Source organism: Euleptes europaea, chromosome 3 (assembly GCF_029931775.1).
Source record: "Euleptes europaea isolate rEulEur1 chromosome 3, rEulEur1.hap1, whole genome shotgun sequence".
Taxonomy (NCBI): Eukaryota; Metazoa; Chordata; class Lepidosauria; order Squamata; family Sphaerodactylidae; genus Euleptes; species Euleptes europaea.
In genome coordinates, this window is record NC_079314.1 from 16,550,612 (window position 1) to 16,621,813 (window position 71,202).

The 71,202-nt window shown below is 49.2% G+C and overlaps 1 protein-coding gene across 1 annotated transcript; it reads right to left on the reverse strand.

Moving 5' to 3' along the window:
- Nucleotides 1–3,392: 3,392 nt before the first annotated feature.
- Nucleotides 3,393–25,590, reverse strand: LOC130475494 (leucine-rich glioma-inactivated protein 1-like). The gene is made up of 9 exons (XM_056847283.1): nucleotides 25,400–25,590; nucleotides 22,789–22,860; nucleotides 21,141–21,212; nucleotides 16,939–17,010; nucleotides 15,344–15,415; nucleotides 13,242–13,411; nucleotides 9,212–9,376; nucleotides 8,033–8,538; nucleotides 3,393–3,761 (listed from the first exon to the last, which is right to left on the reverse strand). Exons 1-9 carry the CDS (start codon nucleotides 25,588–25,590, stop codon nucleotides 3,456–3,458), a joined length of 1,626 nt encoding a protein of 541 aa, XP_056703261.1. The 3' UTR covers nucleotides 3,393–3,455.
- Nucleotides 25,591–71,202: the final 45,612 nt, after the last annotated feature.

Genomic DNA, 71,202 nt, shown 5'->3' on the forward strand with positions numbered 1-71,202 from the left:
TTCTCTCAGAACTCTCTCAGCCCACCCAGAGGCAGGCAATGGCCAACCACCTTCCACCTCTTGCCTTGAAAACCCTACGGGGTTGCCATAAGTCAGCTGTGACTTGACGGCACTTTGCACAAATAGGGCTTGCCAGCTCCAGGTTGGAAAATACCTGGAGATTATGAGGGTGGAGCCTGAGGAGGGCGGGGTTTGGAGAGGGGAGGGACTTCAATGCCATAGAGTCCAACTGCCAAAGCGGCTATTTCCTCTGGGTGAACTGATCTCTATCACCTGGAGATCAATTACAGTAGCGGGAGATTGCCAGTCACCACCTGGAGGTTAAAACCAAGTAACAGCAGTAACAACTAATACCACATATATGCAAAAGGTGAGTGTCGTTCAGGTGGAAATGTACATAAAGCACATTCAATATACGTGACAAATACAAAAATCTGGGACCGTATGCCAAGAGTCCCACACAATAAAGTCCAAGAGTAGAGACCAAATATAACTTGTGAAAGCCGGTCTTCTTAACAAGTCTCGTCACGACGTGCTGTGTGGCTTTTGTGCTTGGACGCTGCGGTTCCCTTGACCTGTATCATAGGCGTAATAACAATACAGGAATCTGGTGGTATTCCTGTTTCGATTTGAAAAACCTTCCTCAGGATACAACATGGGCTGCTATGTAACTAGCTCACACGTTGGTATGAGAGAGTATCTCTTTTGCATATACCTTTTGCATATACGTGGTATTGGTTGTTACTACTGTTACTTGGTTTTTACCTACTTTGGCAGCAGGCTAATTTGTTTTTTGCACACCACCTGGAGGTTGGCAACCCTATACACAAAGGACTCCCCAAGCCAGCATGCTAAGCAACACAGAAATTCCTCCCTAATGCCTTCCCAGCCCAAAGCTGAGATCTGACTGAAGCATGACGCTGACAGGCAAGGTCCCATCCCATGTGATCTTTTGAGAGCCTCACACCTCCTTTAAACCCAGTCAGCAGTAACTTTTGGTCCAACGCCGCTGAACGAAAGCCTGTGTAAGCAGCTGGTGTTTCAATGCAGCAAACCCCTTTTTAAAAAGCTTGTCTAACTGAATGAGCTCAAACATCAACTGCTAAAAAAATGTGCAAAAAATATCAATTAATTCAACTTAATCACATTTAAATCTCCAAGTTGAAGCAGCTGTGAGCCAGGCCTAAATGAAATTCTGGGCACGTTCAAGATCTCACGAGTAAGTTCTTCCTGCCAGCACCGCAGTTGAATCGGTGCATGTTTTACATGCAATCGCTCTGGCGATGTCCCCACGTTAATGAACAATCCTCGGAACCAGTGGCCCATCCTACTAATTTCCACAGAACGTCTCACAAATTTAAGAAGTAGAGTTGGTTTTTATATGTACCCCAAAGAAGTCCCTCCCAAACCCTTTACTGCTGTGCTAGGCCCTTGGGAAGGTTACTGCAGCCTTGTTTTCATGCGTGTATGTGCATGTGTTATTCCTAGCTTCCCAGAAGCCCTGCACATAACCACTCCACTTCTAGCTGTTCTTCAGCACCCTCTTTCCTCGCACCACTGGGAAATCGCACTGGGGGTCTGCTGGGTTCAAGCTAGCATTGTCTCAGTAATGCCACTTCCTGGTGATGCACTAGGAATTTCCCCTGATCTCTATGGTAAAGACCATAAAGACATTGGGAAATTCCTTCTGTGTTGCTATGGAAATCATTTTCCTGGCCATTTCCCCCTTCCCAGGGTGGTGTAGTGGTGAAGAGTGGCAGACTCTAATCTGGTGAACCAGGTTTGTTTCCTCACTCCTCCACATGAAGCCTGCTGGGTGACCTCGGGCTAGTCACAGTTCTCGCCAAACTTTCTCAGCCCCACCTACCTCACAAAGTGTCTGTTGTGGGGAGAGGGAGGGAAGGCGATTGTAAGCCGGTTTGTGACTCCTTAAAAGCAGAGAAAATCAGAGTATAAAAACCAACTCTTCTTCTTCAGGCACTTGCACGAGATGAAACCGAGAAAATAACACTTGGGCTCACAAACAATATACTATTTTTTTAATTTACAATGTTTGTACGTGGGATCCCAGTTCATGAACGAGAGACAGAAGAGCATGTCAGGCCCTCTTTGGCAGGAGACAATCTAGTGTATCCCTAGCCCAAACTATACCAGCTCCATATCCTCACTGGGGAATAAATACGTTGGCATGTCTTCCTTGTAGCTGCCCGCTACTGGAAGGAGGTTGATTGATCGTATTTGAATAAACATGCTGGTTATTTACAGGCAACAAGGATAAATGGCGGTTTTGTGCACCACTCCATTGGGCTCCCAGACCCCCCCTCTCCGGGGGAGCTTCTCCTATCCCGTGTGCTCTTCTACCCACCCATCGCATCAATGACTCCGTCTACCCTGTTCCCCCGCAGCAGTTCTTTTCCCATAATTATGGGGGGCTTCCTTCTGTGCTTAACGCTAAGCTTGTGCTTTAGTATCCGGCACCGTGCAGTGCCTGAAATTGTCCCGGAAAAAGTAAATTAAATAGTAAAACTGCAATTAAAAGGTGTCTGATGCATTCCAGCAGAAGTTAGTTGCGACAAAAGCGGCGGGCCTGCACACGCCGACCTGGGGGCGAGCCCCTCTTCCACCCAGGCAGGGTTTACTCCTCTGTAAACATGCATCGGATCAGGCTGCTTATCTCGCGCCCAGTGACTGAGATTTCACTGCATCGCGGTCACTTAGGTTTGGCTCAATTTGGCTGGATTTATGCCCCTTGGTAATGAATTAAGGGAGAAAAAAAATCCCATAATCGTTTTAGAAGGATGAAGATAATTCTGCAAGGAAGTGGCAACATCAAGCAGATTTTCAGTGGCTCATGGCATCTGTTGACGAGGGGGGGGGGGAATGGATGCGAGCAGGCGAGGTGGGAAACGCAAGCCAGTAATCTGATTCATTCAACTTAGGGTGAGAAATGAGGTTTTTTTTTTTTTTAAGGGAATCTTCTGAAACGACAAAGCGAAAACAACAGGATGGCAAGCAAGATTGGGAGGGATTGCAGGCAAAGTGACGCCTCTCCCAATCGGCACGCCCCATTTGTCGAGATATTTGGTTAAGCCCTGCTGCAAAGCGTGCTGGTCTCTCTCCACTGCGACCTTCTCCAGCAACCAGTAGGGTTTCATGCATATTGACTTTTAAGAGAGACAGAGAATGGTATTCCGGTGACTGATCTGGTTGCCATTTGCCACATTTTCTAGTGGTCTTCAGTTGCCTGTCTTCCACCCACGGGCGAGCTGTTCTTTAGCGCCCTCTTCTCTCATGCCACTGGGGAATTGCACTCTCAGCAGCGTCTGCTTCCTGTGCGGTCACCATAGTGGTCATCTCGGGTATTGCACTTCCCCCCAGTGGCTGCCTCCACTTCCTCCTCTCCCTACGGCGGCTGCCTCCTGATTCGACACCCCCGAACCCCATTGTGGACAGGCTCAGGCACTCAGATCGATGATGACGTGCCGGTAGATGTGGGTTTTGCCCTTGAAGCTGGAAGCGATGAGGAAGTCTTGCTTGTCGACGTGGAGGTGGGCGAAGGAGCGCGGGGCCTGGGTGTTCAGCTCCTGGAAGTGCTGGAAGAGACCCGTGATGGGTTCATAGCGGTACACTTGGCTGAAGGAATAGTCGTTGCCGAGGAAGGCGTAGCGGTAGCCGGCGATGGTCAGGGGCTGGAAAACCATGGAGCCACGCGACGGCATGTGCTGAATGTCTCGGAACATGGATCCATCCCAATGCATCACCTGTGGGCGAGAGAGGGCATGGAGGGTTGGAGCTCACATTTCTAAACAAGCGCTTGAAGGAACTAGCTTAAGGGCCAAACAGCCATGCAAGGGCATTCTAATACAAGGCAAACTGGGGCTTGAACTTCCTAGATGGAGAGGCTATGGCTTAGGGGTAGTGAATATGCTTGGCATGCAGACGGTCCCAAGTTCAATCCCTGGCATCTCCAGTTAAGGATCACATGAACACATGAAGCTGCCTTATACTGAATCAGACCCTTGGTCCATCAAAGTCAGTATTGTCTACTCAGACCGGCAGCGGCTCTCCAGGGTCTCAAGAAGAGGTCTTTCACATCACCTACTTGCCTAGTCCTTTTAACCAGAGATGCCAGGGATTGAACCTGGGACCTTCTGCATGCCAAGCAGATGCTCTACCATTGAGCCATGGTCTGAGGTGATGAGGAAGACCTTTTCCTGAGACCCTGGAAAGTAGGGTTGCCAATCTCCAGGTAGTGGCTGGAGATCTCAGGCTAATACAACTGATTCTCCAGCTGATAAAGATCAGTTCCCCTGGAGAAAATGGCCATTTTGGCAATTGGACTCTATGGCATTGGTGCCCTTCCCCTCCCCAAACCCCACCCTCCCCAGGCTCCACCCTAAAAACCTCCAAGAATTTCCCAACCCAGAGCTGGCAACCCTACTGGAAAACCACTGCCAGTGTGAGTGGACAGTATTGACCTTGACGGATCGAATTGATGGTCCGACACTGTAGAAGGCAGACCCCTGGGGGTAGTCCCAGAATTCATTCCCAATGAAGAAAAAAATGTAACTTGAAAGTAGAGGTGGGCTAAAACAACAAGAGAGATCCAGCCGCAGGAGCTTCTGCTGCTGGATTGGGACCTCTGTGTATGTATATGGACTGGATGCAACTCCACCAGTGTCTTTGCCTGTGTGCATGGCCAGATCTGAGCTGAGAGCAGGAGGCAGTAATAGAACCCATGAGCGTGTGCGAAGTGCATTCTTCCTGAAGCACCACTGCAACCCACCACTATACTTAAGGCTGCTCGCCCCTTGTATGTTTAGGAGTAATCCCTGCTGAACCGAATAGGACAATTGTATAAATATCCAGAGACAGTTGCATAGCCAGATGGTGCAGCTTTCAAGCTTGAACTCAGATGTCCATCTTGATAACAAAAAAGGCAGCCATGGCACACTGCTAGGACGTGATTATCACAATGGCGTGGCATTGTGGGTAAAAGAAGAGGAGTTGGTTTTTATATGCCGACTTTCTCTACCACTTAAGGAAGAATCAAACCGGCTTACAATCACCTTCCCTTCCCCTCCCCACAACAGAAACCCTGTGAGATAGGTGGGGCTGAGAGAGCTCTAGGAGAGCTGTGACTAGCCTACGGTCACCCAGCTGGCTTCATGTGGAGGAGTAGGGAAGCAAATCCTGTTCACCAGATCAGCCTCCGCCGCTCATGTGGAGGAGGGGGGAATCAAACCAGGCTCTCCAGATCAGAGTCCACCGCTCCTAACCACCGCTCTTGACCACTACACCACGCTGGCTCTCCACAGCACCATGCTGGCTCTCAGAGTGTTGGAACAGGATCTGGGAGACTCGGGTTCAAATCCCCATTCTGCCATAGCTGACACTGAACTAGTCGTATTCTCTCAGCCTAACCTACCTCACAGGTTAGGTTGTGGCTGTTGTGAGGCTAAAATGGAAGAATGGAAAATGATGTCGTTGGCCGCTTTGGGTCCCCAGTGAAAATAATGTGTGTGCAAAGTGCCGTCAAGTCGCAGCCGACTTATGGCGACTCCTTTTGGGGTTTTCATGGCAAGAGACTAACAGAGGTGGTTTGCCAGTGCCTTCCTCTGCACAGCAACCCCGGTCTTCCTTGATGGTCTCCCATCCAAATACTAACCAGGGCTGACCCAGCTTAGCTCCCGAGATCTGACGAGATCGGGCTGCACCATGCTGCCTTACAGTGAAAATAATAGCAGGGTATAAATATTTTTTTTTAAATAACACTTTGTGTGTGAAAGCCACGATACTGGGGAACAACGAGATGCTTAAATCTGTGGGACCGAGAGCAAGGGACATAAATGACTGGCAAGGGACATCTGAACATAAACTGTGTGAAATCATTTGTTAGCAGCTGTACAAGCAGCAGCAATTAATTTCTATGCCGGCCCAAACATCTAACAGCAGTTTGGGTCCTTCCTGCTCAATCTCGACAGATGATCCCTGTTTTTGCTGCAACAGCCAACTCTAATGTCATTCTGGTGTTCAAACAGAGCTAACTATGAAACAGCATGCAGATTTTAGCTTGTATTGTTAGACGCCAAGCTGTTTGCATTTGATGTGTGTCTGTGTGAAGAAGCATGAACTGTGTGTCCTCAGAAATGCTCTCATAAGGGCAAACTATAAAAAGGAGGAATTAATCATTCAACTACTGGGTCAATGATGATTATTGTTGTTATTATTTCTACTAGCTGGCATGTTTAAAAAAAATGTGAAAGACAGACAAGCTAAATCGAGTAAAAGGAATCAGCAGATTGAACATACGAAAGACCATCCAATGTTTTGTGCCAGTTTCCTTGGTTCTAATGAAGAAGAAGAGGAGTAGGAGTTGGTTTTTATATGCCGACTTTCTCCACCACTTAAGGGAGACTCAAGCAGGCTTACAGTCACCTTCCCTTCCCCTCCCTACAACAGACACCCTGTGAGGTAGGTGGGGCTGAGAGAGCTCGAAGAGAACTGTGACTAGCCCAAGGTCACCCAGCTGGCTTCATGTGGAGGAGTGGGAAAACAAATCCAGTTCACCAGATTAGCCCCCGCGGCTCATGTGGAGGAGTGGGGAATCAAACCCGGTTCTCCAGATCAGAGTCCACCACTCCAAACCACTACACCACGCTGGTCTTGTTTTTGGATTTTGTGTGGACCGATGGGGTGTTCATCAAATGTTTGCACAGTATAGACTCTTGCAATTGAGAGCCAAACGACACAAAACGGCGGGCGTGAGTTCAGCCCATGGCCGCTGAAACCATTTTAGAGGGGAAATTAGCTATTTAAAATTGCCATGAGTAGGGCTAGATCTTGTCTCCCCCTTTCCGCATCTCTTAAAGTGCCTAAACTAGGGTTGCCAACCTGCAGGTGAGGCCCGGAGATCTCCTTAAACTACAACTGGTATCCAGACTACAGAGAAAATGGCTGCTTTGGAGGATGAAGTCTATGGAATCATACCTGTTGAGGTCCCTGCCCTCCCCAAACCCCGCCCTCCTCAGGCTCCACCCCAAAAACCTCCCGCCGATGGCAAAGAGGGACCTAGCAACCCTATTCCGCTCCCCAAACACTGCCCTCCCCAGGCTCCGCACCCCCAGGCTCCCAGCATTTCCCAACCCAGAGCTGGCAACGTTATCTCCTCTGCAGCATCCAAAGCCGAAAAGAGCAACAGAACACTTCGAAGATTAATTCCCCCGATCCGACATGTAGCTACAAGTCAGCTTGGGCACCCGTGGCTTGACTTGCGGCACACGTAGCATGCATTTTGGCCCTTAAACGTAGAGGCCCACCCCTTGCGGCTGATCTGGGTAGCCCGCCTTTAACAGTGGTTGCCACAGTCAGCCTGGGCCTTCCCCGAATCCTCCGGCATGCAGAAGAGGAGAAGGAGCATCTCATCTCTGGCTGCATGTTCTGCCAAGGAGATTCTGAGTGTCTCCAAAGCACAGCGTGAAGTCAGAGAGAAAGGAAGGAGGATGCCTAGCAACCGGCTTCTCAAGAGTGAAGTCATTAAAAGCACCGGCAGAGTGGGTGGATGTCTAACTTCACGGAAGGATGGAAGTCCTTCAGCTTCCTTTCCTCGCCTTCCTTTCTCCGAGCCTGGCATCTCCCCTTCCTATACAATTCTGCTCAAATTGCTGGGATGACATCCCTTATTACTAATGTATATAGTAGCACCCTCTTAGGATTTTATGTATTTTATACTTTTTATCCTTGTATTTTATATCTTTATATCTGGAATTTCTGCTTTTAATATTGATGGGATTTTAGTCAACTGTTGACGATTTTATTCTTTTGTATGTGACTGGCTATGTGCCGTATTAATAAATTACTGACTGACTGGTGGTTTGTTAGCAGAGGGAACTTGTGGTCTGCCATCTGCCATGCTCGCGCACCGCCAACGAAACTGGCTGAAAGACGGTACGGCAGCAACCGATCTGGCATGCATCACGTGACAAAAGAGACTTGCCAGCTGGCCCCGCGGAGCCTCAAACTCCTGGCTCACCTTGGAGTCGCCAAGGAAGCGGGTCAGGCAAATGTACACATCCTCCTTGACTTTGAAGTGCTTGACGGCGTAGACGTCGTCCATGTCCGGGATGTCGGTGCGAGGCGTGAACTTCTGCTTGTTCCACTGGTAGATGACGGGGCGCTGGGAGCTGCTGGCCAGGATGAGGTGCGGCTTGCCGGCGATCTCCAGGAACTCGGCGTCCGTGTCGCGGTACCAGTCGTGCAGCGACTGATGGGTGTAGAAGCCGTGGCCATTCCAGCGGTACAGGGTGGTGGATCCAGCCTTGGAGCTGTCGGCCATGATGAAGTACCAGTCGCCCTCCACCCGGAAGACCTCGACGTCGTTGGGCTTGCGGATGCGCGAGCCCTCGATGGCCTGGGTGCGGAGGAAGCGGCTCGTCGCTTCGTCCCGCTTGTAGATGTGCGAGCCTCCGAAGAGCTGAGCCACGACCACAAAGAGCTGGCCGTCGATCACCAGGGGCTTGCAGACGATGGTGGATGAGCCTAGGGGAAAAGGAGGGGAGAAAAGAATGATCAAGGATGGGCCGCTTTAATAGTGTCAGCTCTGGAGAAGAAGGAGAAGAATGCCGATTTTCTCTACCTTTTAAAAAGAAGAATAAAACCAGTTTACACTCTCCTTCCCTTCCTCTCCCCACCACAGACACCTGGCAACCCTATCTCAGGTGGGGTCTTTTACATCACCTACTTGCCTAGTCCCTTTAACTGGAGATCCTGGGGATTCAACCTGGGACCTTCTGCATGCCAAGCAGAGGCTCTACCACTGAGTCCACTGCTCTTAACCACTACACCACACTGCCCTGCAAAGTATATGCACATGAGATTAGGGTTGCCAACCTTGGGGGGGGGGGTTGGAAATCTCCCATAATTATAATTGATCTCCAGATGACAGAGATCAGTTCCCCTGAAGAAACTGGCTGCTTCCTGGTTGGACTCTATGGCATTATAGCCCGCTGAGGTCCCTCCCATCCCCTAACCCCACCTTCCCCAGGCTCCACCTCCAAATCTCCAGGAAATTCCCAACCTAGAGTTGGCTACCCTAGTCGGCACAGACACTCAACCATTCCCTTTCAGCCAGTGTAGTACAATTGACCTTTCCCCGCGAATCTGTTCCGCAAAAGCGTAGGGCAGAAGCTTTTAACTGCCGCTGGGAGCTCACCGGTGATGTTGGCGTAGCTGCGGAATCTCCCTTGCACGTGGTCCCACTCTAGGAAGATGCAACGTCCGAGAAAGGGTTGGGCGATCACCAAATTTTGTTCCCCGTGATAGGTGAAAGTTTCCACTGACAGTGACTGGTAGGGCAGGACATCGAAGAGAACAAGGTCTGCAAGAAGAAAGAAGGTTGGAGTAAGGTCGGGAGGGTATCCCTGCCTTTTCCTTTGGATTTTGCTGTCCAGAGAGGAAAACTCAGTGGGGTGGGGGGAACACAATTCATCAATAAGGTCACTTGTTTTCTAAATGGGCTGTGTTTGATAATGGTTATCCTTTTTTAAAAAACTGCTGCAGCCCACAAGCACACAGAAGCCCGGCAGAGGTCTCAATGGCCCCTCTGTTGGGTCACCTGGTAAGTACAAGGAATCGCCACAGACAACCCCCCCCATGTTGACTCACTTAATGGGCGGGGAGAGCGGGCAGCACTGCTCTGGCCCCGCCCCCGCTTCTGCCTCGTTGCTGGTCATCTGCAGAGTGTGACCATGCGGAGGAAGGGGCCACGCATGCAACCCCCTCCCTCTGCATGAGCGACGATGCTTCTTTCAGAATTGTTGCTGATCACAAGGGTGTGTGTGCGTGCACGACCCCCACCTCCACACGGTAACACTATGCAGACAATATGGTTGCCAGGTCCCTCTTCGCCACCGGCGGGAGGTTTTGGGGGCAGAGTCCGAGGAGGGTGGGGTTTGGAGAGGGACTTCAATGTCATAGAGTCCAATTGCCAAAGTGGCCATTTTCACCAGGGGAACTGATCTCTATCAGCTGGAGATCAGTCGTAATAGCAGGAGATCGCCAGCTAGTACCTGGAGTTTTGGTAGTCAAACAAAAACAACTAGTGCCCCAATGGAAACTAGGAAATCAAAAAATTGAGCACTTACGGCATAGAAAAGCTATTAAGCCAGTTTCAAGAAAGTGCAATCTTTTTATGAGCCCCTAACAACTTATAGTAAGCAGTGTGCTTCCAGCTAGCAAGGGTGCGCCTTGCCGCTATACAATTGTTAACAAGTTGTCACAATAAGCAAAAAAGTAACTTTTCAATAATTGTAGTACATAATTGTACATAGCAACATAGAAATGTCCATAGAGGTGCACCCTTACTAGCTGGAAGCACACTGCTTATTATAAGTTGTTAGCGACTCATATAAAGATTGCACTTCCTTGAAACTGGCTTAATAGCTTTTCTATGCCGTAAGTGCTCAATTTTTTGATTTCCTAGTACCTGGAGGTTGGCAACCCTAGGAGACGACCAGGCACAGGGGTGGAACCACTGTGCTTGTCAATGTGTGTTTGTGGGGGAGGGTTGACTGTACTGGACTAGGCTATGCATTGGGGGTGGGGGTGGGACACAGAATGGTCTCCATGACATAAACCTGCAAAAGAACAAATGGTAGACCTTGAAGGCTACATTTCCCAGTGTGAATTAACCTTTACCATAGAATGAGTGTCAAAATTTTAAATGTAGGGCAAAAAAAGCTCAAAGGAGCCCCGAGGCACACAGAGTGAAGTCCAAGCTCTGCTCATGACCTGAATTCGATCCCAACAGAAGTTGGTTTCAGGTAGCTGGCTCGAGGTTGACTCCGCCTTCCATCCTCCCGAGGTGGGTAAAATGAGTACCCAGCTTGCTGGGGGTAAAGTATAGACAACTATACTATAGACAACTTAGTTTAGACTATACTTGTCTATACTTTAGTTTAGACAACTAAAGTATAGACAAGTATAGGCAACGGCAAACCACCCCGTAAACACAGTCTGCCTAGTTAACGTCGTGATGTGACGTCCCCCCATGGGTCAGTAACGACCCGGTGCTCGCACACGGCACTCCCTTTACCTTTTTAATAAAGCTCAACTTCAGTGTGTCCAAATAAGTCTGAGCTACTGGAATCAGAGCTGTGCAAAATGAGCATATTCTAAGATGCTGCAGCATCTCTAAATGCATCTCTAACCCTACTAGTTAGCAGAGGCACCAGTTCAGACCAGCCCCATGGCATGGAGGAAGGGTGGGGCGTTAACTCTTTTCCCCTGTGATGCTCTCTCAAATATCCCCCCTCCCTCCAAGCTGCTATTTGCCCCATTAATGCACAAGTGACCTAAAGGGAAACTCAATGTTTTCCCCAGCAGAGAAAACAGTAGCCCTCTTTAAGACTGGAAGAACTGAGCCAGGCAAAGAATTAAATCTCTTTCTCTCCCTTCCCCCATCCCATAGTCGTGATGCAAATTGGTGTCCCACCCATAGCTGCTATTTAGGAATTGTGTTTAAAAACAACACGCCGGAGAGAATTGATTGTTCTTTCCTGCACTTCACCTTATGTGACCTTCTGTTCGAAAGAATATTGCTTTCTGCGTTACCGGCCAGCTTGGAAGACATAGCGCCATCTGGCAAATAAGAATCCCACAGTGACATCCTAAGTGGAGTTACACCCTTCTGAGCCCACTGACATTGCTGGGTTTAGGAGGGTATGGCTGTGCTTACAACCGCATCGCCAGTCTGTTACTTGGAAATTCTCTACAGTATGAAAAAGACACAAGAAGGGCCCTAGACTTCGGCATCTTGCAAATCCCAGCCGTTAACTTGTTTTTTAAAGGCTGTAGTCCTTATGGCTGTGATGATTGGATTCATGGGGTGTTGGCGGTGCCTTGGGGAGGGGGCTCCATAGGATTTCTGAGTGGTCATTCACTGGTTTGCAGACCTTACCATCCCTCCCTATGACTTGCACAAACAAAACTAATTAACGACGATAAGGCAACATATGCATTTTTTCCGAATTTGCATAATTTATAGGAGTCCCAGGAGCCAGATTTCCTTGGCACTGAATATCTCAATGCAGAGTTTTAATATTTTTCCCCTTGAGTGCACAGAGCTTTTTCTCTGCTGCAGCACGACGTAGAATCACAGAATCACAGAGCTGGAAGGGACCTCCAGGGTCATCGAGTCCAACCCCCTGCACAATACAGGAAATTCACAACTACCTCCCCCCACACCCCCAGTGACCCCTACTTCATGCCAAGATGCCCTCCCTCTCATGATCTGCCTAAGGTCATAGAGCCAGCATTGCTGACAGATGGCCATCTAACCTATGCTTAAAAACCTCCAGGGAAGCAGAGCTTACCACCTCCCGAGGAAGCCTGTTCCACTGAGGAACCACTCTGTTAGAAAACGTAAGAGGACCGAAGAGCCTCATTCACCAAAACGATCAAAGGTACGTAAAAGACACTTGTAAGCCAAACGCAGTGGAAACGACATTCAAAGCGATGTCTGCTTTGCAACATCTTTCCTGACTCCCGTGTTGGAGACTATGTTGACAAGAGGATGAAAGCCATCATTCAGAATGAGGTGAGGAATTAACTGGGCTGGGAATCTAGTTGTCCCTGCTGTAATATCTTTTGGCCCAATTCACCTCTAAGATTGTGCATTGCTCTGCCTGCTGGCACTGAGTTCCGGAAGATACAGAAAGACAGTGGGAAAGGAAAAGAAGAAACAGAGGTCTTAAGAAGAAGAGGAAGAGGAGGAGTTGGTTTTTATACCCCACATTTTCTTTATCTTGAAGGAGTCTCAACATTGGCTTACAATCGCCTTCCCTTCCCCTCCCCACAACAGACACCTTGCGAGGTAGGTGGGGCTGAGAGAGCTCGAAGAGAACTGTGACTAGCCCAAGGTCACCCAGCTGGTCGGAGTGGGGAAAGAAACCTGTTTCACCAGATTAGAGTCTGCTACTCTTAACCACTACACCACGCTGAGCAGAACATAAGAACATTAGAACATAAGAAAAGCCATGCTGGATCAGAGCAAGGTCCATCCAGTCCAGCAGTCTGTTCACACGGCGGCCAACCAGGTGCCTCCAGGAAGCCCCCAAACAAGACGACTGCACCAGCACCATCCTGCCTGTGTTCCACAGCAGAAGGGTCTTCAGGGCTTAGGCAAGCCAAGAGACTCTGGGAGCCCCTTCTGTGAGAGGAACACAAAGAATGGCAAGACATACCCGTGGTGATGCAGTTGAAGCCCCCTGGGCGGAGTTCAGCGAGGTTGGTGCGGTTCAGCTCGGCGGGTGACCGGCACTCTATCGGCTCCACCACAGCGTTGGTGTAGCTCACCCACTCCACCAGCCATTTCAGCTTACAGTCACAGTGGAAGGCATTTCCCCGCAAGTCCCTGCCAAGAAATAAAGCAGTTTGTCGCCAAACGAGACCACAATCAGCCCAAGGTGGGCCCTGTTCTGAATCTAGGCCAGGGAGGGGTGGTCGTAAGCAACAGGGGCAGCTGCCCCAGGCTTAGGGTTGCCAGCTCCAGATTGGGAAATACCTGGAGATTTGGGGAGTGTAACCTCAGGAGGGCGGGGTTTGGGGAGGGGAGGGAATTTAATGGGGCATAATGCCATACAGCCCACCTTCCAAAGCGGCCATTTTCTTCAGGTGAACTGATCTCTGTCACCTGGAGATCAGTTGTAATGCCAGGAGATACCAGCCACCACTGGGAGGCTGGTAACCCTACCCAGTCTCTGTACCTGGGGGGTAGGGGCTGATCACCTATGATTAGGGTTGCCAACCTGCTGGTGGTGGCTGGAGATCTCCTGCTATTGCAACAGATCTCCAGCCGATAAGAGATCAGTCCACCTCGAGAAAATGGCACCTTTGGCAACTGGACTCAATGGCATTGAAGTCCCTCCCCTCCCCAAACCCTGCCCTCCTCAGGCTCCGCCCCCACATCACCAGGTATTTCCCAACTTGGAGCTGGCAAAGCTACCTATGGTCCCACCCCCTGTTGGAGAGCACAAAGGAAGCAAAAAAGCAAGCTCACGCCGCCGCCTCTTGCATGTATCCTGTCTGGGACTCGGGCAGTCCTCTCATGCCTGCCATTTGGGGCTCGGGACGGGACGCCGGCTCAGGAGGGGCTGATTATCCCCACTCGGGCTGAGGGGAGCTAGCATCTGGTGATGGCTCTCACCTGCCTCGCATTGGTCAAACGAGGCCCCTTGCATGTCACTGGCAGAGGGCACCATTGGAGTGATGGTGGGAGTACTTCTGGGACCTCCTCCTTGACTTTTCCCCAGGGCTTCACAATCACTAAGAACACCCCATGCCCCATGAACAGCACAAGCTGAGGATCTAGTCTACATCCTCCATCTCATAGCAGGAAGGAGGGAGATGTTCTTCCCTTGGGCCACCAGTCCTCCTTCTCTTGCTGATTTCATCGTTACAATCACATTCCCCTCTGCTGGTCGATTTCATTACATTCACATTCCCCTCGGATTTCATCACTACATTTGTATTCCACTCCGCTGGCTAATTTCGTTGTATTCCCCTCTAGCGGCTGGTTTCATGACACTCGTATTCCCCTCTGCTTCCTGATTTCATAATTACAGTTGTATTCCTCCCTACTGGCTGATTTCATTATTAGGGACTGAGGGCCATGAAGCTTATTCGGTTTGCCCCTTCTTTGTTCAGCTCTTGCCTTCTTTTGCAATGGGACCTGAGCTGCCTAACATCAAATCGGACGACTGGTCCACCTTGGGGCTCATGCAGAGAAAGATCTTTCCAACCCTCTATTGTGTGTGTGTAAAATACCGTCAAGTCACAGCTAACGTATGGCCACCCAGTAGAGTTTTCAAGGAAAGAGACTAACAGAAGTGGTTTGCCATTGCCTTCCTCTGCATTGCGACCCTAGTAATTCTTGAAGGTCTCTCATCCAAGTACTAGCCAGGACTGACCCTGCTAGCTTATGAGATCTGATGAGATCAAGCTAGGCTGGGCCATCCCTCTATTACCAGAGATCAAGTAACTGGAAATGCCAGTTAGTGAACCTGGGACCTTATGAAGGCAAGATTTGTGCTCCGTCACAGATCCGCCTAAGCTGACACTTTTTTTGAATTAACTGTCACTCCTTGAGCTGATATGTCCACAATTCACTAACGTATCATTGATGTTCATGCTGAATGTATGGAATTTAGTAACCCCCTTAGGCAATAAATTATGTGTGGTTTGATTGTACCCCTGAGTGGCAGCTGAGGGAAAGCTAAATTGCTATATCCTCCATTCCCATATCGATAACCCCCAGCCCCACTCCCTCCCTTTGTCTCAAACTCACACTGCGGTCAAAGCATTCAGGCCCCGGAACAGATGCCTCGGCAAGGTCTGTAGGTTATTATGAGCCAAGCTCCTGTAAGAAAGAAGAGGAACAACCTTATAAGGAGGCAGTGGAAGCCGTGGGATCAACAGGCCTGAGAACGGTCAGACGTTTCAGGGGTACTGTGAAGATTAGGAAGAGGTATGGGTAAAAGCCCAATTGTGTAGGGCCCAGGTTTGACTGAAGCCTGCTCTTCACTGAGGGGACAAATTAGTGACTTCAGACCCCAAGTGGGGTCTCATGAGAATGGAATGTTCTTTTGTGTGCCAGGGTTACCAACCTCCAGGCAGGGCCTGGCAATCTTCTGGAATGACAATTGATCTTCAGACCACATAAATCAATTCTTCTGGGGGAAAAGGCTGCTTTGGAGGGTAGAGTCCATGGCAATTTGCCCTGGCAGGGTCCCTCCCATCTCCAACCCCCACCCTCCTCAGTCTCCACCCCCCAAATTTCAAGGAAATTCTCAATCTAGAGAAGGGAACCCTCTATGCATCCCCCAATTCCCTTAACACAGAAAACCAGAGAGAAGGGTTTCAGTTTAACATTCTCTCTGATATATTACTTTTCTTTGTCAAGGAATCTTATTTCACACAGGGGCTTCCATCACAGGAGCCCCTGCCTACAGGCCAAAGTGGCCCTGACTCCTGACCAGTGCTCTTACCCACACCTTTTCACCTCACCAGCCCTATAAGAAGGTAAGAAGAAGGAAAGTTTGAAAGGCGTTAAGATGACGTTGGAGTCATCAAAGAGGAGGCAGGCCGTGCAAAATGCTGGCAGCTCTATTTAACAGAGAGAGTGGTTTTGGTGGGGGTGGGGATGGATCGATGGTAGAGAACATCTCCTTAGCATGCAGAAGGTCCCAGGTTCAGTCCCTGGCATTTCCACTTAAAAGGACCAGGCAGCAGTGGTGGGAAAGACCTCACCCGGAGACCCTGGAAAGCCGCTGGGTAGAAAATACTGACTTTGATGCACCAAGGGTCTTATTTATTTATTTATTTGTTGCGGTCAATAGAGCAAGGGTCTGATTCAGTACAAGGCAGCTCCGCGTGTTCATAAAGGCCTGGTGTGCCATCTGAAGCACACTGTGTCACCATCTTGACGGAACTAAGCAAGTCTAGATCCAGACAGTGCTTGGACTGGAGACCTGCGGGGAATGGGGTTGCTAACGTCCAGGTGGTGGCTGGCGATCTCCTGCTATTACAACCGATCTCCAGGTAACAGAGATCAGTTCCCCTGGGGAAAAGGGCTGCTTTGGCAATTAGACTCCATAGCATTGAGGTCCCTCCCCTCTCCCAACCACTCCCTCCTTAGGCTCCACCCCCAAAATCTCCATGTATTTCCCAACGTGAAGCTAGTAACCCTAATTGGGAATCCTAGGTAGGCCACCTTGAGTTCCATGATGGAAGACAGGAGGGACAGAAATGTCATCAGCAAGAAAGGGTTAAAGAGGAGTGGAGAACCAGGAGAATAAGGCAACATTTGGAGGAACTGGGATTGTTGGTGGTCCGGTTTAGGGTCTAAGCTGGGGATAGGGAAGGTATCCCAAAACCACTCACAGATGGAGAAGACTCTTTAGGCCTTGGAGGGCATTCTTGGAGATAGATTCTAGCCTATTGTGCTCAATGAACCTGTAAGGAGAGAGAAGATAGTTTTAGCCACAACTAGTTGAATGATGAGAGACCTTCACAGTTGCAAAGGCAGCCAGGAAAGCATGGTTGGTAAAGCACGGACAAATTGGCTTAACATTCCCTCTCCTGATTTGAGGGGAGGACTGTAAAGAACAGAGAATTCTCAGCATCCTCAAGAATACTTTGACTGAAATAAAACCAAAACAATCTAAACTAAAACTAAATTATCTAAATAATTGTTTTTTTTCTGTTAATGTAGCACAAAGAAAAGGTTTAGTACGAAGGACCTGATAAAAGTAAAACATTAAGTGGTACCCAAAGATAACCATAAGTAGAGCATAAGAGGGGCTCTGCTGGTTCAGACTAATGCAACAGCTAGTCCAGCATCTTGTTTCACACAATGGCCAACCAGCAGCCCAGGGTGGGGGGAGCAACCAATGGGGCACAGAGACCAAGGGTTTCCTCTGTTGTTGCCTTCTAGCAGTGGTATTTTGAGGTTTACTTAGAGTTGGCAGGTCTTTTTTCGCCACCGGCGGGAGGTTTTTGGGGCGGAGCCTGAGGAGGGTGGGGTTTGAGGAGGGGAGGGACCTCCATACCATAGAGCCCAATTGCCATAGCGGCTATTTTCTCCAGGGGAACTGATCTCTATCGGCTGGAGATCAGCTGTAATAGCAGGAGATCTCCAGCTAGTACCTGAGGTTTGGCAACCCTACTCACACAGTCTCATCCTGGCGTCTTTTCCTGGTCACCAGGCAATGGTGCTAAAGAATTTGCTTTGTGCAAGGCCCAGAGACCAGTCTGAAGCAGGGGTGTTATACGTAGGGCCCACGGGCCAGATCCGGACCCTTGAGAGCTCTTATCGGCCCGAGAACCATCCAAGGCAGCCCCCGCCCCAGTCCAGATCTGGCCTGATGAGGCATGGTCCGGCCCGACCAAGTGACATTTATGTCATATCCAGCCCTTGTAAAAATTGCAGAAGAGTTGGTTTTTATATGCCGACTTTCTCTACCATGTAAGAAAGAATCAAACCAGCTTACAATCACCTTCCGTTCCCCTCCCCCCAACAGACACCCTGTGAGGTAGGTGAGGCTGAGAGAGCTCAAAGAGAACTGTGACTATCCCAAGGTCACCCAGCTGGCTTCATCTTAGGAGTGGGGAAACAAAATCCAGTTCACCAGATTAGCCTCCGCCACTCACGTGGAGGAGTGGGGAATCAAACCCGGTTCTCCAGATCAGAGTCCACCACTCTTAACCCCTACTCCACGCTGGCACCCCTGGTCTGAAGGCTATTCCCCCTAAGCCTGATGAACGTCTACTTGGGAGACTGCTCGGGGTAACCGCTGTGTCTGAAAGCCATGTTGAATTTATCTAATGAAGATCAGGGCACAAAGGAAGCAACCCAAAAACCTGATGAATAAAAATCCTGGAAGGAGTATTGTCCCTGTGCTCAGCTGGCAGATCTGTTGGGTTGGATGTAGCCGCACTGAGCCGCACTGGATAGCTGGCCTATATTTGGAAGCAGGAATCAATCATCCACAACAAACTGTGTGGATTGCTCAGCCTCGGGATGGCTTTCTTCTCCCCTGCTCGAGCAATCCCTGAGCCTTTGGGGACTGGACAGGTTAAAAAGCGAGACGAATCAATGTTAATGAATGTTCATAATTTCCTCAGAGGGCAGAATCTGGATCTTAACTGACCACCCATTAGAAGTTCCATGAACAGATTACTGTATTTACTCAAATGCAAGGCTAGGTTTCCCCCAGGTATGTAGGGATGCCAACCTCCAGGTCTTAGCTGGAGATCTCCTGCTATTCATGAACATATTACTGTCTTTACTCAAATGCAAGACTACGTTTTCCCAGGTATGTACGGATGCCAACCTCCAGGTCTTAGCTGGAGATCTCCATCTGATAGAGATCAGTTCCCCTGGAGAAAATGGCCGCTTTGGCAATTGGACTCTATGGCATTCAAGTCCCTCCCCTCCCCAAACCCCACCCTCCTCAGGCTCCACCCCAAAAACTTCTTGCCAATGGTGAAGAGGGACCTGGCAACCCTACAGGTATGCCCTCAAAAGGGGGGGTCATGTTACATTCACATACAAGTTACAGTTACATCCAGTTATAATTTGTTTGTGTATAACATTTGGAAGGTCATCTTACATTCAGGGTAGCCTTTCTTTCAAGTAAATACAGTATGTCCACGTATTTATAAATAGACTTTTCCCTCAGTGGGAGCCCAAAGCAGTGTAAAACATCAGCCTCCTGTCCTTCATTGATTCTAACAACCCTGTGAGGTAGGCTAGGCTGGGAGTCTTTTTCCTCAGTGGGAGCCTAAAGCAGTGTAAAACATCAATCTTTTGTCCTGCACTAATTGTAACAACCCTGTGAGGTGGGCTAGGCTGAGACACAATGATAGGAGAGACAATGAGAGAAAAAGAGAGAGGTCAGCATGGTCATGCAATCAGTTTTCATGGCAGAGTGGGGATTTGAACCTGTCTCCCAAAGATTGTAGGCCCACGCTCTAACCACTAAGCCACGCTGGCTCAAGGTTCAGGAGGCCTTACTTGTCACAACTGCACAAGACAATTCCTGACTGTGGCAGGGCTGCGAAGGAAAAAGCCAGGCAGGGTTCTTTCGTCTGCACAACTCCGAGATGCTTCCAGACAGAGAGGTGAAGGAGGCCTATGTAAGCCCTTCCTTTCAGAGCCTCAAGGCAAATGCATTCCAGTTGAAAGGATGCTTAATTGGTGGCAGCCAAAGGATTAACCAGCCAAAGATTTTTCAAAAGTTGACATGTCTACTTCACAATGGGCTCAAAAGGCCTCTGAGCATTATTATAACAAGCATACCTCAGAGATATTGCAAGGTCGGTTCCAGATCACCCCAATAAAGCGACTAGCGCAATAAAGTGAGTCTCACACTTTTTTTTTTAGTTTCCCAGAGCATATAAAAGTGATGCCTATCCAGCATGCAAAAGCATTATGTAAAAAATAATTACCGTAATGATAATGAAAAAAGTTTGAAATGTTGAGAGAATTACCAAAATGGGACACAGAGACATAAAGTAAACACACCCTGTTGCAAAAATGGCGCCCATAGACGTGCTCGAAAACGCCATATCGGTGAAGTGCAATAAAGCGACAAACAATAAAACAAGGTATGCCTGTATTATTATCATCATCAATTCATTTTTATCCTGCTCTTCTTAACAGAGTTGGGCTCAGAGAGGCTAACATAGGTCATTTGTGCTTGGGAGTTTTACCTGGGGTTCGATGCTCGCTCGACCCACACTTCTGTCGCGAATCCAAAAAACACTATGCAACAGCAAAGTCTCCAAGCTCCAATCCAGAAGCGGCTCCCCGCCCCTTGAAAACTCTGCTTTGTAATTGGCTGTAGGGCTTGCTGTGAGAAAAACGCCCAGTTCCCCTCCCCCACCCCCGCAAAAACCCAAGTGCCGTTTTACAAAAATGTTTTACAAAACAATTTCAAAAATGGAGCTCTTTAAAAGGAATTGGGGGGGGGGCAAGAGAACCAAGCAACATTTTAAAACCCTTTTGTTTTTGGAAATGTCTGCTCAGAAAGGGCTCTGGGCAGAGACAAAAATCAGGAAGCATTTTTGTCCCCGCCCCTTTAAACACAACTTTGTAATTGGCTGTACAGCTTACTGTGAGAATAACGTCATCTCCCCCCCCCCGAAAAAAAAACTCCCCTGATGCACGCTTTAGCTTATGCATGGTGATTTTGCCTTGGTTGATCTCAGGGGAGATCGAAGACTAGGGTTATTACAGGAACGGAGAGACCCGGGATTTGTGAGGGCTGGCAGCGAGGTCACCTCTAATGGACGGAAAACTCATGCATAACTCCAAAGAACAACCGAGACAGACCGGGGGCGAGCATTAATAAAAGTACCCATGCATAACCGACCATAGGTAAAACAACATCCAAGTCAAGAAGGTAGAAAACTATAAAACCTAAGATGAATGTCTAAATATGCACCTTTCCATAAAATTAATCACAATCGTTCAACGCTTACTCCTGCACTCCCCCCACGTTACCCCCCCACCACCACACACCAGTGGCACGCTTGGCCCCCTCCCCTCCAGCCCTGCCCTAACATCTCTGCACACTTACAGGTATTCCAGGTGTACAAGTCCATCGAAGGCATTGTTCGCGATCTGGTCCAAGGAGTTGTATGTGAGCAGGCTGGGGGGGGGGGGGAGAGAGAGAGAGAGAGAGAGAGAAGCAAGCAGGTTAGATCCAGAGAAGAATGAAGGGAAGCAATCAAGTCTGGGATGGGATGGGGAGAAACACCTAACATGAGAAGTAGATCAAGTCCTGTACAGACACTACCAGATACTCTACAATTCCCACACGACTGCTACTATTGCCTAGAAATCATAGAATCATAGAGAGTTGGAAGGGGCCCTACAGGCGATCTAGTCCAACCCCCTGCTTAATGCAGGATCAGCCTAGAGCAGAGGTTCCCAAACTGAGCTCCAAGGAGCACTTGGTGCTCCCCAAAACATCTCCTCGTGCTCCGTGAAGAGAATGAAAAGAAAAATACTACTGTCATTCGGTTTAGTATATACCTGTAGGTGCTAGGTGAAAATTAGTGCTCTGTGATGAATTTATCTCCTGAAAAGTGCTCCATGACTCAAAAGGTTTGGGAAGCTCTGGCCTACAGCATCCCTGACAAGTGTTTGTCCAGCCTCTGCTTAAAGACTGCCAGTGAGGGGGAGCTCCCCACCTCCCTAGGTAGCTGATTCCACTGTCGAACAACTCTTACTGTAAAAACATTTTTCCTAATATCCAGCTGGTACCTTTCCTCCCACAATTTAAACCCCTTATTGTGAGTCCTATCCTCTGCTGTACTTGTTCACAGGTGGCAGATCGGAGCACAGGCTAATTAGCACCAGTGGAAATGTGCGAATTCATTTGCCTACAGAAAAATGTTCATTGGCACACACACCGCCAATTATCAGATTGGCACCAAGATGTTCTTATTGGCATGCTCACAAGGAAGGGCTTGTAAACTAGTACGACCTCATCAGCCAGGTTCACAGGGGTACCTGGATACTGAAGACAGACACATCCCTGCATGATGTACACCAGGGGTGTCAAACATACGGCCCGCGGGCTGGATATGGTCCCTTGAGAGCTCGTATCCGGCTTGCAAGCCAGCCGAGGCAGCCATCACTCCACCACCCCATCACGATCTAGGCTGGTGAGGCATGGCCCGGCCAAGTGGCATTTATGTCACATCCAGCCCTCATAACAAATGAGTTCGACACCCCTGGTCTACACGAATCAAAATGGTCACCAGTCCATCCACGTTCCTTTTACACACACTCATGCTAGTGAAACTCATACCGATGGCTCACTGAAGGTAAGAAGAAGAAGAGGGTTTTTTTATATGCCGTTTTTCTCTACCTTTTAAGCTGGTTTACAGTTTCCTTCCCTTCCTCCCCCCACAGCAGACACCTTGTGAGGTAGGTGGGGCTGAGAGAGTTCAGAGAGAACTGTGACTGGCCCAAGGTCACCCAGCTGGCTGCATGTGGAGGAATGGGGGAATCAAACCTAGAGTCCGCTGCTCTTATTCACCACAAACCGATGGTTCCAAACTGGAATTCACACTCATGGGGTGATACAGACTAGACACACTGCCAGGCAGACAGGTCAACAGAAAGCCAATTCCCGCACACCCCCTCCATAACCTGCAATCGGCATCTCCAGACACGCGCCCCGGCACCCGCCACTCATGCAACCCAGGGGTACTTACAGCAGCTGAACCGTCGGCACATGGTGAAAACTGCCTTCCAAGATCTCTGTGAATCCGGAGCGAATGAGAGACCTGCGGAGAGAGGGAAGCCGGATGTGAACAAGGACTGGCTTGCAGGCGGCCTCAGCAGCAGGGGTGGCACGACCATCCCCGTCAGCCCCTGACTCAGGGCTGCTTAGCTCAAAGACACTCGAGAACCAACCAGGATGGAAGTTGTGCTTCCCAAACCAGATGGCAAAATCAGCCATCCCACTGGAGAGCCATTTTTAGCCCCTCTGCCTCTTTCTTCCTGTAGCATCTCCAGGTAAACTGGCAGGAATCCACCCATCGCTACCAGGAGTACAACACAGCTTTCAAAACCCCTTTCTAGGCTCCCTTTTAGGGATCTGTTTTAGATAGGCCAGTGCAGAGCAGGTGTCTATCAGCCAGAGAGAGGCAAGCACTGACCCAGGGGTCTCTGCAGTTTCCCTCCAGGGGTCCAGCGCATATTACCTCATAAGAACATAAGGAAAGCCCTGCTGGATCAGACCAAGGCCCATCAAGTCCAGCAGTCTGTTCACACAGTGGCCAACCAGGTGCCTCTAGGTGGCCCCCAAGCAAGACAACTGCAGCAGCACCGTCCTGCCTGTGTTCCACAGGACCTAATAGGCATATTCATCTGATCCTGGAGAAAACAGGTGTGCATCATGACTAGTATCCATTTTGACCAGTAGCCATGAATACCCCTCTCCTCCATGAACATGTCCACTCCATCGCCACATCCTGGGGCAGGGAGTTCCACAATTGGACTATGTGTTGTATGAAGAAACACTTCCTTTTATCTGTTTTGAACCTCTCGCCCTCCAGCTTCAGCAGATGTCCCCGCGTTCTGGTATTACGAGAGAGGGAGAACTCTCTCCACACCATGCATGATTTTATAGACCTCTATCATGGGTCTCCCCTTAACCGCCTTCTTTCCAAACTAAACATCATACCCCTTTAGATGCCATAGAGGAAGGCCGCCCCACTAGGTACCTTCCAACCTGCCTCTCAGCTGTTAGCAAAGGGCTGTTCGATAGAGGTGAGGATTAGGTGGAAGAGGAACACAGGTAAGGGATTTCTAGGTTCCAATGGGGTTGTTTCAGCCCCTGTGTCTATGGCCATTCATGCATGGGAGGTTTTGCGAATTCAGATGGGGAAAATGTGCATCTAGAGACTGGGAAATCCAAGGTAAAACCTCCCATGCATAAACTTGAAGGGGGTGGATGATGGGGATTAGCCAGGGAAGCAGATCTCTAGGGTTTTACAGACCCATCTCAGTCAACTGACAGCCTTCATCACTGCAAGCTGGAAGGGGGGGGGGGAGAGAGATCAGAGCTTCCACCCCCACCCAGTCCAAGGTAACTTCAAGCCCACCTCCAACCAGAACCAGCACTGCTCTGCACTCCTCCCAGTATTTAGGTGAACACATGAAGCTGCCTTATACTGAATCAGACCCTTGGTCCATCCAATTCAGTATTGTCTACTCAGACAAGCAACGGCTCTCCAGGGTCTCGGGTACAGGTATTTCACATCACCTACTTGCCTAGTCCCTTTAACGGGAGATGCCAGGGATTGAACCTGGGAGCTCCTGCACGCCAAGCAGATGCTCTACCACTGAGCCACAGCCCCTCCCCAAAACCATGAACACGTGAAACTGCCATATACTCAATCAGACCCTGGGTCCATCAAAACCAGTACTGTCTACTCAGAGCAGCAGCCACTGTCCAGGGTCTCAGGCAGGGTTCTTCCATATCACCGTCAACCCCTTATTGCCCACCCTAACCAAGCAGGAAGGGCTCAAGGAGGAGGAAGAGAGGGAGGAGAGAGACCCATCCCAGGGGTATACCCCAGACCCTCCACCGTTAACCCTCGATTGACCACCCTAACCAAGCAGGAAGGGCTCAAGGAGGAGGAAGGGAGGGAGGAGAGAGACCCATCCCAGGGGTATACCCCAAACCCTCCCCCATCAACCCCTAATTGCCCACCCTAACCAAGCAGGAAGGGATCAAGAAGGAGGAAGGGAGGGAGGGGAGAAACCCATCCCAGGGGTATACCCCAGACCCTCCACCGTTAACCCCCTATTGCCCACCCTAACCAAGCAGGAAAGGATCAAGAAGGAGGAGAGAGACCCATCTCGGGGTATACCCCAGACCCTCCCCCGTCAACCCCCGATTGCCCACCCTAACCAAGCAGGAAGGGATCAAGAAGGAGAAAGGGATGGAGGGGAGAGACCCATCTCGGGGTATACCCCAGACCCTCCCCCGTCAACCCCCGATTGCCCACCCTAACCAAGCAGGAAGGGATCAAGAAGGAGGAAGGGATGGAGGGGAGAGACCCATCCCGGGGTATACCCCAGACCCTCCCCCGTCAACCCCCGATTGCCCACCCTAACCAAGCAGGAAGGGATCAAGAAGGAGGAAGGGATGGAGGGGAGAGACCCATCCCGGGGTATACCCCAGACCCTCCCCCGTCAACCCCCGATTGCCCACCCTAACCAAGCAGGAAGGGATCAAGAAGGAGGGAGGGAGGGAGGAGAGAGACCCGCGTGGAGGATCAAACCTCCCCCCCCCGCCCAGGACAGGGTCCTTACAGGGAGCCCAGGTTGGGGGGCAGCTCCTTCGGGATCTCCTCGGCCCCCTCGCAGAGCGCCGCGTCTTTGGCGCACGAGCAGCCCAGGGCGCATTTCCTCCGCGGGGGCCTCCGGCCGGCCCCGGGCCCGGCCAGCAGCAGCAGCAGCAGCAGCGGGGCGCCGGCCCCGCCGAGCCCCAGGCGCCGGCCCATCCGCGGGCCCCCCCCCCCCCCACCCCCGGGGGTCCTTTGCGCCGGGCCGGGCAGAACGGATCCCTCGGAGGGGTGTTGTGGTTTTTTTTTGGGGTGGGGGGTCGCAAAAGGAAAAGGACCGGGTCCGCTCTCCGGAGGAGCCAGCCGCCTCCCTCGAGGTCTCCGGTGGGTCCCTCCGGGCGGGCGGCGGAGACGCAGCCGGCCCCGCTCCTCGCCCTCCCGGCTCTGCTCCGCTCCTCGCCCCGCTCTGCGGATGCATCACGGCCGCGTACACACACACACGCATCGCCGCCAGCCAATGGGGACGCAGGGCTCCGCTTGGCAGCGCCGGCTCGTTTGCAACGCGCAGGGACCGGGCGGGGGGAGTGTGTGTGTGTGTGTGTGTGTGTGTGTGTGTGTGTGTGTGTGTGTGTGTGTGAAGTGCCGTCAAGTCGCTTCCGACTCATGGCGACCCTATGAATGAAAGTCCTCCAGAATGTCCTCTCTTTGACAGCCTTGCTCAGATCCTGCAAATTGAAGACCGTGGCTTCCTTTATTGAGTCCGTCCATCTCTTGTTGGGTCTTCCTCTTTTCCTGCTGCCCTCCACATTTCCTAGCACTTTTCCATCCTCTTTTCCCAGATCTCCAAAGCTCCTTTACGCGCGGGAGGTTTGGCCTTGGAGCTGTGCGTGTGTGTGTGAAGTGCCGTCAAGTCGCTTCCGACTCATGGCGACCCTATGAATGGAAGTCCTCCCAAACGTCCTCTCTTTGACAGCCTTGCTCAGATCTTGCAAATTGAAGGCCGTGGCTTCCTTTATTGAGTCCGTCCATCTCTTGTTGGGTCTTCCTCTTTTCCTGCTGCCCTCCACATTTCCTAGCACTTTTCCATCCTCTTTTCCCAGATCTCCAAAGCTCCTTTACGCACGGGAGGTTTGGCCTTGGAGCTGTGTGTGTGTTAAGTGCCGTCAAGTCGCTTCCGACTCACGGCGACCCTATGAAGGAAAGTCCTCCCAAACGTCCTCTCTTTGACAGCCTTGCTCAGATCTTGCAAATTGAAGGCCGTGGCTTCCTTTATTGAGTCCGCCCATCTCTTGTTGGGTCTTCCTCTTTTCCTGCTGCCCTCCACATTTCCTAGCACTTTTCCATCCTCTTTTCCCAGATCTCCAAAGCTCCTTTACGCCCAGATCTCCAAAGCTCCTTTACGCACGGGAGGTTTGGCCTTGGAGCTGTGTGTGTGTTAAGTGCCGTCAAGTCGCTTCCGACTCACGGCGACCCTATGAATGAAAGTCCTCCCAAACGTCCTCTCTTTGACAGCCTTGCTCAGATCTTGCAACCCGAAGGCCGTGGCTTCCTTTACTGAGTCCGTCCATCTCTGGTTGGGTCTTCCTCTTTCCCTGCTGCCCTCCGCTTTTCCTAGCATGACTGTCTTTTCCAGTGACTCTTGTCGTCTCATGATGCGACCCAAATACGACAGCCTCGGTTTAGTCATTTTAGCTTCTAGGGTCAGTTCGGGCTTGATTTGATCTAGAACCCACTGGTTTGGTTTTTGGGCAGGCCACGGAATCCGTGACCCTCTCCTCCAACACCACATTTCAAAGGAATCAATTTTCTTCCTATCAGCTTTCTTCACTGTCCAGCGTTCACACCCATACATAGTAGTAGGGAATACGATGGCATGAATTAATCTAGTCTTGGTGGCCAGGGACACATCCTTACCCTTCAAAATCTTTTCTAGCCCCTTCATGCCTGCCCTTCCCAGTCTCAATCTCCTACTGATTTCTTGGCTGCAGTCTCCCTTTTGGTTGATGGTGGAGCCAAGGAACAGAAAGTCTTGAACAATTTCAATGTCCTCACGGTCAACCTTAAAGTTGTGTGATTCTCCCGTAGTCATTACTTTTGTTTTCTTGATGCTCAGCTGTAGTCCTGCTTTGGCACTTTCTCTTTTAACTTTCAGCAGGGGGAGAGAGAGAAAGATTTAAAAAATGCTCTTCCCCCCCCCCCCCGAAGTGGAAAGGGAATGGTGGGTGGAACGGGGTGGCGATTAAGGCGAAGCCCCCCCCTCGGGGGGAGGGGCGCTTCACACGTGACGGCGGGGACTCGTGGAGGCTCTGGCGTGTAGCTCTCCTTCTGGCCGCCCCTGCAGGGTTTCCCAACCCCACTTCCCCCGCCCTGACCCCGCGGTTGCGATCAAAAACACGTGACGAGAAGGGAGCTCGTCCGACGCCTGCCTGCCTGCCGGACGCGCGGCGTCCTTTGCGGGAATTATGTAACGTGTGAAGGCGCCCCTCACAGGATGGGAATCTCGTGGCGGGAAGCGCTGGTGCGTTCGCGCATCCTGGATAATGCACTTTCGATGCGCTGTAACGATCGTTTGCAAGCGGGGTTTGCCGTTTCGCGCAGCTAATTAGCATCGCGTTCCAGGCTGAAGTGACCCGTATATATATATATATTTATTTCTTCAAGCTGAACCGTCATTCCAGACGTGACTTCAAAGCCGGCACATACCTGCTTCTCATTTCTAAAGAGCCCCTTTAACGGGACCTTTTGTCTTTGCTCCGCCCCAGCATTGAAGCATTCACTGAAGGAAGCATGCAGAATCCCAGCCGGGGCTTAGCTACGCAAACGACTATTGCTAATGTGCTCATGGCTATGCAAACGAAGGAACAAAGGAGCAGGCAAGTGGGGGGGTGGAATTTGTTTGACTTTCTCCTCTTGCATGAATAGTCATTTTAAAGGTCGGGTTTAGAAAGGGGGCGTTGAGTGAGGAGCAGAATTGACTCTGCATAAATGGCCAGTAATATCCAGCTGCAAAGTGCATTGAAAGTGGATCGGAAGTGCATTATCCAGCATGTGTGAAAGCGCCCGGAGTGTTTAGGATCCTCTGTTCCTTTGTGTCCACTCTCCCCCGAGGCGTTTACACGGGGTTATTCAGTTATATTTTTGAGAGTTAGTGCTTGGCTCGCACCGCTCAGAATTCCTCTGGGTCTTGTAACACAGATCCCCCACCCCTGTGTGTGTGTGTACAGTGCCGTCAAGTCGCAGCCGACTTATGGCGACCCCTTATGGGGTTTTCAAGGCAAGAGACTAACAGAGGTGGTTTGCCAGTGCCTTCCTCTGCATAGCAACCCTGGACTTCCTTGGTGGTCTCCCATCCAAATACTAAGCAGGGCTGACCCTGCTTAGCTTCTGAGATCAGGCTAGCCTGGGCCATCCAGATCAGGGCTTCCCCACCCCTATTTGTCCATATAACATGATGCCTCAACTCCATCCATCTAAGGCATCTAACACATTTAACATGTCCAGCACTCCGTCCATCTAACATGTAAGTGTCACGGAAGGTCTTTTCAATGGTTATTTCTGAAATGTCTTGAATAGATCCTATCCTGACAATCCGCTGTCGGCTCGGTCCTCTTGCCCCCCCCCCCAATTTATTTATTTAATTACTTAATTGAACACAGATTCTCTCCCCGGTGGGGGCCCAAAGCACTTTACAACATTCTCCTCTCCTCCATTCTGTCCCCACGCTAACCCTGTGAGGTAGGTGAGGCTGAGAGTGTGTGACTGGCTCAAGTTCGAGCTTCCTTGTCAGAGTGGAGATTCGAACCAGGGTCTCCCAGACTGGAACCATGACACTGGGCTGGCTGTTTTCATGAATGCATGAAGATGCCTCGCCGTGCTCCATCAAGGTCAGTATTGTCTTCTCAGAGTGGCAGCCTTTGAACAGGTCTCAGGTGGAAGCCTTTCCCATCACCTTCTCCTGGATTCTTTTAGAGATGCTGGGGTTTGCACTTGGGACCTTTTGCATGCCAGGAAGATGCTCTACTACTGAGTCATGCGCCCCCCCCTGGTGAATAGCTCAGTACCCCCAGGGGGAACCTGAGCCCAAATTCCCCTTGGTCCAACTCCATAGCAACATTGCTTCCAAAGGTTACCCAGACACAGGTTTTTTTAAGGACCTCAGAAGTCATGATTAACTTAGGGATGGGCCCATAGAACTCAGCCTGGGGCACGTTCATACATGCTGAATAATGCACTCTCAATACATTTTTAAAAGGTAAGGTAAAGGTAGTCCCCTGTGCAAGAGCCGGGTCATTATTGACCCATGGGGTGACGCCACATCCTGGCATTTACTAGGCAGACTGTGTTTATGGGGTGGTTTGCCATTGCCTTCCTCGGTCATCCAGAGAGCTTGGTTTAAGGCTCAGTCAACCTTGAACCAGCTACCTGAAACCAACTTCTGTCAGGATCAAACTCAGGTTGTGGGCAGAGCTTTTGACTGCAGTACTTCAGCTTTCCACTCTGCACCACGGGGCTCCCTAAATGCACTTTGCTGCTGGATTTGTCTGCTAGAAATGGGAAAATCCACTTGCAGACGATTGCTAAAGTGCACCAAAACTATATCGAAAGTGCACTATTCAGCATGTGTGTAAGCACCCCTGGACCCAGAGTGATCTCTGCTCCATTGTGATCCCCTTTTCCTGGTCGCTTTCATTATGCTTAGTACATCACTGCGGCCAATGCATTAAGGATCTCGACTATCAGTGATCAGCGTGGGAGGCAGTCTTCTAATTCTACAGGGGGGAAATCAGGGGCCCTCATCTCTTGTGACAGTCTTTTCCCCTAATGCTTTTCAAAGAGGAACTTTGAAGAAGTAGGAGAAGAGTTGGTTTTTATATGCCGACTTTATCTGCCACTTAAGGCAGAATCAAACTGACGTACAATCACCTTCCCTTCCCCTCCCCACAACAGACACCCTGTGAGGTAGGTGGGGCTGAGAGAACTGTGACTAGCCCAGGGTCATCCAGCTGCCTTCAAGTGGAGGAGTGGGGAAACAAATCCAGTTCACAAGATTAGCATCTGCCACTCATGTGGAGGAGTGGGGCATCAAACCCGGTTCTCCAGATCAGACTCCACCGCTCCAAACCACCGCTCTTAACCACTACAATACGCTGGCTTCTCCCCCACCCCCCAATTTTTTTTCTTAAAGAGGAACTTTGGCTTCTGTAGCTGGCTGGAAGTCCAAGTCCCAAAGGACAACTGTCCTCACCTTCACCCATGTGTAGGGGACAGGGGTGGACTGGACCTTTGACCTATCAGGAAAGTTCCTGATGGGTTGCTACAGAGGAGGGTCGATGGAGTCCAGGATCAAGTTGACCTCCCAACAGCCCTGATAGTACCTATGACCAGTGACTGAGCCTACACCTGTTGTGGTGGTTGTCACTCCCTAGGTCTGAGCCAATTGGCCCCTGCGCCTCTGCCAATGTTTCAGCTCAGCTCAGCTGCCTCAAGGGCCCTTTCAGTATCCTGGTTGCCCTTGACAGGAAGATCAGCCTGATCCGACTGGATATGAACTCTGACAAACTGATCTCCCTGGGCTACATTCTTATCCTGCTCCCCTTCGGTTGTGTGTGTCTTTTTGGCCCGTAAGAGAGACGTCGCGATTGGCATGAGCATCTTTGTGGAAGGCAGTTGTCTGAAAAGCGGGGTAGCGAGTTGCAAAAATATCACTAAAGGGGGGGTTAGACAGATTCGTGGAGGAGAGGTCTATCAATGGCTAGCAGCAATGGTGACTAGAGGGAATCACCATATGCAGAGACAGTAAACCTCTGGATTCCAGCATTAGGAGGCAACATCAGGGGAAGGCCTTGGCCTCTCTGAGTCCTGTTTGTTGGCCTGCCAGAGGAACTGGCTGGCCTCTGTGTGAAACAAACAGTATGTTGGACTAGAGAGGCAGGATGGCCTACTGGTTAGGAGCGGTGGAATTTGGAGAACCAGGTTTGATTCCCCACTCCTCCATATAAGCGGCGGATTCTGATATGGTGAACAGGGTTTGATTCCCTCCTCCTTCACATGAAGCCTGCTGGGTGACCTTGGGCTAGTCACAGTTCTCTCCGAGCTCTCTCAGTCCCACCTACCTCACAAGGTGTCTGTTGCAGGGAGAGGAAGGGAAGGCGATTGTAAGCCGGTTTGAATCTCCTTTAAAAGGTAGAGAAAATTGGGGTATAAAAACCAACTCTCCTCCACCTCCTCCTCTTCCTCTCCTCCTCCTCCTCTCCTCCTCCACTGGTCCAATCCAGCAGACTCTATTTTTGTTCTTAATTTTTAAAAAAATGAGATCCCGCCATTGAGGAAGTCATTTGGTCTTGATCTGTTAGTGACCTCCTAATTACACTCATCCATCATTCCAATATTGTTGGGAAGGCCATGTTTCCTTGGGAAAAATCCACTGGAAATCCGTGGCTTAGGACACTCCCCCCACCCAAAATATAAGGAAGTCAGAGCAAATATAAGTGAAAAATGGGAAACAAGAACAATCTGAGAAGTTTCTGCCTCAATTTGGGGATCATGGACCACCCCAGGCCTACAAATAGCCCTGACTTGCAAGGTGTCTCTGAGTTGCAAGGTTGAGCAACCCCGACATCTCTGGCCCAAGGTCTCCTTTTGAGTCTCGGGTAGCATCTTCCCCATCACCTGCTCCCTGGTTCTTCTCAGTGGAGGTGTCAGGGATTGAACCTGGGGCTGCTTACAATTAAGGCAGATGCTCTTCCACCGAGCCCTGACTCCTCCTCAAAACACACATCAGAAGGAACAAGGTACTCTGTGCATTTTTTATGACGTTGCCTAGAGGAGTGGTCTTCAGACCATGTGTTAGGACTCTCAGGTGACTCATGGAGGGCCACCTGCTCTGTTGGGAGCCCCAAAGAACCATTATGGGGTGGTGGTGGTGGTTTTTGTAGCTGCCTTTTGGAAGGATCTGCTGGTAATATGCATACCCAGAGAGCGAGCCATGCCTCCCTCTTCTGTTGGCATACGCACTGAGAGAAGCGGAAGGATGGTGAAGCTGGATCGGCGGTTGGAGTGACGGCTGTCCGATTCTTGGCTCGTTCCGCACTTCAGTACTCCTGGTGCTGAGATGGTGTCTCTAACTCTCTTGGTCGGCAGCCAGCAGAAGAGCCACTTAAGGCAGAAGACATCTCCTTAGACTGGAGGGAGGCTTCCATCTTGGCTGAACAGAGTGGCAGGATGCATGCCACTGACGCTGATTCTCCTTGGTGGTCTTCCATCCAACTACTGACCATGGTAGACCCTGCTTAGCTTTCAAGCTCTGTTGAGGCCAGGATAGTGTGGGCTATCAGGGTGGCTGAAACAACCCTGGGGAGGGAGCTGCTATCATTTGCCCCGTTATGGAGTCTTGTGGCATGTACATATGTTTTCCCCAGCAGGCCAAAGAGCAGATTTGCAGGGTCACTTCAGGGCGAGGAAACAATACAGCAGAGAAGTCTTATATTCCCTCTCCTTGATAGTCATGGGCTCGACCCTGCACACCTGGGAATTCAGTTCCAAGCACAGAATTCCCGGACCTTGTCAGGTCATGGGACCCAGAGACAGAGCCAAGAAATATCTAAATGAGAGCCAGCATGGTGTAGTGGTTGGTTAAGGGTGGCAGACTCTGATCTGGAGAATCCACATGCAGTCTGCTGGGTGACCGTGGGCTAGTCACAGTTCTCTCCAAGCTCTCTCAGCCTCACCTACCTCACAAGGCGCCCGCTGTGAGGGGGGGAAGGGTAGGTGATTGTAAGCCGCTTTGAGACGCCTTAAGGTAGGGGAAAGCGGGGTATAAAAACTAACTCTTTTTCTAACGTGATTAGGCTCTGAGACAGCATGTAACAGTTTCCCCAAATCTTATCCTCTCAGTGATACCTATGAAAAGAGCAGTACATGATGTGGTGTGAATTTGAAGCTCTTCCATGGACAGACTGTCTACTGGTGGTCTACAGGCCTTCTATTGTTCCTCTGAAGGTTTTCCTCAGTGACCCTGCTGTGATTTCTGGTTTGAGAGCTGCATGAATAGAGTTTTTAGGTCTGTCCTTGCACCTCAGTGTACCATTATCCTTTCAATTCTTCTTTCTGAGGGTACTACTCACATTCCAAGATTTATGGATCTTTTTTTGGCCATCAAGCAGGGTTGCCAACCGCCAGGTAGTGGCTGGGGATCTCCCACGATTACAACTGACCTCCTGCCAATAAAGATCAGTTCACCTGGAGAAAATGGCTGCTTTGGCAACTGGACTCTATGGCATTGAAGTCCCTCCCCAAACCCCGCCCACCTCAGGCTCCACCCCTAAAACCTCCTGCCAGTGGCGAAGAAGGACCTGACAACCCTACCCTCAAATCAAAGCTGATTTACGGAGACCCCTGGCAGGGTTTTCAAGGCAAAAGATGTTCAGAGGTGGTTTGCCATTGTCTGCCTCTGCACCATGACCCTGGTATTCCTTGGAGGAGGTCTCCCATCCAAATACTTGACAGGGTCAACCCTGCTTAGCATTTGATATCTGACAAGATTAGGCTAGCCAGGGCTAGCCAGGGCAGGGCATTTATGGACTGCGGCCATTTAAAAAGGAAATCAGCAATGAATTTCATCTTCTGTTTCACCGGCTGTGCTTTCCTAGAATGATATGCATATGCTGGGAAGACTCCTGGCTTGTATTAGATCTCAGGTTTTATTTTCAGTTCTCTGCAAATCGGGCGGCACCTTTCTCCCCCCAAGCCATTAAAAAAACATTCTGAAAACCTGATGAGGCAATTCCCTGGAATCTCCTGCTGTTTACTTCTCTCCATTGTGAACGCTGGTTATTTCTACTAAGCCTCCCTTTCCTGTCTTTCATCTACTCACTAATCCAGGAAATGTTTTCACTGTTTTTAAAAAGCTGGCGGGTGGATGTATTTATCAAAGATATCCAAGTACCCGGAGCTTGTCCTCACTCTAGCGTGTGGTTTAACTCACTTCCTTGAGCGATCAGCACTTTGCTATGCAGGGGCCGTTGTGCTCTTTGTTGGATCAAGAACAGGTCCGTGGTCGGTAAGTGCTGAAGACGGTTATCGTTTGCTACTGCTATTTGGAAACGGTTGGCATAGTTTTGGGAAAGTAGGGGCATCTCCTACTTTGATGTTGCTCACCATCTGGGAAAATTCCCCAGATCCAGACCACTTATGACACTGGGGATATGTACAGATCCACAGAGGCGTAATTGAACTGTAACAGCTTGGGGGGGGGGTTGTTTGAAGTGGTGGCAAAAGGGGATTAATTCTTTCCTCCCTATGTTCTTTTCCTGATTGGAAATGTCCCCCAGCTACCTCCGCAGGAAGAAAAAAACCTGCACCATCATAAACCATATCTTTTTCTCAGAAGGAAAAAAGACAGTACAGAGAACCTGTCTTTTTCCAAGAGAAAAAAAGACCGTACAGAAATAAACCCCCTTTCCCCCCATCCCCGCCTGGCCTTAAGGCAGCTCTTGGCCACTTCCGATCTAGGAAATGTCACTGTGGGGAAGAGTTAACTCCTTTCCCCCAGCTCCATGGTCCTAACCCATATCCCTCCCCCCACCCAGCTATTTTTTGCAGCTTACATACATGTCTGGGAATCATCCTGTGGGTCTCAAAACGCACTTATATATCTAGTTATTGACATAAACGATAACTATGGTTTTAAAAAAGCACCCTGGGTGATGGTTGTTATTTTGTTGTGAGTTATTCTTGACCGTATCCAACAGTAGAAAAGAGTAGGGGTCCAGTAGCACCTTAAAGACTAACAAAATTTCTGGCAGGGTACGAGCTTTCGTGAGCCACAGCTCACTTCTTTAGATACAGCTAGAATGTGATTCCATCTATCCTTAAGTAGAGATGAGTGAATTAGACCCACAATGGCAATGAAAATGTAAAAAGCAAGTAAATGACATTAGCAGGCAATAGGCATGATTGGATTAGGTGTGATATGCAGAGGGGTTGTGTGTGTGTGTGTGTAAAGTGCCGTCAAGTCGCAGCCGACTTATGGCGACCCCTTTCTGGAGGGTTTTCATGGCAAGAGACTAACAGAGGTGGTTTGCCAGTGCCATCCTCTGCACAGCAACCCTGGTATTCCTTGGTGGTCTCCCATCCAAATACTATCCAGGGCTGACCCTGCTTAGCTTCTGAGATCTGACGAGATCAGGCTAGCCTGGGCCATCCAGGTCAGGGCTAGAGGGGTTGTAGGCGTGGAGAAATCAGCATTAGTAATGAGACAGGAATCCCAGATCTCTATTAAGTCCTGGAGAATGCATAGTCTCAAGCTTCATTATTAGTTGCAATTCAGCAGTTGACTGTATCCAGGACTTGGTTTTTGGAAGTAGTTAAAAGGTTTACTTTTCTGTGCAAGCCGTCCATTCTAATGCATGCTGGGGTGACTGTGCTAACCCTATGGTTCTTGCCCCTCCCTACGGCATCCCTTTGCGCACCCTCTCAAACCTTAAAAGGCACTCCTGAAACACATAATCATCTGAGCAGATCTTAAAAGGGAAAAGATTAAACTCTGCTTCCTGGGCTCTCCCAGGTGGACAGCTCCTTGTCAACATTGTGCGTGGGAGTGTGCGGAGATGTGATTTGCACAGAGCCCTGACAGGAGAAGACAGCCTGGCTGTGTGACTCAGAACCAGCTTGGAGTCCATTTGTAGAGAAGGGCTGATAAAGTTTCTCTTCCCCCTTCTGCAGTTTTAACACCCCATCTGGTCTGCTTTTCCCACCTGACTGCAGTGGCATAGATCTAGGCCTCTGTGTTCCTTACAAACAAACAAATGATGCAAACTCTGAGCCAAGAAAAGTCCAAGCCTGAACATTATGCATATTCAACCAAGCAAAACAGTGAAACCCCCACCCCCACCCCCACTGCTGACTGCTGAACCCAACCCTCTGGCTCCTTAAATGTCACCTGCCACGCTCACAGGTGTCGGTGCACAAGGTTGCTGTCATGAGGACGAGGAACTTGCTTAGACTTTGACAATGGAATGTGAGCTTGTCCGGATGCAGAATTCAACACCCAGTACAAATACACGGTCACACCATGCTCACTGGCCTTGTTTATGTAGCAGAACACAGTCTATGCTTTTTTCCATCGGTTCGTGCAAATTCTCTGCCTCTTTATACAGCAAACAGCTAAGTACTTCTTTTGCTGATGTAGGGAGGCCCTCTGCTGGATAAAAGTCACCAAGATAAACCCCCATGTCAGTGCTGGAAAATTGACTTTGGCCTTTTATGCATGGCTGTTTCCTCGTGGCCAACCCACCGACGACTTCGGGGCTTCCTTTTGTTTATGCCTGCATTTTCCGACCGTCAGAGGTCACCTTGCTCCCTCTGTTCATTTCTGCGGGGTTTTTTAAAATGCCGTTTAGTCAGCATTCAGAAAACACGGGCAAAACGTGGGGGAAAGAGAGAGAGACGACCTCTGGCAGTCGGAAAATGCAAGCATAATCAAAAGGAAGCCCTGAAGTAGTCGGCGGGGTGACCACGAGGGAGCAGCCATGCACAAAAGGCCTTTGAGTTTTGCGGGGCTACGTGGAGGGTTGTTGAGAAGTAATTAAAAGGTACTAGCTGGAGATCTCCTCCTATTACAACTGATCTACAGCCAATAGAGATCAGTCCCCCTGGAGAAAATGGCTGCTTTGACCATTGGACTCTATGGTATTGAAGTCCCTCCCCTCCCCAAACCCCGCCCTGGCCAGGCTCTGCCCCCAAAAACCTAATGCCCATGGCAAAAAGGGACCTGGTAACCCTATTAACGGGCCACGACCATATAAGCTACCATATAAGATACCCCATTTGAAGGGGGCGCCCCCCATCTTGGAAAGCAGTATGCAAATCTTCGCTCTGAGGCTGTTTCAAGCATGGTCAATTCATTGTTAAACGGTGTATCCTAGAATTCTTTATTAAGATGCAGTTTATTTGGGGGGGGGGGAATGCACTCTTGCCTCATCCTGCATAAGATGCCTAAAAATAAAGAGAACTCAAGAAGTTACAATAATTTAGATCTGTAGTTCTAGTGCAGAGCTAGTGTGGTATACTATAGGAATCAGAGTGCTGGACGTCAGGTTCAGATTCCCACTCTGCCATGAATAGGCTTGCCAACCTCTATAACTGGAGATCTCCTGCTATTACAACTGATCTCCAGCCGATAGAGATCCGTTCCCCTGGAGAAAATGGCTGCTCTGGCAATTGGACTCTATGGCATTGAAGTCTTTCCCCTCCCCAAACCCTGCCCTCCTCATGCTCCGCCCCAAAAACCTCCCACTGGTGGCGAAGAGGGACCTGGCAATCCTAGCCATGAAGCATATTGTGTGTCCTCGGGCCAGTCCCTCTCTATCGCTCTAACCCACCTTGGAGGGTTGTTGTAAGAATCAAATCCAGAAAGGATTTAAAATGTTAAAAACCCAATGTTAAAAATCCAACGCAATTCTCTTCCGGGAGCAGAGCGCCTTCATTTCTCACCCTGCAGGCCTTTTTATGGATTCCTCCCAACCTTGTCTGTGTCTGTGAGGTTGCCAGCTCCGGACTGGGAAATACCTTGAGATTTTTGGGCTGGAGTCTGAGGAAGGGGGGGTTTGGAGAGGGGGGGGGGACTTAAGTGCCATAGAGTCCAATTGCCAAAGCGGCCAATTTCTCCAGGGGAACTGATCTCTATCGGCTGGAGATCAGTTGTAATAGCGGGAGATCTCCAGCTAGTACCTGGAGGTTGGCAACCCTAGTAGGAATGGGGCTCACCTTTTCCAGTCCCCAGCAGGCACTTGGCCTGAGCCATCTGCTGACCCAAAGCCCATTGGGGAAATAGCTACAGTATTTAAAAAAGCATTACCGTTCTTTGGTTGTATAGTACAGACTGATCCGCAGTGATCAGAAGGCAAGCTGGAGTGTGTGACTGTGTATAAATTTTATTTTGCTGATTTATACCTTGCCTTTCTCCCTTGACAAGGCACTCGAGACAGCTCTCAATCGAGAAACCATTAAAAGCATCATACGATGACCATAAAACATTCATAACGTAAAAAAGCAGCATTAAATAATACAGGGAATGGTAAAGCACTGCCAACCTAATCCATCATTCACAGGCCTTCCGGAATTTTTTTTAAAAAGAGATTTACAGATCTTTCCAGTAGGCCTGGTAATATTTTTAATCGATCTCATCTCATGGGGCAAGGAGTTCCACAGCCTGGGGACAGTGACTCAAAAACCCTTCCCTAAGACTCTGCAGACCTCACATTGGACAGTGCTGGTTTTCCCTAGAAGGCGTTGTTTATAGGATGCAATGATGCACAGACATCTATGCAAGGGATTGGATAGGGTTGCCAACTTCTGGTTTGGAAATTCCTAGAGATTTTGGGGTGGAGCCTGGGGAGCCTGGAGTTTGGGCAGGGAGGGAAGAAGAAGAAGGGGAAGAAGAAGAGTTAGTTTTTATATGCTGACTTTCTCTACCACTTAAGGGAGAATCAAACCAGCTTACAATCACCTTCCCTTCCCCTCCCCACAACAGATACCCTGTGAGGTAGGTGAGGCTGAGAGAGTGTGACTAGCCCAAGGTCACCCAGCTGTTCAGTACATTTGGATCTCACTTTTCCTGCCTGGATCTCAGGTTGATCTCCATCATTCTTCTCTGTTTTATCCCCACAACAATCCTGTAAGATGGGGGGGGGGAGAAAGAGGCCATTTATGCAGGGCTGTTTCCCCACTGTCACCCCTGCCAACTGCTCTGGTGCTTCGTGTTAATTATGCATGCCGTTTCTGACTGTCAGAGGTCGCCTCGCTCTCCCCGCGTTTTGCTCTCGTTTTCTGCATTCTCTCTAAAACAGCATCCAGAAAGGAAAGGATGCTGAGGAGGGCGGGGCTTGGAGAGGGGAGGGACTTCAATGCCATAGAGTCCAATTGCCAAGGCGGTCATTTTCTACAGGTGAACTGATCTCTATTGGCTGGAGATCAGTTGTAATAACGGGAGATCTCCAGCTAGTACCTGGAGGTTGGCAACCCTATCCTATTTCAATGGGAAAATTGAAGCTTCTGGATTTTCGATAGATTTAAGGGTTTAGAGCAGGGGTGGGGAACGTCAGGTCCAGGGGCCATTTAAGGCCCGCAAAATCATTTGGTCTGGTCATTCGTGGGTCCTGGCAGATCTCTAGCTCAGAAGGATCTAATACTGGTGATCTGCCCCCTCCCGCAGACAGGAATAGCCTCTATTCAAGGCGGATGTGAGTGTTTTGCCTGCCAAGAAAAGGAACCTCTTTTCCCCCTTGCAGAAGAGTCATTAGCTATGGAGCTGCTAGGATCGCCCAAGAAATTGTGTTAACCCTTTCCCACCCAGGCTGTGGAGAAACGTATTCCCTGTGTACTACAAGAGGGCTGGGGGCGGAAGTGGCGACAATGGAGGGGTTAAAGGGGGCAGGGGCAGAATGCGTGGGCGGGGGGTGTTGTTAGCCAATGTGTCCTCATTTCATCCCTGCAGGCGGAGGTAGCAGGAGCTGGCTGTAGAGTCCGGCCCCGACCATGCGGAGCAGGAGCAACTCCGGTGTGTGGCAAGATGGAACAGCATGCGACTGAACCACAAGGAAGCTCCTCACTTCCCAGAATGGCAAGAAATTCCAGTGGCCATTTGCTACTTGGGTTGGCTCTGTTTGACTCAGAGAGCACTGGAGACTTACAGCATTTTTGTAATATTTACTTGATGTACAAATATATACACTGAGTACAGGTGCAGGCAAAGAATCACTTCTACATGGCAGTTTGATCCTACCCCAGACCAAGCCCCACTGGCAAAGAGATCCGGCACCCTAATGTGCTTCACTCAGCTCACATCCTGTGCCACCAGGTGGGCGAGTGCACCACCGGTTGAATGCCTGCCTGCTTGCCCGCACAGAGGGGGGTCATCTGGGGCAGCTGCCTGCTTGGAGCTTGGTCGGCTAATTTTTAAGTTGATAATTTTGAATGGCCTGCGAATGACGTTATAAATATCCAAATGGCCCTTGGCGGAAAAAAGGTTCCCCACCCCTGATTTAGAGGCAGGGTTGCCAGCTCCAGGTTGGGAAATACCTGATAATTTTTGGGGTGGAGCCTGAGGTGGGTGGGGTTTGGGGAGGGGAGGGGACTTCAATGCCATAGAGTCTAATTGCCAGAGCGGCCATTTTCTCCAGGTGAACAGATCTCCAGCTAGTACCTGGAGACTGGCAACCCTAGTTGTAATGAAGATAAAAGGAAGTAAGGGAGAACAAAGGTGTAAGTCACTTTGGATCTCTATTGGAAAGAAATGTGGGGTATAAGTAAATAAAAACTAAATATTTTCCACACTCCATCTGTAGAGTTTCCAGGTCCCTCTTCACCATCAGCGGGAGGTTTTTGGGGTGGAGCCTGAGGAGGGCGGGGTTTGGGGAAGGGAATGACTTCAATGCCATAGAGTCCAATTGCCAAAGTGGCCATTTTCTCCAGGGGAACTGATCTCTATTGGCTGGAGATCAGTTGTAATAGCAGGAGATCTCCAGCCAGGGTTGCCAGGTCCCTCCTTTCCTCCAGCGGGAGGCTGCGTTCTGAAAGTGCGTGTGTGCTCATGCCGACACATGCGCGTCACTTCCAGTTTTGAACTGGAAGTGCCGCCTCGCAAGGGGCCTTTACCTCTTAGTTTGAGTGGTAAAGTGGCCCTTTACCACTCAAACTAAGAGGAATAAGGCCCCTCGCGAGGTGGAACTTCTGGTTCTAAACCGGAAGTGACGCGGGTGGTATGCACGCGCGCGTGCACGTTTGCCCACCGACCCTCAGGTGGTCGGCGGGCAGAGGGGTAAATTGCCGGGGGTTTCCCAGCCACCAGCGGGCACCTGGCAGCCCTGTCTCCAGCTAGTAACTGGAGGTTGGCAACCCTATCCATCTGGTCCTCTCCCCTTATGACAAGAGGCCTGTGGAGGCAACTTGTCTGGTGCATGGAGCCACATGTCACTCCCATAAAAAACATAATGGCGCATAACTCGACTCCCTGGCTGTGTTGTCTGGCATCAAGGATGGACCAGGGTTTTTCAACAGCCTTCTTGAACACAGGAGACATTCTCTGAAAACCTGGCAGCTCCGGTGGGGTTGATGCCCTCTCTCCGTCGCCAACATGCTGAAAGGCTTTCCACGCTACAGGACACCCTGTCTAGCTGGCCCTCGCGGCCCCACACGCCAGGCTCTGAAGCGCCGAGTGGAGGAGAGGGAAGATCCAGTCCCCCAACAGCACAATGGGCCCAGCTGTTTGGCCGAGCGCCCCGGGAGCTGGGATTCCCGCCCAAGGCTCGGCCTTTCCCTTCACACAGCCCGGCTTTGTTCTGAAGGAGCCTTTGGGAGGGGACGGAGCCGATCTCAAAGGAGCAGCCAGGCCAAATAAGCGAAGGAAGCCCTGGGTGTTGTGAAGGGAGCTGCCGACGGAATCAGAGAAGAATCCGGGCGCGGGGTGGGGTGGGTGATACATGGGAAAAGTTTGCGCAAAGTCCGGCCTTGGATGTCCTGGGACTGGACAACATAAGAAGGTCTGCTTTGGAAGCTGTCATGACCATGAGAACATCAGAAGAGACCTGCTGGATCGGACCAGTGGTGTTCAAGGAATAAAAACCAGTCTTCCTGAGATTCTGCGAGATAGACTTGAGGTCAGCGACTGGCTGCCTTTGGATAGGGTTGCCAGGTCCCTCTTCGCCACTGGCGGGAGGAGGGCAGGGACTTCAATGCCATAGAGTCCAATTGCCAAAGCTGCCATTTTCTCCAGTTGAACTGATCTCTACCGGCTGGAGATCAGTTGTAATAGCAGGAGATCTCCTGCCACCTCCTGGAGGTTGGCAACCCTACCTTTGGACCAAGTCTTTCCTCCTCTGCAACTTCCAGCCCCACAGGGAGAGAGGGGTATTGATTACTTTCATCTTTGACAATAGGACTTAGGACTTTTATGCTTACTTTGTCTGCTGATCTGACTCAGGTTTTTGTTGGGGTTATGCATGAGTTTTCCATCCCTTAGAGATGACCTCGCACCCAGGCCACACACTGTCTGGGTCTTCCCAATTCTGTTGTAATGTGATTCTTCGATCTCCCCTGAGATCAGCTCAGGTCAAATCATTCCCATTTCTATGCATAAGCCAAAGCACAGGAGAGGGGAGCTGGAGGTGTGTGTGTGTGACGTTTTTCTCACAGTAAGCGGTACAGCCAATTACAAAGCAGCATTTTCAATGGGCAGGGACTCAGACACATACAGATTTGAGCTGGTAATTCTGCAGTACTCTGGAAACCCCAGGACTTTCTCCAAGGCAAACAACAACATGTTTAGCATTTTTAGGATTCGGAACAGAAAAGTGTGGGTCAGGAGAGCCTCGAATCCCAGGTAAAACTACCATGCGTAAAAGACGTTAGTGCCCAACCCTTCGGGGCACAACAGTGTGGTGGGTCATGGGACCTCAAGCCTCCCTCTTTCTCCAGTGGAAATGACTTGCTGACCAGGATGATAACACTTTGTTTTTCCGGCGCGTGTTTGACATGCCTGTCTTTGTGGGTGGGCATGACCTCCTACTTCATCTCCCAAAATAACTAGCCAAGGCCAGGACGAGACTCGCACTCCAGGACTGCTATGTCTATGGGGGTGGAAGAGAGAAAAAGGCAGATTGTTTCTGACCGAAGACTGCTGATCCAGTAAAACACATATACACGTGCGTCTATGCACCAGCACATGGGATAAAGAATGTCGAGGAACAACTCTGACTTTTCAGTCAGACACGGCTGTCGACATTTTGGTGCCAAACAGAAAAGCCAACCCCCCCACACACACACACCCTTGGCGGTCAAACACAACCATGCATTACATAGGTCGTTTATGCATGGGTACGTTCACTCATGTTCACCCCCGTTCTGTCTCGGTTGTTCCTTGGAGTTATCCATGAGTTTTCCGTCCATTAGAGATGACCTCACAGCCTACCCACAAAGACAGGCATGTCGAACACACACTGGAAAAACCAAGTGTTATCATCCTGGTCAGCAGGTCATTTCCACTGGAGAAAGAGGGAGACTTGAGGTTCCTCTGTTCCTGTTCCTGTTCCTCTGTTAACCTGATTCTTCCATCTCCCCTGAGCTCAGCCCAGGTGAAATCCCCATGCATAAAGCAAAGCGCGGGACAAAGAAGCTTGGGGGAGGGATGTTTCACAGAAAAAACTACAGCCAATTACAAAGCGTGTCAAGAGGCGGGGATTCAAATGCTTCCTGCTTCCTAGGAGTTCTTTCTTTGAAGAAGAGAGGCATTTAGAAATGAGGCTTGGGTTTCTCCCCCATTCCTTATAGAGGGCTCAGTTTTGTTGGTGTTTAAAATGTTTTTTGACCTGGCACTTGGGTTTCTGGGGGGGACGGACGGACGGACTTTTAAGCACTACAGCCAATTACAAAGCGGCATTTCAGGGGGCGGGGACTCATAAACTTCTTGTTTTGAGTTTGGAGACTGCTGGTGCATAGCTTCGTGAGAGGAAAGTGTGGATCCAGCGAGCAACGAACCTCCGGAAAACCTCCCATGCATAAGCAACCATAATTGATCATTTGAACCACAGAATGGGGGCAAGCTGAAGTGTGCCGTCTCAAGTGGGTTGGCAGGGCTGGAGAATCCTGAACATGTTACTAGCTATTAGAATATAAGAAAAGCTTTGCTGGATCAGACCAAGGCCCATCAAGTCCAGCAGTCTGTTCACACAGGGGCCTACCAGGCGCCTCTAGGAAGCCCCCAAACAAGACGACTGCAGCAGCACCATCCTGCCTGTGTTTCAAAGCACCTAATATAATAGGCATGCTCCTCTGATCCTGGAGAGAATAGGTATACATGATGACTAGTAATCATTTTTAATAGTAGCCATGGATAGCCCTATCCTCCATGAACAGCCATGAAGAGTTGGCAGCCATCCCCACATCCTGGAGCACGGAGTTCCACAATTTAACTATGTGTCATGTGAAGAAATACTTCCTTTTATCTGTTTTGAATCCAGATTCAGCAGATGACCCCGTGTTCTTGTATTATGAGAGAGGGAGAAAAGCTTCTCCCTGTCCACTCTCTCCACACCATGCATAATTTTAGAGACCTCTATCATGTCTCCCCTTAACTGCCTCCTTTCCAAACTAAACAACCCTAAGCTCTTTAACCGCTCCTCATAGGCCAGTTCCTCTAGCCCCCTGATCGTTTTTGGTTGCTCTTTTCTGCACCTTCTCAAGCTCCGCAAAGTCCTTTTTTTAGGTGTGCGCACCAAAGCTGCTCAAATTTTGTCCACCATCTCCCACATAAAGAAGACAAGGTACTTTCAAATCCCAGAGGAGCCACTGTGCCGTTTGCAGAAGAAACCAGTGGGTTTCTGGGAGCACCTTAAAGATGAACAAGTTTTTTCTTCTAGCGTAAACTATAGCGGCCTACACCCTGTGTCATCAGATGCCACAATGCCCCATCTGTCCTTTGTGTTGATGTAATTTGGATGGGATATAAACATGGACAGATGTGTACAAAATGGCTCTGTCTGAGAACATCTGCTTCCTAAGAAGGAAGTTCCCACTGCTGGAGGATGGGACTTGGCTTGTGTGGCCTAATGTACTTCTAGCTCCTGGACCACTGCGTCTACCTCTGTTACAAAAACATAAGGCCTGCAAAGTTGATCTACACGATCAGCTCAAGCGATGTTTCTTTTCCTCCATTAAAAGGGCACCTCTAGCAATTAATTAGGTGGCAGATTTGCACACACGCGCATGTGTAGTGCTCATAAATCCATGGATGTCCGGTTAGAAGAGCCATTTGTGGTGCAGTGGTTAAAAGTGGCAGACTCTAATCTGGAGAACCAGGTTTGATTCTCCACTCCTCCACATGAAGCCTACTGGGTGACCTTGGGCTATTCACAGTTCTCTTAGACCTCTCAGCCCCACCTACTCACAAGCTGTCTGTTGTGGGGAGGGGAAAGGAAGGTGATTGTAAGCTGCTTTGAGACTCCTTAAAGGTAGAGAAAAACAGGGTATAAAACCCAGCTCTTCTTCTTCTTCTCTCTCATACCGGAAGTCACACTTCTGAGATTCCACCCCCTTCAAAACTACAGCCATATTTGTGCATAGGTAATGCTGACATATTGATTAAAACTCATTCAATGGTTGTCTAAAGTTTGGCCTGTGCATGCCACAGTGGCTATAGCACTGCAGATAGGGAAAACCACTTTCTAAAAAATGCTCCTATACATAAAAACTCCCAACAAATAAAAAAATATATATATCACATTCCGGGAAAAAGTTTCTAGTCTAGTTCTTTGTATGCTGTACTAAGGGATCGTGGGTGAGAGGCAGTTGGTGAACATTAGAACAGAAGAAGAGCCCTGCCGGATCAGACCACTGGTCCATCTAGTCCAGCATCCCCTCTCACACAGTAGCCAACCAGTTACTGTGGAGGCCCAACAAGAAGGCATACGGGCCGAGGCCTTCCCCTGATGTTGCCTCCTGGCAGTGGGATTCAGAGGTTGACTGCCTCTGAATGTGGAGGCTCCCTTTAGTCACCAGAGCTAGCAGCCACTGATAGACTTCTCTTCCGTGAATCTGTCTAATCCCCTTTTAAAGCTATCTATGCTTGTGGTGTAAAGAAGGATGGAAATGGGCCCTTCTGGGGTTAATTACTGTGGATAGAATCCAAAATGGTGTAACTGCATCTGGGAAATGTCTTGAAAGCGGGAAATCATGCCATCTTCAAATTTAGCACTCAGCCACATGCATTGGAATGTTTGTTCATCTTCCCAGGAACATTTCCTAGCATTCTTCTCATGAATCAAACGAGAGACCTGTGGCACATTTAAGAAGAACAAAACTTTTTCTGGCATAAGTTTTAGAGCAAGTCTCTATGTTGGCAATCGGTGAAAGAATGGAGAATCCACCAGCAAATACTGTCAGGATAAAAGAATAACTAGGATTGTCACCTTTTCTACCCCCCGATGCCCAACAGAGAAAGCTTTGCCCATCTCTGGGCCAGAAAAAAAATCTTCACCTGGATACCAGGCTGCCAATAGGGCTGCAGAAATAGAACTAGCTGCCCAAACCGGCAGCCCTGGAAACTGCTTAGTTAAATTGCATAGTTAAATTGCGGAACTCCCTGCCCCAGGATGTGGTGATGACTGCCAAATTGGAAGGCTTTAAGAGGGGAGCGGACATGTTCATGGAGGAGGGGGCTGTCCATGGCTGTTAGTCAAAATGAATACTCATCACGATGCATACCTATATCAGAGAATCATGCCTATTATATTAGGTTCCATGGAACACAGGCAGGATGTTGCTGCAGTCGTCTTGTTTGTGGGCTTCCTAGAGGCACCTGGTTGGCCGCCGTGTGAGCAGACTGCTGGACTTGATGGGCCTTGGTCTGATCCAGCACAGCCTTTCTTATGTTCTTATGCTTCTCCAGCAAATCTGCCAAAATCATCCTGCATCTCATTGGAGAGGAGATCCACCCTCACTGTGATTCTTGCAGGTTGGTGTCCAGTCCCATAGCTGGAAATGGGTTGCCCCCTACTGGTCATTTATTAAATTACCCCATAGACACAGGGGGTGTATTCCTTGAATTGAGGCCAGTGACCTTTAACTCCTATAAGATAGATGGAAATGCAGCAGAGAGATTCAGTGTTGGGGGATGTTGAATCCACTGATTAATCATGGCTCAATTCTGATATAATGATAAGCTATTATTTATGTAAACTAACTACAGATAGTGTGATTGTCTGAATGCAGGCCACTCCTCTAACTGCAGTTAGTGAGGGCTGGTCAAACCAGGATCTGAAACCGTGGTTTGAAGTTAGCTTATTAACCACAGTTAGCCTTAGCTATGGTCTCATGGGAAGATACACATGAACACATGAAGCTGCCTTATACTGAACCAGACCCTGGTCCATTAAAGTCAGTATTGTCTACTCAGACTGGCAGCGGCTCTCCAGGGTCTCAGGCAGGGGTCTTTCACATCACCTACCTGCCTAGTCCCTTTAACTGGAGATGCCGGGGATTGAACCTGGGACCTTCTGCATGCCAAGCAGAGGCTCTACCACTGAGCCACAGCCCCTCCCCTCCAAACACCGACATCATGGCTTAATCCTAGCATCATCTCAGAGACAGTATGGTGTAGCAGTTAGAGTACCGGAGCAGGATATGGGAGACCCGGGTTTGAATCCCCCCTCTGCTATGGTGAGTGACCTTGGGCCAATCACACTCTCTTAGACTGACCTGCCTCACAGGGTTGTTGTGAGGATAAAATGGAGGACAGATCAATGACATAATCCACTTTGGGTCCACATTGGGGAGAAAGGCAGGGTATAAATAAATGCACTCCCTTGCCCTACAAACACCTGCCCACAGCCAAGGTGGTGAAAACTGCATTTGTTTAGGAAAACCATGATTTGAGTGATCATCTACTATAAAGTAAATCCTAATTTCCCAGAATAATCCTGGCTAAACTTGACTACATTTTGTGTTATGTATGTCTGTTATGCAGTTCTCAAAGGCATAGATTCACTGTCAGGAAATTTAGAAAAGAGACAACCCAATTGTGTGTGGGGCGGGGGCACGCTATGAATTCTCCTTTTAAAAAGTTCTTTCCCAGCATGCCTCTTCTGTAAATGTAGCCGGCGTCTGTGCAGAGGTTAAAATTTTCGCAGCCCACGCTTCCCGTTCAATAAACTGGATAGACCACACACACACAGACCAAACGTGTGTTAAAGGAAGCCGATTCTCACGTTTGAGGTGAGAGAATCTGAAAAACGTTCAGCTGTTTTACTGGATCAGCAGTCTTGGAAGGTCGGAAGAGAAGAAGACGAAGAGGAGGAGGAAAAGGAGTTGTTCTTTTTATGGCGACTTTCTCTACCACTTAAGGGAGAATCAAACTGGCTTATAATCATCTTCCCCTCCCCACAACAGACACCCTGTGAGGTAGGTGGAGCTGAGAGAGTGTGACTAGCCCACGGTCACCCAGCAGGCTTCATGTGTAGGAGTGCGGAAACAAATCCAGTTCACCAAGTTTGTCTCTGCTGCTCATATTGAGGAGTGGGGAATCAAACCCAGTTCTCCAGATCAGAGTCCACCACTCCAAACCACCGCTCTTAACCACTACACCACGCTGGCTCTCCAGTAGGGAAAGAGTCACAATATTTAGGAGCCAAGAGGCATACTAATTATCCTTTAACCACCCCACGGAGCTATTGGGGTGGTTAGAGAGCACAGGAAATGGCAGCTCCTTTCCCCCATTCCTTATGGCTGGAATTATCTCTAATGGCTTAATCCATCATCTCAGAGACAGAGTGGTATAGCGGTTAGAGTACCGGAGCAGGATGCTTATGCCCAAGACGTCCGAGAGGTTATTCCGGAATAACTCAGAGCATAAGCTCCAGAAAACAGGCCAAAGGCAAGCAACACGGCTGATTCCTGAAACGAAGGCCTCGTTCACACATTCAGAGAAAGCTGTGGATACGGAGGCCTCCACTACTATAGATGGCCAACGGCAGATTCCGATGTCGGCTGTTCCATGATACCATATTTGCTTAATATTTCAAATTCTGAGTATTGAAGATCTTTTATGCTTCTTCGGTACAATGCTTTGCCCTCTGCGTATTTAGATGGGAAATATACTAGACCTCCGATGGAAGGACGTAAATGTATCTATAAAGAAGGTGAACTCGAAATTACTGAACATGTGTGATTTGAGTGTAAGCTGTATGGCCATATACGTACGGGACCATTAACTTCAGAATGTCCCAGAGTTTTGAGGAAACAATGCCTTAAATTATTACTGTCAGATACAAGTGAGGTCTCAACAAATGGAGTTTGCTAGATTTGCCTGGTTAGTAATAAAAACAGAACAGTGCTGGATCAAATCTATACAATAGTATGGAAGTATGGGATTAATATTGTTTATAGATTGTTATTTTGTTATCAACCCTATGAATTTATGTGTATTGATTATTTCAGTAATTCTATGTTTCTGTTAAATATTTGAATTTTGTTTTATCTGGAATATTTGCGTTTCTACCATATTCTGTGTAACACTTTGTTTTATTTGATGGTCCATAATAAATGATGGTGGTATGCCTTTGCATAAAGATCTCTGCACAAACGGAAAGCCGACACAGCTTGGGTTAGATGGCTGAGGCTGTTTATTATTGTTTATTATTAGTAGTAGAGCCAGACCAGTGTGGCATAGTGGTTAGAGTAGCAGGACTCTCATCTGGAGAACCAGGTTCGATTCCCCACTCCTCCACTTGAAGCCAGCTGGGTGACCTGGGGCCAGTCGCAGTTCTCTCTGAACTCTTTCAGCCCATGCAAAGGTGGGCCATGGCAAACCACCCCCGAACGTCTCTTGCCTTGGAAACCCTACGGGGTTGCCACAAGTCAGCTGTGACTTGACGGCATTTTCCATCACCACTAGTAGTAGTAGAAGAGTTGGTTTTTATATGCCAACTTTCTCTACCACTTAAGGGAGAATCAAACCGGTTTACAATCACCTTCTCTTCCCCTGCCCACAACAGACACCCTGGGAGGTAGGTGAGGCTGAGAGAGCTGTGACTAGCCCAAGGTCACCCAGCTGGCTTAATGTGGAGGAGTGGGGAAACCAACCCAGTTTACCAGATTAGCATCCGCCACTCATGTAGAGGTGCGGGGAATCAAACCCGGTTCTCCAGATCAGAGACCACTGCTCCAAACCACCACTCTTAACTACTACACCACGCTGGTAGTAGTATTGCAGGGAGATCGGCATATAAAGGGATCTTCCCCCTACAGACTGAAGACATACAACACAATCTAATAACAGGGGAGAAGGGCTTGTTTTGCTATGCAACTGCTTCATAGTCACATGTCCATTGATTAAACTGACTACAGTTTCTTTCATTTGCCAACAGCTCTACTTCGGAGGCAAGCCTGCCCCCAAAGTGGCAATCCCTGTTGCCGATCCCAGGATGGCAAAGCAGATATTCTGCCACTTTGCCACAGCTCTTCCTCACTGGCATGGCTGGGTCGCTTCCTTGGGGCTCCTGGCCCATCTATGCAGGAAAAAAATGCGACGTAGGTGTTCAGTTCACCCAAAGTTTCCTTTGCACAATCGTTCTGCGTCTTCCCAACCTCCCCCCCCAGGGTTGCCAGCTCCAGGTTGGGAAATATCTGGGGATTTGGGGGACAGAGCTTGGGGCATGTGGGGTTTGGGGAGGAGAGGGACCTCAGCGGGGTATAATGCTATAGAGTCCACCTTCCAAACTGGCTGTTTTCTGCAGGTGAACTCAGTGGTGGTTCTATTATGAAACGAATGAAGCCCCTGTTGCTTGGCTTTGAGTCATATACCTGGTGCAAGTACGAGTTGAATGGGGAAGCACCTGACCCGCGAATGTGTGAATGGGGTCTGCCTAAAATCCAGGAATAAAAACAGTCAGTTGCAAACGCCACTTAGGACTGTTTAGCTTAGAAAGCAGGCGGTATGGAGGGAATGGACAGGGAGAAGCTTTTCTCCCTCGCTCATAATACCAGAATGTGGGGTCATCTGCTGAAGCTGGAGGGCGAGAGATTCAAAACAGATAAAGGGAAGTATTTCTTGACAGGACGCATAGTTCAATTGTGGAACTCCCTGCCCCAGGATGTGGTGATGGCTGCCAACTGGGAAGGCTTTAAGAGGGGAGTGGACATGTTCATGGAGGAGAGGGCTGGACTTGATGGGCCTTGGTTTCCTCCTCCTCCTCCTCCTCCTCCTCCTCCTCCTCCTCCTCCTCCTCCTTCTTCTTCTTCTTCTTCTTCTTCTTCTTCTTCTTCGTATCTAAAATGAATGCCAAGCCCCTGTGTTTTCTTGCCTACAACTGCTCCCTTTTGATGAAATATTTCTTGACGCGATGCATACTTCAATTGTGGAACTCCCTGCCCCAGGATGTGGTGATGGCTGCCAACTGGGAAGGCTTTAAGAGGGGAGTGGACATGTTCATGGAGGAGAGGGCTGGACTTGATGGACCTCCTCCTCCTCCTTCTTCTTTTTTAAAATGAATGCCAAGCCCCTGTGTTTTCTTGCGTACAACTGCTCCCTTTTGATGAAATATTTCTTGACACGATGCATACTTAAATCGTGGAACTCCCTGCCCCAGGATGCGGTGATGATGGCTGCCAACTGGGAAGGCTTTAAGAGGGGAGCGGCCACGTTGGTAGAGGAGAGGGCTGGACTTGACCCGCCTTGGTCTGATCCAGCAGGGCTTTTCTCCTGTTCTTAATAGCCCGGGGCCTCTCTTCATCTCAATCCGGCGCTGCACCTGACCTGCGAACGTGTGAACGGGGTCTGCCCGGGAATCAAAACAGCCAGTCGCATCGGGAACACCCGAGATCGAGGCAGCTGGGGCCAGACTGTGGACAAGCGTGAGCAAACCGCTGGCTCCCTTTGGTGTCGCCGATAAAGGGGCGTTGGGGGAAAGGGGAAGGGAAGCCAAGGAGGCGGACAGAGGGCCATCCGAAGGGCGGGCTGGAGAGGCGGCGCCCGGCAGAGCCCAGCGTCAAAACAAGCTTCTCCGAGCCACGTTGGAGAGAAGCGTCCGCACAAGAACTCGGTGTGGGTCGGGGTCGGGGGATCCCGGACTCCGGAGCCTTCCCGACGACCCCCCCCCCGCCCCCGCTGCGTGTCAGCGCGCGGCTCCGCGCCTCCGGGACCCGGGTCCCCAACCGGGCCCCCTCCGGCCCCCCGCCCGGAGCCAGCGGCGCCCCCCACGCCCACCCGGGTCAGCCGCGGCCGGGACAGGGCCGCCCATCGCCTCCGCCGCGCGGGGGCGCACGGGGCGAGGTGAGCTCGCGGAGGCGCGGGGCGGTGCGGGGGGGGGGGATTGGAAAGAAGCGGGGCGGTGGGGGGGGGGGCTCGTTTGTTTGTTCGGGCGGACTTCAGACGGTCGCTTGGGGCATCTGCTTCCCACGCCCGCCCTCCTTCCCTGCGCCCGATTTTGCAGGACTGTGAAAAACCCGGCCGAAGTTGCCAAACGCAACTTCTTCCTCCTCCCTTTGAAAGTTGGTGAGAACTGGGAAAGTGCTAGAAGGAGAAGAAGAAAAAGAAGAACTTTCAGCCCAAACCTAGCTGAGAATCCCGAAGAAGAAGAAGAAGAAGAACTTTCAGCCCAAACCTGGCTGAGAATCCCATAGAAAAAGAAGTAGAATAAGAAGAAGAACTTTCAGACCAAACCTAGCTGAGAATCCCATAGAAGAAGAAGAAGAAGAAGAAGAAGAAGTTTCAGCCCAAACCTGGCTGAGAATCCCATAGAAGAAGAAGTAGTAGAAGAAGAACTTTCAGAGCAAACCTAGCTGAGAATCCCATAGAAGAAGAAGAGGAAGAAGAAGAAGAAGAAGAGGAGGAGGAAGAGGAAGAAAAGGAGGAGGAGAAGGAAGAGGAAGAAGAGGAAGAAGAAGAGAAAGAAGAGGAGGAGGAGGAAGAGGTAGAGGAGGAAGAAGATGAGTAAGAGAAAGAAGAGGAGGAGAAAGAAGAAGAAGTGGTTTTTATCTGCCGACTTTCTCTACCACTTAAGGAAGAATCAAACCAGCTTACAATCGTCTTCCCTTCCCCTCCTCACAACAGATACCCTGTGAGGTAGGTGGGGCTGAGAGAGCTCTAAAAGAGCTGTGACTAGCCCAAGGTCACCGAGTTGGCTTCATATGTAGGAGTGGGGAAACCAACCCGGTTCACCAGATTAGCCTCCGCCCTCATGTGGAGGAGTGGGGAATCAAACCCGGCTCTCCAGATCAGAGTCCGCCGCTCCAAAACCATCACTTTTAGCCACTACACCACGCTGGCTCTCTATAAGATGTCCTTCTAGCTGGTAGACCAAGCCCTGCGAGGAAAGTGCATTATTCGGTGTGTGTGAAAGTGCCCCCTGAGAGGTAGGTGGGGCTAAGAGAGCTCTAAGAGAGCAGTAACTAGCCCAAGGTTACCCAGCAGGCTTCATGCGTACGAGTGGAGAGACAAATCCAATTCACCCGATTAGTCTCCGCCGCTCATGTGGAGGAGAGGGGAACCAAACCCTGTTCTCCAGATCAGAGTCCACCGCTCCAAACCACCACTTTTAACCACTACACCACGTTGGCTCTCAAGGGAACTCAAGGGCAATAATTTTGTTTTCCTTTGGGAAGGCAAGCGTAAGATCGCGCTTCCTCTCCAGGAAGAGTTAGAATGGACACCGGGGATGGGATGGGAACTAATCAGGATGCAGGCTGGGGATGGGGGCCATCCGGTAGAGCCCATGCTGGGGGTGGCTCCTGACCTACTAGAATTGGGGTGGTGGATCAGAGTCTTTTCCCAGGACCACCGAGGGAGCTAAGGGTATTGGAAGGCCCGGGGGGGGGGTCATCTTGGATTTGAGCTGCCTATTTATTCAATAGGTGGTCCTCTTAAGAAAGGATGGGGTGGGTGATCTAGAACAAAGCTTCTTACACTGTGGGTCGTGACCCCCTATGGGGTCCCCTAACTGAATGTGGGGGTCGCAAAAAATTTTGTAAAATAAATGATAAAATTATATGTACACCAAAGAATTGTTTTAAAATTAATGTCTTTATGATTTATTATCAGTAAATGTTTGATTTGTATACCTACTTTATGTACCTATATACCCGGGGTCGCGTAAAAATTTATCAGGCAATAAGGGGTCGCGAGTGGGAAAAGTATAAGAAGCCCTGTTCTAGAACAGATTTGACGTTTTGGTGAGCGTTTTGTAGGGCCGGGGAGGCGAGTAACTCTGAATATACAGTGGTGTGTTTGTTTATTTGGTATATTTGCATCCTGCCCTTTTTGCCCAAGAGGTCAGGGTGGTCCAGTCCATTCTCCCCTCTTCTGTCTTGTCCTCACAACAATCCTGCAAGGTAGCTTGGGATGCCAGAGTGACTTGCCCAAGGTCACACCCGCGGCAGATTGGGGATTTGAACCTGTCTCTCCCAGATCCTAGTCCAGCACTCAAACCATAAAATTGTCTCTGTTCCTTTGTCATGGAGCCTGGAACCAATGTGTAGGTAGCGATAATTCAACAGGTGACGCCTTTCCCTGTTTTTCAGGTGGGGGAAACTGCACCTGTTGAATTTTTTTTGACTGTCATGCCATTGTAAAAGGACCCCCTGCACAGCAATGGGGGGTGGGAAGGGGGCTGGCAGTTGTACATGGGAAAGCCTCAGATATATTTGCCAAGAAAGCTAGTTGAAAGAGCCAGCATGGTGTAGTGGTTAAGAGTGGTGGTTTGGAGTGGTGGACTCTAATCTGGAGAACCAGGTTTGATTCCCCACTCCTCCACATGAGTGGCGGAGGCTAATCTGGTGAACTGGGATGGTTTCGTCACTCCTCCACATGAAGCCTGCTGGGTGACCTTGAGCTAGTCACAGCTCTCTCTGCCCCACCTACCTCACAGGGTATCTGTTGTGGGGAGGGGAAGGGAAGACTGGTGGGAGGTTTTTAGGGTGGAGCCTGAGGAGGGCAGGGTTTGGGGAGGGACTTCAATGCCACAGAGTCCAATGGCCAAAGCAGCCATTTTTCTCCAGGTGAACTGATATAGATCGGCTGGAGATCAGTTGTAATAGCAGGAGATCTCCTGCTAGTACCTGGAGGTTGGCAACCCTATTACCAAATAAAGTATTCCACAGTGGGCTTCGCTGCAGGAAATACCATGTGTATTTGTAAGCATTCAAGGACTGTGTGTTTATTTTTTATTTTTATTTTGTGAATTTTGTATTCTGCCTTTCTATTTAAAAGCATCCAGGGTATGTACAAATCAATAAACACAAAGAAAGATACAGTCCTGCTAAAAACCAAATGAGCACAAAATTCTAATAGTCCATTTCATCCTTTTAGAACAGATATGTCTTGAGGTTATGCCACAGGGCCAGCCAGTCATACCTCTTTTTTTTAAGTTTTATTTAATTTAAATAGAAATACAAGCAAAAATAGAATATGTAAACACATAAAGAACAATACCATACAATTAAAAAATAAAACATAAAATAGAAAAAGCAAGCAATTTCTGGGTGAACATATAGAAATTCGATTCCATTTCAATAATTTCCCTATCAATAATTTCACTATTGTAGCTTCTTAACTGCAGATATGCTACTTTTTACTCACTCATTCATTCACTATAATGTTAGTACTTTGCCATTACATAATAAAGCTTGCCTTATTGCATTTTCATCTGATTTAACATTAGTGCTAACTTATTTTTTAAACATCAGTTTCTGTTATTTGCTTCTCCAATATAAAATGATAGCGAACCATTTTCAATAGTGTTCATGCACATTTTGAGAAACATAAGAATAATAAAATTTCCAGTTCTTTTGGAACTCTTCACCGGGTCTTTTATTCACTTGAGTTTGATGAATTAAATCAAGCCAGTCATACCTCTTGTGGCAGAGAGTTCCACAATTTAGAGGCAGTTGCACAATTTAGGGACTTAAAAGGCTATACCCCAGGTACACTGCCAGCAGTATCTCAGATAACACAAGTTCCTGTAGCTGAGATTTTCCAGCCAACCTTGTATGCACCAAACTAGGGTTGCCAGCTCCGGATTGGGAAACACCTGGAGTCTTTGGGGGTGGAGCCTGAGGAGGGCAAGGTTTGAAGGGTGGAGGGACTTCAACACCATAATTTTCTCCAGTGGAACTGATTTCCATCACCTGGAGATCAGTTGTAATAGTGGGAGATCTCCAGCCACCGCCTGGAGGTTGGCAACCCCATGCCAAACACCAACATATCCACGTGAAAGGTGGTCATTTGGTAGCATGAGATGCAAACAGCCCGTGTTGTGTAGTGGTTAGAGTGTTGGACTAGAATCTGGGAGAACCAGGTTCAAATCCACCCATCTTCCATTGAAGCATGACCTTGGTCCAGTCACACATTCTCACTCTAACCTACCTCACAGGGTTGTTGTGAGGATAAAAGGGAGGAGAAGGGAACAATGCAAGCTGCTTTGAGTCCCCATTGGGGAAGAAGAAGAAGAGTTGGCTTTTATATGCCGACTTTCTCTACTACTTAAAGAAGAATCAAACCGGCTTACAATCACCTTCCCTTCCCCTCCCCACAACAGACACCCTATGAGGAAGGTAGGGTTTAGAGAGCGCAACTAGCCCAAGGTCACCCAGCTGGCTTCATGTGTAGGAGTAGGGAAACAAATCCAGTTCACCAGATTAGCGTCCGCCGCTCATGTGGAGGAGTGGGGAATCAAACCCGGTTCTCCAGATCAGTCTACCACTCCAAACTACTGCTCTTAACCTCTACACCACTCTGGCTGGGAGAGAGGTGGGGTATAAATGCAGTAAATTAACAAATAAGCAAACATTTCCAGTGCTCAGACTGGACTTGTAAAAAAAAGTTAGAGAGGCAAAGCTCCCACTAAGTGTGAACGGCAGTATGTTTCTTTCTCGGCCATTCCCAGAGAGTGTTCTCCGGTCCCCGTGCCCAAGAATGGGGAACAGGGCCGAATCAAAATGCCCCCCTTCAGCTGTCTGTTCCTCCTGTTGCCGTGTTCCTTCTTTGGAAGGACTCGGGATTGACGCTGTGGGGGGCGAGATGCCAGCGGGGTTGAGTACAAGAGATATTTATAACGGCAGCATCCTGCCATCCTTGATATATTTAGACAGGGCTGCCAAACAGTGAGAACGGGGAGGGGGCTCGTCAAAAGAGAGAATATTTTGATGCATGGCGAGTTTCTCTGGATCTTCCCAAAGCGAGCTAGAACGAACTGGCTGACCAAGGGAAGTGCGGCCCAAATATCTCTTTCCGCCCTGGTCTGCCCCTCCACATGACCTTCACACTGCCCACCGCTGTCTGAAGGTCACCTACTTTCTTAAGATGTCTTTCTTCCCTTGCTGCCCCCGAACCTTGGAACAGTCTCTGGGTAGGGTTGCCAACCTCCAGGTACTTTCTTAATAATGCAGCCCAACTAGTAGCACACCGAAAACAGTTCCATCGCAATCCCTTTCAGCCCAGGTCAAACCAACAGGCTCATCCGACCCAGGAGATCCTCAGTGTGAGATTGCAAAGAGCTGCTCGCCTGGGGTGAAGTCAAAATCTCCAGGCGACCAGGCAAAAAAAAAAAGATTAATCAATTGAGAGAGAATTAGTTCTCATCTGCCGCCTCTCAGACTGTGCACGTGCCATCAGTTACTAGGGTTGCCAACCTCCAGGTACTGTTATACAAAAAATTCACCAATACTGTAAAGGAAGTAAGTATGAAAGAATAGTACTAGGCTCACAGAAGTTTATCAAAAACACAGTGTAATAGTGAAAACACAAACAAGTGTATGAACAATAGTGCAAACAATCAGCTTACAACAATACTAAACTGGTAAGAACACACACTCACTCACACACACTCTATAGCAACACACATACAAATGTACAGGAATAACTTTATGAAGGATTCAAAGAATTTAGTAATATATCAAACGCCAAGATTTTCTTTTATACTTACTAACCTCCAGGTACTAGGCAGAGGTCTCCTGCTATTGCAACTGATCTCCAGCAGACAGAGATCAGATCACCTGGAGAAAAATGGCCGCGTTGGCAATTGGACTCTATGGCATTGAAGTCCCTCCCCTCCCCTAACCCCGCCCTCCTCAGGCTCCGCCCCCAAAACCTCCCACCGGTGGCAAAGGGGGACCTGGCAACCCTATCAATTACTGATGCATGTAAACCAGGGCAGGGAGAACCACTGAAATTAAATTACTGCTGCAGTCGTCTTGTTTGTTTGTGGGCTTCCTAGAGGCACCTAGTTGGCCCCTGTGTGAACAGACTGCTGGACTTGATGGTTCTTGGTCTGATCCAGCAGGGCTTCTCTTATGTTCTCTTAAGAACCTCTATGGATTTCTCTGCAAGGAAGCAAAGCAACTTAAATGGGGTGGGGGGAATATGGAAAGTACCATCAAATTGCAGCCAACTTCTGGCAACCCCTGTAGGGTTTTCAAGGTGAGAGGCGTTGATAGGTGGTTTGCCAGTGCCTTCCTCTGCGTAGCAACCCTGGACTTCCTTGGTGGCCTCCCATCCAAGTACTAACCAGGGCCAACCCTGCTTAGCTTCCGAGATCCGGCTAGCCCGGGCCATCCAGGGTGAACCAGACCATTCTCATTCCAGTTCTCCCCCTTCTTTTCTCCTCTTCTGCCTGGCCTCTTCCTCCCCCCCCCCCATCCCGGCACCTTCTGATCGACAGCACAGGGTACACTTCCCCTCCCACGCCTGTCCCGGAGCCAAGGCAGACCAATTTAGCTCCCTTTAATCTCTCCCTACCCCGAGCCGGTGTCTTCGCCTTGATAAGGTGGGTTGCCTCCTCTGAACTGCTTCCCCGCTCTTGTTTATCTTGCTGGGAACCACGGGCAAGCTCTGGAGCATGGACTCTGGAGGTAGATACCAGGGGCCGCATGGGTTAAGGCTTGGGGTGGGGGGAGCTGGCAGCCTGAAGGGTCTTTGGAAGGCAGACCAACGTGCCGCCGGGAGAGCCGGTGGGATCAGAGCACGCTAACACTGCTGCGTGCCAGAAGGTCGTGGAACCATCTGGTCATCATGGAATCAGGCACAGCTGCAAGCGCAAAGGGGTGCGCGTGTTGGAATTTGGAGCCGTCCCCGGAGAAGTGGTAGGAAGAACTTTTGTAGGATGTTTGAAACTGGAACAGCGTGGCGTGAGAGCCAGGGTGGTGTAGCGGTTAATAGCGGTGGACTCTAATCTGGAGAACTGGGTTGGTTTCCCCACTCCTCCACATAAAGCCAGCTGGGTGACCTTGGGCTAGTCACTGTTCTCTCTGAACTCTCTCAGCCCTACCTAACTCACAGGGGGTCTGTTGTGGGGAGGGGAAGGGAAGGAGATTGTAAGCTGGTTTGTTTCTCCTTAAAAGGCAAATTGGTATATAAAAACCTTCTAAAGAAAAAAAATAGTTTGCTGGAAGAAAGGGAAAACCAGAGAATGAAAGGGATAGGGTTACTGCACTTGTCTTCCCAGCCATGTATTAAGAGTTTGAAAATGTTATACAAAATACTGTTCGCACTTTCTATGTATTCCCAGCGATGTATTAAGAGTTTGAAAACGTTATAAAAAATACTGTTCGCACTTTGTTTGACCCCTTTAGCTGTGAAAACATCTGCCAACCATTTATAAGCAATGGTATCCAAAAACCCTTTTAAAGCGATGTTTTTTACAACATTTTCAAACTCTTAATACATCGCTGGGAATACAAAGTGCGGTAACCCCCGGAGATTGGGGAGAAACAATGAGACATTGTTTATGATGAAAGTTATCCTTCCAAAATAGGTCCTAAGACATAAATTAAAAACAGGGAAAAGGGATGGTAGTTTGTGGGGCATATGTAGGGTTGCCAACCTCCAGGTAGTAGCTGGAGATCTCCTGCTATTACAACTGATCTCCAGCCGATAGAGACCAGTTCCCCTGGAGAAAATGGCCGCTTTGGCAATTGGACTCTATGCCACTGAAGTCCCTTCAAAGCAAGAGATGGCAGACAACCCCTCCCCATGGTTGCCAGGCACTTCTTCGCCACCAGCGGGAGGTTTTTGGGGCGGAGCCTGAGGAGGACGGGGTTTGAGGAGGGGAGGGACTTCAACGCCATTGAGTCCAATGGCCAAAGGAGCCACTTCCTCCAAGCGAACTGATCTCTATCAGCTGGAGATCAGTTGTAATAGCTGGAGATCTTCTGCCGCCACCTGGAGGTTGACTGAGTGACTGAGGTAAAGATAGTACAGGCTCTCAAATGCAAAAAACATGTATTGACAAATACAAATGTGCGGATGCTATAAACGTGGCAAAGAAAACTTATCAACTCTAAAAACGGACTCAATACAAAAAAGTAGCAGGGGCTACTTCAGAAACAACAATGATATAGATATGCACACTTTCATATGCCAACTGCAGTAAAGAACAATTCATATATTCCAAATCCGAGTCGGGCAATTCAGTATATAAGTCTCTTATTTCATAACAGGAGGCAGAAGAGGGAGATTGAAGTCAGAACGCCGTCCGGATGCTGTGCGTTTTCGCCGCCACCGGGGGCGGCTTCTTCAGCTCTCCGTGTGCAGGGAGGCAAGACTCCTGCGAGTGCATTAAAACATTTCAAAAACATTCTCAGGAATAGTCTCGTTACAAATAAATATGATACAGCCGACTTCAATCTCCCTCTTCTGCCTCCTGTTATGAAATAAGAGACTTATATACTGAATTGCCCGACTCGGATTTGGAATATATGAATTGTTCTTTACCACGTTTATAGCACCCGCACATTTGTATTTGTCAATACATGCTTTTTGCATTTATTTGAGAGCCTGTACTATCTTTACCTCAGCCGGACTATCTTTAGTACTTGTGTATATTTATCTCAGCCACCTGGAGGTTGGCAACCCTGCCCCCCTCCCCCGTAATGACAGAACCGTCCTGGCTGGAATGAACTCCGGCAACCAAGCAACCTTCCCGCCAGGAATGCGTTCCCTGCTGGGGCTTCGGGTGCCGTTGCTGAGCTGCGGGGAAAGGCAGGCTGAGCTCAAAGCTATAAGAACAAAAGGTCTGGGATTAAGGAGCCACAGAGAATGTTCCAAATGCCCGAGAGCAGGTATAAATCCAGTAGGCCCTGGCGATGCACCATCCAGGCCAATCCGCTGAGTTCCCTTTCTCCTGCCGTCAAGTGGGCGTGGGAGCTAGCTGACTGATTGATTCAGGTGTTTGCACTGTGCTTTTTTCCCAAGCGGAGGAGAGACCCAAAACAGTTTATGACATCCTTCTCCCCTCCTCTGTTCTTAGGGCTGCCAACTTCCAGGTGGTGGCTGGAGATCTCCCGCTATTACAACTGATCTCCAGGCAACTTCCCAAAGCGGCCATTTTCTCCTGGTGAAATGATCTTTGTCGCACAGAGATCAGTTGTAATCCCAGGAGATCTCCAGCCACTACATGGACATTATGTTCTTAAGAAAAGCCCTGCTGGATCAGACCAAGGCCCATTGAGTCCAGCAGTCTGTTCACACAGTGGCCAACCAGGTGCCTCTAGGAAGCCCCCAAACAAGACGGCAGCAGCAACAACCTGCCTGTGTTCCACAGCACCTAATATAATAGGCATGCTCCTCTGATACCGGAGAGAATAGGTCTGCATCATGACCAGTAGCCATTTTGACTAGTAGCCATGGATAGTCCTCTCCTCCATGAACGTGCTCCAGTCCCCTCTTAAAGCCTTTCAAGTTGGCAGCCATCCCCACATCCTGGGGCAAGGAGTTCCACAATCTGACTCTGCGTTTTGTGAAGAAATACTTCCTTTTGTCTCTTTTGAATCTCTCATCCTCCAGCCTCAGCAGTTGACCCCACGTTCTGGTATTATGGGACGGGGAAGGGGGGGGGGTTCTCCCTGTCCGCTCTCTCCGTACCACGCATAATTGGCAAGCCTACTCCACACTCACTCTCAGCGAGATGCCAGCTGTTCCCAGATCCTGGCTGACAGTTGCATTTTGCCCTAACGGGCCAAATGTCCAAACACAGGAGTGCTCTTATCAGTTGAGCTGGGGACGTGGGGGTTGTCGCTGTACACAGGGAAGGTTCTCCTTGACCTCACCCGGATTCTGTTGACTGAAGATATGCGGTCCTTCTGCCCACCCAGCGTGGGCCTCCCAATCAACATGTGAGATTGGGGACTGGGATGCCCATGGTTGGCTTTTCTTTCTTTCACTTCAAAGGAGTGACGAAGGGCCCAAATCAGATGAAGGTAGGGTCGCCAACCTCCAGGTAGTAGCTGGAGATCTCCTGCTATTACAACTGATCTCCAGCCAATAGAGATCAGTTCTCCTGGAAAAAATGGCCGCTTTGGGCATTGGACCCACCGGGGCGAAGAGGGACCTGGCAGCCTTAGATGAGGGGTACATTTCTGGAGCAGTGTGGATTAAACTCCCCACCCCCTGCACAGTTTTTCTCGAACTAAATATCCCTCTCCATTGCTGTTTACCTTAGGACATATTTCCAGGATGGGAGGTAAGGTTGCCAGATCCAGGCTGGGAAACTCCCGGAGACTTGGGGATGGAGCCTGGGGAGGGCAGGGATCTCAGTGGGGAACAATGCCATAGAATCCCCCCTCCAACGTAACTATTTTCTCCAGGGGAACTGATCTCTGTAGTCTGTAGATGAGCTGTAATTCCGGGGGATCCCCAGGCATCTCTAATGTAGGGTTGTCTGGTCCCTCTTTGCCACTGGTGGGAGGTTTTTGGGGTGGAGCCTGAGGAGGGCGGGGTTTGGGGAGGGGAAGGACTTCAATGCCATAGAGTCCAATTGCCAAAGCGGCCATTTTCTGCATGGGAACTGATCTTTATCGGCTGGAGATCAGTTGTAATAGCAGGAGATCTCCAGCTAGTACCTGGAGGTTGGCAACCCTACTCTATTGGGAGGTATTTATATTTTTCTTATGCCTAACCAAAACGAGGAGGGAAGGTAACAGGGTATAGTCAGATCTCGGAAGCTAAGCCAGGTCAGTTCTGGTTAGCATTTGGATGGGAGACCACCAAGGAATACCAGGGTTGCTATGCAGAGGAAGGCACTGGCAAACCACCTCTGTTAGTCTCTTGCCTAGAAAACCCCATAAGGAGTCGCCATAAGTCAGCTGTGACTTGAAGGCAGGACTTGATGGCACTTAACACACACACACAGCCAAAACAAAGAGGGAAAAGGCGGCTGGGGCTTCTTTCCAAGACTCTGGAATGTAAGCGAGGTGTACTACTGCTGCTTCCCAAGCTGGGATTTGGAAAGGGTCTGCTACCTAGTGGTTAGAGCTGAGCGTCCCAGGACCCTGACTGTTTGCAGAGGGTGTCTTTGGCACACAGGAGATGTCTAGCCTACCGTCTGCAATGTGTGTGTGTGTAAAGTGCCGTCAAGTCGCAGCCGATTTTTGGCGACCCCTTTTTGGGATTTTCATGGCAAGAGACTAACAGAGGTGGTTTGCCAGTGCCTTCCTCTGCACAGCAACCCTGACCTTTCTTGGTGGTCTCCCATCCAAATACTAGCCAGGGCTGACCCTGCTTAGCTTCTGAGATCTGACGAGATCAGGCTAGCCTGGGCCATCCAGGTCAGGACAGTCTGCAATAGGAAGAGTTAATTAAAGTGTGGCCTGCCCAGCGCTGAATGGACAGGGGTGTTCCTGTCCCCTCTTTCCTGCCCGGCAGCGCTAGCAGGCAAATCTCCAAGCCAAAGGGATGTTTACGAAACAGGCCTGCTGGTCCTGGCATCTGGGATGGGATATGGATAAGGGAAGCAGGGGGTTGCGTACCTGGGCTCGACACAGTTCATGCTCTGGAATATTAAGGAGGAGAACATTTTCATAGCTGACTAGAGTGGCTGTTTTTCTTTTTCTGATGTAAACAGCAAGGGGGTCGATCCTGGGGATTGGCTTGCCCTTTTAAGGGGTTCCCAGAAAGACCAGGCACCCCTCCCCTTCTTCTGCACTGTGCTTATCTTGTAAAAGGCAAAACGTGTGATCCCCAACCATTAGTGAATTTGGGCTTCTCGAGTGGATACTGATCGCTCCAAAAAGACGTCACAATACTCTTCCCGTCTCTTAAAAAGGACTTTTCATTTGCTCTGCAGTCCTGTCCACATGTTACAGTCAATGCATGTCTATTCTGCATGCATGTGCATTAGGGTTGCCAACTTCCAGGTGGTAGCTGGAGATCTCCCACTATTAAAACTGACCTCCCAGCAACAAAGATCAGTTCACGTGGGGAGAATGGCTATTTAGAAGGTGGACTCTATGGCCATTTATGCATGGCTGTTTCCTTGCGGTCACCCCGCCAACTATGTCGGGGCTTTGCATTGATTATGCTTGCGTTTTCCGACCATCAAAGGTCGCCTTGCTCTCCCTGTGTGTTTCCACTCATTCCCCCTGCGTTTTCTGGCTAAACACGAATCTAGAAAACGTGGGCAAAATGTGTGGAAACTCCACTGAAGTCCCTCCCCTTTCCAAACCCCGCCCTCCTCAGGCTCCACCCCCCAAATGTCCAGGTATTTCCCAACCCGGAGCTGGCAACCCGAGAGTGCTGGCCTCTGTCTGTACAAAGCAGCCGATGCCTGTTCGCTTTAAAAATGAAACCAGGGACCAGCACCTGGCTAAATTTGGAGGCTGAATGGTTTGTTCACCTTTACATGAAGGGAATGTCACCTGAGAATTATTCAACGTTATGTATAAAGAAAAATCAACTATATACTGTACATGGGTTGTGTGTGCATTCACTGTAACTTATGAACAGGGCTTGTGTATTTGCTCTTACAACAACAACAAGCATGGTGCTCCCATTTGAGATGCTAGTGGGACAGTGAACTTGGCCAAGGCTGCGTAAGGAAAGCTGAGGTAGAGGAGGGTGCTCAGACCGCCTGGACTGGCCGCTGGCCTCAAGCTCTATGAGAGCCAGCGTGGTGTAGTGGTTAAGAGCGGTGGTTTGGAGCGGTGGACTCTGATCTGGAGAACCGGGTTTGATTCCCCACCCCTCCACATGAGCGGCGGAGGCTAATCTGGTGAACTGGATTTGTTTCCCCACTCCTACACACGAAGCCAGCTGGGTGACCTTGAGCAAGTCACTTTCTCTCAGCCCCGCCTACCTCACATGGTGTCTGTTGTGGGGAGGGGAAGGAAGGTTCTTGTAAGCCGGTTTGAGTCTCCCTTAAGTGGTCAGCATATAAAAACCAACTCTTCTTCTTCTTCTAATTCTAATTCTTCTTCCTTTTCTTTCTCTTCCTCCTTCCTCTTCTTCTTCTTCCTCTTCTTCCTCTTCCTCCGCCTCCTCTTCTTCTTTCTCTTCTTCCTCTTCCTCTTCTTCCTCCTCTTCCTCTTCCTCCTCCTTTCTCCTTCTCCTCTTCCTCTTCCTCTTCCTCCTCCTCCTCTTCTTCTTCTTCTTCTTCCTCCTCTTCCTCCTCTTGTTGGCTCTCAAACTATAACAGCTGCTATGACCTCTGTGTTGAAACACCCATGAATGCACACCCTCCTTCTGGGGACAGAGCTGCCCATATTTTCCAGGGCTTCCAGATTATCTAGAATTCTTAACCATTCCAACCTTTCGACGACTTTTCTTCTCTGCCAGACACAATGCTTACCCCTCAAGGAATTATTTGACAGAGAGTCTGCCTGTGTGGAAAGGCTTTTTTTTTTTTTTTACTCCGTTACGATTTATATTCTTCTATAAGATCTGCTTTTATTGCTCCATTGATTTCACACTTTCCTCTGTGTTCTCAGGACTGCCAGTTAATCTATCTGCCGTCTGGTAAAGATAAGACTGTTACTCTAGCCGTAGCCTCTTTGAATGGCCTCTTTGAAGAGACCCCGGAAGTTATAATCAAGTTACGCCTAAATGCATATTTGCATACAAGTACTCTTTTTGCACTGGAACTGGAAATACCCATTTCTGCATACGCGTTCGTTGGGTCAGAGAAGAACACACAGCCTGAACTCTGACTTTATTTGCCGCAAAAGCGGCTGTTGACAGTTCGAGGCCAGGCATCCTCGCAAACCCGGTTTGCAAATGTCTGCGTTTTGTGATCACACTTTGACCCACAACCTGAGCATGCCACAGGACTTATCTCTCTGGCTTTATTGCTTGGGAGGGGGACGGTGGGGGAGACAGGAGGAGAAGGGATCCCTGGAACGACCCTGAGCGAGCACCCGAGAGACAGGTTATCACCTGTAAACATTGCATAGCCATTTTCAGCCTGGCTAAGGCCCGTTGCCACAGCAATGGGTCTTTGCCCTCCTTCTGTCAGGGCCAGCTAGGCCATGACAGGATGTGAAATAAAAGGTCCAACAGCAGCTGTTCCAGGAGCCATATCCTCTCCTTCCCCCTTCTTTTTTTCCTTTCCACCTGGCTGTTCTGGACAACCCCCTCTCCTCCTCTCTTCCAATATCTACGCCTCTTCTTTGCTTTTTTTTCACTTTACCAGTCAACACCCCAGAGATATTGAGAGCAAGGCATGAAAAATTTGCCCTTGTGAGCTCACAGGTGTGAGTTTAACAATAAAATAAAATAGAACAGTAAGCTCCACTCTAGGCAAAAATAGTCCAGTCTTGTGCCAGAATTTGGCCATGGACTATCTCCAGAGAAGACCCCTTTTGACCTCTGTTTGCCAGTACACATCCAGTGGTCCATTGTCGATGGCTGGGGCTACTGGACCAGGGGTTCTCAAGGGCCACATCCTCCATATGGCTCTAACTAGGCTCTCCTTCCTTTTGTGTCTCCTCAGCGCAAACATGAACATGTGGCTCTTTCTGTCTCTCTGCTGGGCTCTGCTTGTACCTACGGCTGCAGGTAAGGTCAGAAACGAGGAGATGAATGGGAGACGCCATTGAGCTGACTACCACTGTCGGCAACTCTTTTAAAAAGTGAAAGTAGTCGTTGCGGGGTGTCGTCTGTATCGCCTTTTAAAAAAATCCAAATTCGGTATCTTGAATCCATTTCCGTAACTTTGCATACTTTCCCTTCATTTATTTTGCTAACCCAGGAGGAGTCTGGGAGCTATGCAGGGATTCGCAACCTCAGTCCCATAAGGTTTGCACAGCCACATTTGGGTTCCTGAACTTTCAATAAACAGTTTTCCAAGGTCATCTCCACTATCATAGGGACTAGAAACTTAGTTCCAAATGACCCACAGCCTGAAGACTGACAATCTCAAACTGCTGGTTTCTGTACCAAATACCGGATTATACATTGAGTGCATAATACCAATGACGTACCCTGCATCTTGGTTTGTACTCACACTTCAAATGCTTCATATAATGAGCAAATGAGCCAAAGTAGGCGAGCATCGATATCATAGCTGCTAAATTTCTGCCATAGTCTGTTTCTTGGTCAAAGGCCGTCTTTAAGTCCATAAAGGCAACGTAAATTGATCCACTAGAGGGCAATGTATAATTTTTTAATAAGAAGGGATAGTATAAAGCAGTGGTCCAATGTAGAATAACCCGACCGAAAGCCGGCTCGCTCGGGTACCAGTATGGAATTTTCTGTCATCCAACCGGATAACCTGTTTAACAGATAGGATGCATACAATTTACCCACTACAGAAAGAAGACTAATTGGGCGATCGTTCCCTGGTTGAGACTTGTCGCCTTTCTTCTAGATCGGAACGATAATTGCCTGCTTCCAATTCTCAGGAATTAAGCCTGACTCTTTTATCCTCATAAAGGCCTCCACTAGTATAGGGGCCCTTCCAATGAGGTACCAGTGCGGTATCTTAATGATCCCTGGTCCCACCTCATGAACATTTATGGCGACAAAGCATTGGACCAGCAAGGGGAGTCAGCGTAGTGCAGTGGTTTGGAGCGGTGGTCTCTGATCTGGAGAACCGGGTTTGATTCCCCACTTCTCCACATGAGCTGTGGATGCTAATCTGGTGAACTGGATTTGTTTCCCCACTCCTACACACAAAGCCAGCTGGGTGACCTTGGGACAGTCACAGCTCTCTCAGCCCCACCTGCCTCACAGGGAGGCCGTTGTGGGGAGGGGAAGGGAAGGTGATTGTAAGCCTGTTTGATTCTTTCTTAAGTGGGAGAGAAAGTCGGCATATAAAAACCAACTCTTCTTCTTCCTCTTCTTCTTCCTCCTCTTCCTCTTCCTCCTCCTCCTCTGGATACATTGTCTCTCTATGGAGGCTCGGGGTGAACTTTCCCGCCATTTAAAGCCCGGCTTCTCCATGGAGATACATTGCGAAGATCACACGAAAGCATCTGAACACAGCCACTTTGCCAATGCTTTTCAATGGAGGAGGATGGGGGTGACCCCTTCCAGACCCCATAACTCCAGACCCCCTGACCCAATCTTTACCAAACACCTGGGTTCTTGCAAGGAGAGTCCCTTCTAGCTACCCTGAACATTTGGGACCTCTACCTGCAAAAATCCCCTCCAGGAGCCACGGAAAGACGTTCCCAAAAAAGCTGGACTTTTATCCGGCTTTTTCAAGAAAGGCAAATTCGGCTTTGCAAACCTCCCTGATTTTGCGGACTCAGTAAACCTAAACCCAAATTTTACCGAATTTGCATTTTTTTCAGAATTTTTTCAGTTTGGTTTTTCAGTATTTTTTCGTTTCGTTTTTTTTTTTTATTTCAGTTTGGTTTTGCAGTATTTTTTCGGTTCGGTTCTATCCTCGGAAGGATGGAAGGCTGAGTTTTTACCGAATCAACAGCCTTACTCCTGCTATTACAACTGATCTCCAACCAATAGAGATCAGATCACCTGGAGAAAATGGCTGCTTTGGCAATTGGACTCTATGGCATTGAAGTCCCACCACTCCCCAAACCCTGCCCTCCTCAGGCTCCACCCCAAAAACCTCCCGCCGGTGGCAAAGGGGGACCTGGCAACCCTACATATAATAGGCATGCTCCTCTGAGACTAAAGAAAATAGGTATGCATCATGACCAGTATCCGTTTTGACTAGTAGCCATGGATAGGCCTCTCCTCCATGAACATGTCCACTCCCCTCTTAAAGCCTTCCAAGTTGGCAGCCATCACCACATCCTGGGGCAGGGAGTTCCACAATTTAAGTATGTGACATGTGAAGAAATACTTCCTAGTATCTTATTTGAATCTCTCAGCTTCAACAGATGACTCAGTGTTCTAGTATTATGAGATAGGGAGAAAACGTCCTCCCTGTCCACTCTCTATACCATGCATAATTTTACAGGCCTCTATCATAACTCCCCTTAACCCACCCTTGATATCTGACCTACAGGTTGGGAAACACTTCCATAGGTGACTCCATGAAGCTGCCATACGCTGAATCAGTGTATACAGAATATAGAGTACAAAAGTACGAGGCTATGGGGCACAAACTAATCACAACATCTAAATCGTTTATTTCCACAAGTGAATATTAAAGATGTATATATAATGCTGGTTACATGAAATTAAAAGTCCAGTTCTGTACTGCAATCCTTCTTTGAGATGAACGCTTCACAGAAAACCTCCTGGCAAGGAGTCAAAAATCCCTCTCCACTCTTTAACCTTTCCCTTCTCTGTTCTGTGATCTGTCTCAAAGGGAAACCCTTGGCAACAGAATCTGTAAACTGTCTTCTCAGAATAACAGATAAGACGTCTTCAACAGGTTGCCGGCTCTTTCCCCATTTCAAAGTAGTTTTCATCAGAATAATTCTTATTTTTCCATAGTAATCAATCTCAGTGCATTGTCATCATTCGAATAAATATACATCTTTAATATTTAATATGACTGGGGAAGGCACTGGCAAACCACCTCATAAACAAAGTCTGCCTAGTAAATGTCGGGATGAGACGTTGCCCCATGGGTCAGGAATGACCCGGTGCTTTGCACAGAGGACCTTTACCTTTTTAAATATTTACTTGTTGAAATAGATTATTTAGATATTGTAATTAATTGGTGCCCTACAACCACGTACTTTTGTGCTCTGTATCCCTATACGCTGTTGGTGTGGCTCAGCTACTGTGTTTTTGCATACACTGAATCGGACCATTTGCCCATCCAGGTCAGGACTATCTACTCAGACTGGCAGCGGCTCTCCAGGGTCTCGGGGAGGTCTTTCACATCACCTCCTACCTGATCATTTTCACTGGAGATGCTGGGGATTGAACCTGAGACTTTCTTCATGCCGCACAGATTCTCTGCTGCAGAGTCACAGCCCCTCTCTTTGAGCTGGGAATGGGAGGGATTGAACCCAAGACCTTCTGCATGCAGGATTCTGTGCTGCTGAGCCAAAAGCCCCCCCCAAAAAAATGTTCCCAGAAATGTCCTTCGTGGGCTGTGCTTTCCTAGTGCAACCAATGGGCTGACATCTTCCATTCCCGAATGGGTGCGTCAGATGCTTCTCATAAGTATGTTTTGGGGCTGAAGACGAATTCAGTTCTGTTCTGCTTAAACAATATTCTTAAATGGTTGTTTATTGAAAAGGTCAAAGGTAGGCAAGGATTATTTTTTTTTCTGGAATAAGGACCTGTCGGCTGGATATGCATCCCTCTGCTATTTGTCTTATCTCTCTTCCATAGCAGCCAGGGAATTGTCAAGAGCTGTCTCCTTCTCCTCCCCACCCCTGCAGGTTCATCTCTGACCATCCCATCCTGCAAGCTAACAACAGAGGACAGATATCCCCATTCCTGCCCTCCTTGTGAACTTGCTAGTGACATTATCTGGCCGACTCCTGTCAGTAGGCAGGCAGAACACCGTATTGAATGAAGACGGTTCTGATTCTGCAGGGCAGCTCTGTTATGTTTTCTAATCACATTTGTTCTAATCGCTGCCGGAAATTGTGGCTATACTTCACCAGTGCCTTTGGCATTCAGAGGGCTTGCTAGATCTGTATCTGAAAAGGACTCATGCTATTCCAGAACATCTTTTATATGCTTAATCGGAAGCTCCATCTACACATTATAAAGTCCTCCTGTTTTCTGGGGAACAACGAAAGGGCTGTATATCAGACATGTGATGGGAGGTTTGTGCCTCCCTTCGCACGCTGTCTTTGCATCCACCAACCACCCCACAAAGCTGCTATTGGCTCTTTTGTAAAAACCATGTTACTTGCATGTAGGGTTGCCAACATCCAGGTGGCGGCTGGAGATCTCCTGCTATTACAACTGATCTCCAGCCGATACAGATCAGTTCCCCTGGAGAAAATGGCCACTTTGGCAATTGGACTCTGTGACATTAAAGTCCCTCCCCAAACCCCGGCCTCCTCAGGCTCCACCCAAAAACCTCCCGCCGGTGGCAAAGAGGGACCTGGCAACCCTACTTACATGGCTGCATATAAGATTCACAACAGCTCCATGGGGCAGTCTGAGGATGTGAAAACAGCTGGGTCATGTACGCCCAT

Coding starts and splice junctions, on each gene's coding strand:
- LOC130475494 (XM_056847283.1), bottom strand. CDS start 25,590: ATGGGCCGGCGCCTGGGGCTCGGCGGGGCCGGCGCCCCGCTGCTGCTG. Junction 15,416..16,938: donor CTAAAGAGTCTTCTCCATCT/GTGAGTGGTTTT, acceptor TCTTTCTTACAG/GAGCTTGGCTCATAATAACC. Junction 8,539..9,211: donor CAGCTACGCCAACATCACCG/GTGAGCTCCCAG, acceptor CTTTTCCCCTAG/GCTCATCCACCATCGTCTGC.